The following is a 72,089-nucleotide window of genomic DNA, read 5'->3' as shown; positions in this document are numbered from 1 at the left end:
ATCTGTGATATTATATGGCAAGTTCAGCATGGAAGAGGGGTCTTGGTCTCAGTTCAGCTCCTCCTACATGGCACAACGGAGGAAGCTGGTGGTCATTGAGGTACAAAAGCAGGAGGAGAGGATCAGGTGTGTAAAGGCCATTTCTCAGGCCAAGCAGGGAGAATGGATGAGATGGGAGAGTGTGGAACAACGCAAGATCATTTGGCAAGACCTATGTACAATGGAACAGAGCAGGATCAGTTTCCTCATCAGATCAGCATATGATGTTCTCCCATCACCACAGAACCTAAACCTCTGGGTGGGTGAGGATCCCTCATGTCCTTTGTGTTTGTCACCTGCATCATTAAGGCACATTTTGACAGGATGTAAGGTGGGTCTTAGGCAAGGACGGTTTACTTGGCGCCATGACCAGGTGCTGCGATGTTTGGCCTTAGCATTGGAAGACAAGCATAATCTGACCAATAAGTTGCCATCAGTTCCATGAAAGCATTACACACAAACAACAATATTCCTCCATCCAGGAGAGCAACCACCAAGAAAAAGTGTTAAAACTAAGCCTCGCCCAGGAAAACTGGAAACTGCTAGATACTGGATCAGCACGCCTTGTTCATCTGGTAGAGTTAACAGTGCCATGGGAAGATGCTGTAGATGAGGTGTATGAGAGGAAGAAACTTCGGTATACTCAACTAGCTGCTGAAGCGAAACAGCGAGGATGGAGAGTCCGGGTTTACCCAGTGGAGGTGGGTTGTCGAGGATTTGTGGCACACTTTACAATCCGGCTTCTCAGAGATGTCAGGTTCAGTGGCCAAGAGTTGCATCGCAGTGAAGAACTTATCTGAAGCAACAAGAAGGAGCAGCAACTGGCTGTGGTTGAAATGGAAAGATTCTGGATGGGGAACTCAAGCACAATAGAAAGAAAGCAACGCTGATGTACGGGTAAGTAAGCTGGGCTGAGTTGAGAGCGGGATGGAGGGGGTTGATGCTGGTATGCCAGAATCACTGTTGAGCCCTCAATAGATGTCGTGGGCTAGTTGATGAAACACAGAGGACAGAAAGTGCCCACCTGAAGACCCCAGAGATGTACCTTACTTAGCTCAATCCAGTTGGTTGTCATGCTGATGCACTGGGGAGACCTCACTATGGTTGATCCACGGAGCCAGCGTCACAGCCATTGTGTGTGCTGATGCGCTGGGGAAGCAAAATATGCTGATTCCTGGAGCCATCAACAAAAGGCAGAAGGATATCTACATCTATTTCACACCAACTTGTTTAGTTTATTTTGACTAATCCCCCTTGCAGAAGTCCTCAATATGGTCTTTAAGTTCATATACAGCTTTCCTTACAGCCCCAAAAGATGCCTGTATTGATAGTAATGATGGGTAAGTCTGCAGCTTTAGGAGGGGCACAGAGAGACTGGAAATTCTACAACAGGAAAGTGGAGAAAATTAGTTTTCAGTGAAACAGAATGGGGTCCAAAACATTCCTGGGTTAAAGGAAGGATTCATTCAATTGAAGAGGTCTGTCTGAAACCGTCCCAGTTATGTACTTCAGATTTTCTAACAAGCAGTGATGTTGAGTCCTGTTGATCAGATTAGTCGGGTCCACAACTGGTACTGTTCAAACCTGAAGACTATATTAAAACGGGGCTAGGCAAAGATCGGCAGACAGCTGCCAACACCAGCAATAAGGCATGAAACTCACAAGCACATGAGAACTTGAAGCACATTATATGGAAGCTGCTGTAAATCAAGGGCAGTGGAATATGGTAGAAGAAATGCTATCCCTCTTCCTTCATGAAAGTAATCTGTTTACAAATGAACCCCTGCATACTATTATTTTTAATTAATATTCTTAATTAATCCAGGACAACCTGTTCGGCAGAACTAGATATCGGGTTAAGCTTTGTAAGAAAGCTTCAGGCTGCATGTGGGGCCTATGTTGTTGCTTTTGATAATTAATTTAAAACATCATCTGAGCAGATAAATATTATATAAAGAGTAAAATTAATAGAATGGAATGCTTTCTTATGCGTTCTATGCTTTTTTGTTTACATTTGTTTTTATGTTTACATTTGCTAAATACGGTGTATACAAAGAATGACTCGCTAATCACAAATCAAGGACTATCTGCTTAATCCAAGATTTACTAATCTGGGTTTAAATGTATGCAGTGTAATGTAACTGTGATTAAAACATAACCCCAGATCAACTAACCCTATTTAGCACTAAACTGAGTTTTATTAATCCACCTTGGAGCATTCAACCCTAACTGTCAATATCTAAAGTTATGCTATTTAAACTGTCACAATAATTCTTACTTAAATAGAATGTAGTGCACTTTCATTGTCTCTTCACCTGCATGTGATGTTTTCAGTGACTCAGAGTGGTCCTATTGCAATACTTATTTTAATTATTTTAAGTTGCCTTAACCTGAGTTCAGAAACTGATCTTCAGTTTTTCTTGCCAGTCATAGACATCTGCAGACAGGCTAAATCAGACAACATGCCTGCATAGTGGTAAAAGCCAACGCCATCTAGTGTACAGCTACCAGCAATACAATAGGAAACTTGATTTACAGCACCTGTCCACTAGATGGCACTGGCTCTTACTACTATCTGAGAATTGTTGCTGATCTAGCATGTGTTACATTACATATGCTTCTGACAGGCAACTAGACCAGGGGTCGGCACCCTCAACGTAACCAGGGGTCACTGTGGCGGCCCACAAAACGGCTTGTGGGCCACAACCAACAAAACTGAACTATTTTGAACTCAATTGTCAGGTTGTAATACCTGCACAATACCAACGTACTTACTGAAACACACCGGGCAATTCATAGAGTACAATTATACTGTATTTATTAAAAAAATGGAAATCTTTTAACAAAAACATTACCGCTATACCGCTGCTATTGTCTTTTCAGTCAACAATCTTAAAACATGCAGAATTCACAATGTAAAACCACGCAGAATGCACAATGTAAAACCACGCAGAATTCACAACGTAAAACCACGCAGAATTCACAACGTAAAACCACGCAGAATTCACAATGTAGAACCACGCAGAATGCACAATGTAAAACCACGCAGAATGCACAATGTAAAACCACGCAGAATGCACAATGTAAAACCACGCAGAATGCACAATGTAAAACCACGCAGAATTCACAATGTAAAACCACGCAGAATTCACAATGTAAAACCACGCAGAATTCACAATGTAAAACCACGCAGAATTCACAATGTAAAACCACGCAGAATTCACAATGTAAAACCACGCAGAATTCACAATGTAAAACCACGCAGAATTCACAATGTAAAACCACGCAGAATTCACAATGTAAAACCACGCAGAATTCACAATGTAAAACCACGCAGAATTCACAATGTAAAACCACGCAGAATTCACAATGTAAAACCACGCAGAATTCACAATGTAAAACCACGCAGAATTCACAATGTAGAACCACGCAGAATGCACAATGTAGAACCACGCAGAATGCACAATGTAAAACCACGCAGAATTCACAATGTAAAACCACGCAGAATTCACAATGTAAAACCACGCAGAATGCACAATGTAAAACCACGCAGAATTCACAATGTAAAACCACGCAGAATTCACAATGTAAAACCACGCAGAATTCACAATGTAAAACCACGCAGAATTCACAATGTAAAACCACGCAGAATTCACAATGTAAAACCACGCAGAATTCACAATGTAGAACCACGCAGAATTCACAATGTAGAACCACGCAGAATGGACAATGTAAAACCACGCAGAATTCACAATGTAAAACCACGCAGAATTCAAACAGTGCTTATCTGTGCAACAGCAAAGATAAATAACTATTTAAATGGGTTTCATTTGTATTTACTAGCTGTCCATTACTTCTGTGTTTCTCAAAGAAAGAAAAAAATCCAACGAAAAATAAGTGGGCACCAAAAGCAGCCATAACACACAAATGCAGGTTTAATCTATTCCCATTTAACATTACATGTGGTTATTAAACTGAATATTTTACTCCCAGCAAGGGGGGGGGGGGAAGAAGAAAAAAAACAAACACACAAACAAAAGACATTTCTCTTAAATTAAAACAATTTATTTAATTTCCCCAACTTCACCCCTGTCGTTCCGCTGGCTCAGCACTTTGCAGACAGTTACTGCATAAGCATTGATTACGCACTTCCACGTGACGTTGGCTGCGTGCCTTGGAACCGTTGCCTAGCAACCGCTGACAGACTGCGAGCGGTGTGAGAAAATCACTCCAGCAACAACAACACAGAAGCTGCGCAAGAGCCGAGGCGGCGGATCTAATGGGTGTGTTTTTTTTTTGTTTTTTTTTAAATGTAATATATTGTTAAAGAAACTAAGAGGGGCCGCCACCAAACATCAAATGGGCCAACATTGGCCTGCACTCCGCCACTTGCCAACCCCTGAACTAGACAACTAAAGCTGCTTTCTCTTAATGTTGCTGTTGTTTTCATGTTTAGACTGTCCATTTCTCCTCATTTCTCACAGTACTAGCAATGTGCTTGACTGCTGTGTTAGAGTGTCTAGTTCTGTACAGGAATATAAGAAGGATTGATCCAGGCATTGGAATAGTGGTGTCAATCCCCTTGATTCCCCATGCAATTTGATCCTGGGCTGGAATCAGAATATGTGCTTCTGCTGTTTATGTTGAAATGATACAGACAGGGAAGGGTTTCACAAGAAGCAAACCCTCCCTGTGTTTCTGAATTCCAGGAGTTATATAAAGCTCTAAGAGGCGGGGGTTTGGGACTGAGGCCAGATTTAGACAAGCAGGCTGAACAGAGACTGCGGAATCAGTGTGAGAGGGGCGGAGAGGAGAAAGTGGGACAGGAGTTTGAGAATGGCACCCTCTGTCACAGCGCTCCTTCAAGACTGAAGCTTTCTCCCAATGGGACAAGCCCATTCTCAGTAGAGACTCTGGGTGCGGACGGGACACTGGCCACACAAACAATCCCACCTCCTTCCAAGAACCCAGTCCTATATACAGGAAACGTGATGGGTTTGCATGAGAAATCCTGGAGTGAGTTAGAAGAGATCTTTCCTTTCTAACTGGAGAGAAATCGAGGACTCTCAATATATCTGCAGGGACATGTCATGTGTTCTTCATGAGTGATGAAAGGCTTTGAAATGATAAACTGTGAAGCTCTTTGCTTCTTCTTCACAACTGCAGGTATATCTGGAACGGACTGATGCTTCAGCTTTGGGGTTTCACTTCTCAAAAGCCGCCACCAGATACTCCAGAGCAGGGGCTCCCAAACTACTGATGGTCATGTGACCCCTTCCAGACCTATCAACTGTCTGTGTGGCCCTAGCATACAGGTTTAGATTTTAATGTTATTTTTACAATATGCTTCATAATACACATATACAATAATACATACAATATAAATGACTGTAATAATATAATAATTAGAGCTTCTGATTTTTGGGTTTAACCAATAAAGCACTGAAAACAGATATTCAATTCATGCTGAGACTTCATCACCACTTTCCCACTTAAAAACCAAAATCATACTGCCTTCCCCAGTGCAGCTGCGCAACGCCCTTTCATGGCTTGCATTGTGAACAAGAATGGAGGCTTGCTCGCGGGATTCGAAACTGCATTGCCGTGAGAAAAAACAAGAAATGATTTACTTAAAACTCTAAAATAGCGCAAAATAAGCACCAAAATGTGTAATTAATAAAACACGAAAAACAGAAGTCCTGAATATATACATGTAATCCCCTCTGTGCGGTGATTGTTGGTAAGGGCTCTGTACATCATTGTCTCTGTGTATCTTTGTTCTCATTGGTACCTCTTGGAGGTTTGCAAAAAACGTGTGCGCCAGGGCAGAGTGCCCAAGGGTCCAGCAGCTGTGTGCTTGTCTCACACACACAGCCTCGTTTTGTTTCAGAAACTAATTAGCGTCACACGTCATTTCACTCCAGAAATTAAAAGGAATTCCCAATGCGTTATAAAGCTTTTTGAGTATGACAAGTCTTATGACTTATTTTTTGCAATTGGTTTACCATAAGAATGAACTTCAGCTTGTGTGCGTACCTAAATTCAACGGTACTGTTGATCTTTAACTCAACAAAAATGTCACTATTGTCTCAACACTTCCAGGTATTTAGGAACGCTTCATTGCATTACTAAACTAAATGGTAAGTTTTCAAAGAGGGATTCTGCATAGCCATACGTCTTCAGAATCAAAAAAAAAAAAAAAAAAAAATATATATATATATATATATATATATATATATATAAAATCAGCTTAATTTTTGTTGTGGGTTTTGCCACCTTTCTGTTGAGCAGCTCATCAGCTCAGTGTCGGTGAGTTTGCTGAGACAGTGTGCGCGTCACTAGCACTCAACGGTGAGTTTAGGAACGATTTTAAGAGTTGTTGCTTCTCAGCATTGAATTTAGGAATGAAGCATTTGGGTGTCAATATTCACAGAGACATTACAGGCACTGTGACATCACAGTGAAGTCAGAACGTTCAGTTTCCCAGCAATGACATACACAACAGAACATCCTGATGCTTCATTCACAAGGAACAACAGTCTCCACAGTGATAGCACTCTCTCTATGTGTGGCTCATTCTGGAGAACAGACTTCCACTCCAATGCAATAACAGACAAGACTCCTGAAGGAATTAGAGGCTGATGGGAATCACTGAGGAATGATCATGTATCCCTCCAGAACAATTTAACACCTTGCAGACTCTCAACCTGCCAGGACCAATCGCTGTCACCCTGGCTAGCCTTGGTGGTCCTACACCCTACTGACAGTGGTATGGTAGGTGATACAGTCCCATCGTGTCTGTTTTGACACTGATGTTCTCGTCTCTCTGTTCATATGTTGTTGAAAAAATGATTTGTACCAATAAACAATTATGCTCTTTTATTTACTGACGAATAAATACTTTGACATTTTAAGAAAAACTGTATTTGTATCTATATTTTAATTCTGATATTTCACTATATTATATATTTATTGTTTTATTTATATCAAGATATGGTAAATGGGGGGGGGGGGTGGGGTAGTAATGGAACTTTACATTTTTTAAAGATTACAAACGAGAGGAGGCCATTCAGCCCGTCTAGTAACTTATTAATCCCAGAATTTCATCAATCAGCTTCTTAATAATAATAATAATCTTTGGACCACCATCACAAAATGCAAGATTTGAGACTAGGGTGTGTGAAATATGCATCACCTGCAGAGTCACTTACAAGGATGTCTCACCCAAAAGACAGAGCACAAGTGACTTGCTCGGGGTCCCACAATGAGTTAGTGGCTGAGCTGGGATTTGAACTGGTTATAAGCCCATTTCTTTAACCAATGGACCACACAGCCTCCTCAGACTACTCCTTGGACACATGTAGACTATGAATACCTCCATTTGATTACTAATACATCCATCCATTCACATTTTTCAACGTTAACTTAAGATACATATTATAAATACACGTTCATTAATGTACGCTACTTCATTCCCTCTTAATATTCAGTACAGGGGGCTTAATATTCATGAGAAAGGAGGAGGCGGGAAGTCACGTTCTATGTGACTTAATTTGGGTGCTTTCAAAAAGCAAAGCACGTTTTGACTACAGCATCATAGCAACACAATAAAGCCGGTTTTTATTTTCAGCCACTGGATGGCAGTATAAACCCATTGTTTTGGGTAGGTCCCCACGGAAATCTGCAGTCAAATTTCCAAAAATCTGCAAAAAGAAAAAGTTCTGTAAGGAACTTGTCAAATTCTCGCCAAAGCCTATTTAGAAAAACAGTGTTAACAAGTATTATTAAATAAATTACAGTTAGTTAAATTCAAACATGTTTGCCATATTTTATGGAAATCAAAGCACACAACCCACATACATAAAGTACACTTAAGTTCACTTTATTTTTTAAACTGTTACAGCACTGACTAGTGGATGACATTTTTTAAAAATCTATCTATAAACAAACATGTTTACAAATCTTACAAAATACCGGTAAATGCAGTTACTGGCCAAAACATAGTGTAATATTTATTTCACATGGTCATAAAGTGAAGGACACACACTTGACAAGAAGTCACTCGTAACATACACCTACTGCTGACGTTAAAATTTTATATTTATATATATATATATATATATATATATTAGACTCTGAAGGATCCCTGGCAATTACTAAAAATTCAGCTGAAATACGAATCAATCGTTCATTTTCTTTACAAGTAACACCCTTCAGAACACATTCTCATTTCCAATAACACCTGGTTAACAGACTGTGCCTTTTACAAAGAGCTCTGACTGTATCCCAAAGTAATACGCTACCCATAATGCAATGCACATCATATCCACAGATACTGACGCGTGTTATTGTTGCAATGTTTAGCAACAGTGATGTAAACACTAAAAGTTGGATAATTTACTAAGTATTTTGCTTAAAACTGTTAATACTTTAAAACTATTATATATGCACAGTTGTAGTCAAAAGTTTATATACCCCAATGGAAATTTATCATTTCTAGAAATTTCTCAAACAAATTATTATAGGAAAAATCTTTTGCAGCAAACTTTTTGTAAACTAAAGTATGTAGACTTTTGACTATAAATGTATTATATATATATATACACACACACACACGGGGTCATAGCCAGCCATGAAAAATTATTAGGCGCTTACCCGTGCGCATTGCAATATTAATAAGCTGGATTCGCTAAACTGAGGGCTGCCAAGGGAATGTATTATTCCTTGTTATTAGGCCGATATGTACTTCTTTCTAATCAACAGTATTACTTTGCATCACATATCGGCAATCAACATATTTCATATGAAACCCATTCGTTGCTAAAAACAAATAATTCACCTTGTTTCGCACTGCAGGTGGTGCTGTTTTACCACCTAACTTTCATCCAAAGTTGTGCCAGATTGAATATTCCCTTCACTCATTCCCTTCACCCGGGGAGTGGACAGGACAGGCAGGGAGTTCAACCCAAAGGTTTTCTTACAACATAAAACAGTTTAGTTCAGCTGGCAGACTGTTGCAGTGGATTTAGGATAAACGAAAACCCCAGGATATAGCGGCTCAGTGAATGTGGTTTGGAATCTGTGCAGGAGGGTCATTGTGTCAGAGACGCCATAAAAGGACAGAATGCCGGCATTAAAGTCCAGATACACTCCTATTCTGGGGGAGTGGGGGGCAGTTATTGCAGTTTGATTGTTATTGTGCCAGGCAGTGTAATTTGAATCAGAGCAGGACAAACTCCAGGACTTGTCACTGAGTCCAAGGATACAGGAACGATCTACTCCTTTCCTGCTGATTCCTTTATATGCGACTCCTATATCAGCACCCCTCCCACTGCACTCAATCTCCCAGTAATAGCGAGTCCCAAACAAACCCTCTCTGCAAAGCACTTGGGACCGACTGTCAAATCTCTCTGGATTATCAGGACATCGCTGGGTCTCTCCCCTCCGTGTCACCTTTCTGTTCCCTTCAGACAGACAGAGGTTTCTATGTGCTGTGTTGGGGTCCAGTGTGGGCTGACAGGAATCTGATTGAAAAAAGAGGACAGGTAGAGAAGAGACGGTTAGAAAGGTCAGATCACTGAGAAAATCAACAGTCACTGTCTGGAGTATCCTCAAATCATTCCTTCCTCTCTGCTACATCAGTCCCTGCTCCCTCCTTCCTCCATGCTCCCTCTTCAGTGCTCCCTCCTCCATGCTCCCTGATCTCTCCTCCCCCCTCATCTATGCACCCTCCTCCCTATTTCCTCCTCCTCAATGCTCCCTCTTCCCTGCTCCATCCTCCCTCCTATATGCTCCATCCTCTTCCCTCATCCCTCTATGCTCCATTTTCTTTGCTCCCTCATCCCTTCTCCTTCTCTATGCTCCCTCATCCATAATCCATCCTCCCTCCTCTATGCTCCTTCCTCTTTGCTCCATCTTCCCTGCTCCCTCCTCTATGCTCCCTCCTCCCAGCTTTGTGTTGTATTAAAAGAAGGGATGGTTATCTCTTCAGGGTTACCAAGATATTTAGGGAGAGAAGTCTGAGTGGAAAAACAGGCAACACATGCCCCACCCCTAGTCATTCTGCATGTATTCATCTGTCCCAATACTTGTTGGAGAGGAGTGTAGATTAATGGGTTGATAATTACTAATAAATAATAATTGCTGGCCTCAAGCTCCACCCCTCCCTGTTCTGTAGTGTCAGCTCTTCTCACAATGGAGTGACACATCTTTCAATCAAATGTTTCAGTGAGAACAGAGTTACATTTTAAAAACTCAGCTCTGTTTCTTGGATTTGGAGCTTGCAGACCGTAAACTGCAACTTCATTCACTGGGTAGAAAAAAAAAAGAGAAATAGAAATGAAACATGTGAATTAATATTCAACACACACAAGACTCCAAACAACAATCTGCCATGCTCCTAAACTTTAAAGACAAATTGCATCTGTTTAGTTTATCAGCGCAGCAAAGGATTCAGCTAACTCCACCCTCACCAGGAATCTTTCACACAAGAACTAAATCTAATACATCTCCAGCCACTATTTTAATGAGGTTTTAGGTCCTTCCAAAAAGGGAGAATGTCTCTGAAGATAAAAAGGTTTTACTGGAAGAAAAGACTTACCTTTTAAACATCTATCACTGCTCCTAGACCCCAGGGTATAAACTGCTGTTTCATTCACTAAATAAAGTACAGAAAAGACTTTACTGTAGAGGATTTGGAATACAAACGTGATCATGATCTCAAATTACTATAAATCTTTGATAAGAAAGTGCAGGACTATAAGTTAGGATCCTATATGGAATAAATGTGGTGTTTAATGTGTGTCTCTGTTTGAATGCTATTGTGCTGTTTTCTCATAATGTCTTTAGAAACTCACTCCCTTCCTACTATCATTACTTGGGATGTCACTGTAACTGAGGTTGGGCGTTTCAACTTGGGGAAATCATTTGAAATAAAAATTCTGCAATATTCACATAGCCAACAATCTGAAAGAGGTCTTTATTAATGTCTTGCAAGTCCTGACCCTCCTCAAGCCACGGTCTATTTGAGAAATCTCTACCAAAGGAATCTATTTCACACCAACCTGTTTTGTTTATTTTGACTAATCCCCCCTTGCAGAAGTCCTCAATATGGTCTTTAAGTTCAGACACAGCTTTCCTCACAGCCCCAAAAGAGATGTCTGTATTGACAGTAATACTGGGTAACTCTCCAGCTTCATGGGCACAGTGAGACTGGAAATTCTACAACAGGAAAGTGGAGAAAATTAGTTTTCACTGAAACAGAATGGGGTGCAAAACATTCCTGGGGAAAAGCAAGGATTCATTCAATTGGAGAGGTCTGTCTGAAAACATCCAAGTTATGTACTTTTTCTAACAAGCAGTGATGTTACCTGTAGAAAATGGATGTGATCCTCTGTCTCTGAAAGCTGTTTCAGCTCAGCATTTCTCCTCCTTAGCTCAGCAATCTCCTGCTCCAGTTTCTTCATGAGTCCTTCAGCCTGATTCACTGCAGCCTTCTCATGAGCTCCAATCAGCTGAATAACCTCAGTGTGGATCTTCTCAATGGATCGGATCAGCTCAGTAAAGATCTTCTCACTTTCCTTTATTTCTATGCATGTAGATCTCTGAGTGAAAGAACACAGTAGAGGAGACATGGTTAGAATTGATATCACAATCATCAGACAGACAGTAAGCTTTTGCAGATGTGTTCCTGTCCATCTGATGATAATAATAATAGCCCCCTCTTGTCAATACCCACTTTCAATGACACCACAGCCTGTTTCAGCTCCTCCACTTCTTTCAGTCTCTCTTGGATTCTCTGTTGTATTTCTGTCTGTGTCTCTCGCAGCTGCTTCTGTGTAGAAACAGTGACACAGTGACATTTCTGATGGGGCATTGAGTGATATCCTGTCACACCCAACACAGGTCGGTTTAAGTATGCTATTGAAACTGACAGAATCATTTTAGTTCAAATATATTTTTTATTTTCTTGTCCCCTTACCTCTTTACAATATTTGCAATAATTCCCAAATATTTTGCTCTTTGGGTCTCGTTGCGCACCATAGACATCTGTAGCACAGGCTAGATCAGACAACATGTGTGTATAGGTAGTAAGGTACAACATCATCTAGTGCACAGCATCCAGCAATACAAAAGGATACTTGATCCACAGTAGATGTCCACTAGATGGTACTGTTTCATACTAGTAACAGTGAATGATGGCTGATCTAGCATGTGTTACACCTAACTCCCACTGGAACACTAACTACACAGTCAGGATTGCCCTAACTAACACAACGGGCAGCTAAGCTATTTACTGGTACAAAAAAACACAATTTAACACAGAGTCCTACCTGTTGTGACTGCTCAGAAACAGGGCACACACCTTCCTGCTTCTTTCTCCACAGCAGCCCTCAACAAACTGGCTGCCTTTCTTAAATACCCTGCACCTGGCTTTAATTTACAATGATAGCCAGGTGCAGGGGATAATTAAAAATAAAACAATTGACACAAATATCGGTAATTAAACCCTTAAACCCAAATGTGTACCCGCACATTTTATTTTTTCTCTAGCAGGGAGGAAATTAACCCTCTCCCCGCTCACAGTATTTAATATTAATCTTGGTCTTTTTCTACTGTTTTTAACTAGGTGTACCTAATGAGAAAATTACCTCAGGTTGTCATAACTTTAAGGCATTTTGAGGACATGCAAGTAAACAGCAGCCTTGTTCATTTCCAGCATTTCTGGCCTTCGCAAGCCTGTTTGAAGCTATGGTGCAGACATCGTAGATTTAAAACATAGAGAAGAAATGGTGACTCAAAATGAAAATGAACCTTCGAGCTAACAAAAAAACAGATTCAGTGCAGAGGAGTTTGGTAGAAGACTGAGGCATTTAGTGACAGTGATGGATGTGTTTGGAGAGCTATGATACTGAAGGAGATGGGCTTTGTACAAGAACGAGATCCTTTATAAGCATAGCATTGTTTTCTCTTTATATGATGTAAATATATACTAATGAGAAATTAAAATTGTTACTGTTTAGTTTTTTTGTACATTTCTCATATTTTTTTAATGTTGCAAAGTATGTGCACCTATGGCATTATTCGTTGCACAGCTGAGTGTGCAATGCACAGTGTTACCATTTATTTTTCTGTTTGTTTCCAGGTTATAAAATCAATATTTTGAGTAGAAATCTTTTAGCTGTTCTTCTGAGGTGTGAATAAGTGTGTGTGTGTGTGTGTGTGTGTGTGTGTGTGTGTGCCCACACTTGGACAACACTCATTTAGCTTAATTGCTCCGACTCTCCTGAACTTTCTCCCATCTTTGGTGTGTGATGCTCCAACTGTAGCTCGCTTTAAATCAACTCTAAAACCCACCTGTTCTCTCTTGCTTTCCATGCTCCTTAAGCCTGATATCTGCTATTAGCTGCTGCTGCTATTTCACATATTGTTACTATCATGTACTCTGTATTGTACTCTGTACTTTCCACTGTATTGTACTATTTCATGTATTATGCTGCTATCATGTATTATGTAGTTTCCACTGTATATCATGTATTATGCATTTCTCTGTATTTGAAGTATTATGGATTCTTGTATTTACTGCATCTTATAAAGCTCTTTCTGATGGTGTTCCATTAGAAAGGAAGGGGGGAGAAATCAACAAAAAAACAGAAGGGAGACCGCATCAAAACAAGAACAACAACTCAGGTAAGACAACCATTAAATGTATTTATCTAAATGCTAGAAGTATCAGAAACAAAATTCTAGAACTTGAATTCTAGAACAGGTAACTATGATGTGATAGGTGTTACAGAAACGTGGTTATCTGAGAGTGATGGGGACGAATATAATATTTGTGGGTATACACTGTATAGGAAAGACAGGCAGGTCAGAAGAGGAGGAGGGGTAGCGCTGTACATAAGAAACAGTCTTGAAGCCCAGGTGTTAAACCTGGACAAAGAAAATAAAACCGAATCAATATGGGTCAGAATAACAGACAAAAATTCAAAAGGCATAATAATAGGAGCATGCTATAGACCGCCAGATTCAGACGGTGAGCACAATAATCTGTTATACAATGACATTAGAAATGTGTGTAGCAAAGGAGAAGCCATACTAATGGGGGATTTCAACTTCCCCCAAATAAAATGGGAAAACCCGGTGGGTAGCGCGAAGGATGAAGAAATGGTGGAAATGACAAATGACTGCTTCCTAACACAATTTGTGAAGGCACCCACTAGAGGGGAGGCATGCCTTGATTTAGTCTTTTCAAATAACGAAGATAGAATAACTAAAACAGAGGTCAGAGAACCACTGGCAAACTCAGACCACAACATGGTCTCATTTGAAGTGTTTTTTAAATCCCCAAAAGAAATGACTAAAGCTAAGGTTACAATTTTAGAAAAGCAAACTATGAAGGTATGAAACAGAGACTAACAGAAGTAGATTGGAGTAAAATAGAGAAAACACCCACAGAAGAAGGATGGTTGTTCTTCAAAAATGTAGTACTAGAGGCACAAAACAATTACATCCCTAAAGTAGACAAATCTAAATGTAAAACTAAATTGCCAAAATGGTTTAATAGATCAATTTAAAAAAATATTCAGCGAAAAAAGGCACTTTACAGAGCATTAAAAAAGGACCAAAAAGAAAGTAGGCAGAAAGAGTACACAGAACTGCAAACGCAAGTCAAAAAGGAAGTTAGAAAGGCCAAGAGAGAAATAGAAATGAACATTGCTAAGGGAGCTAAAACCAATTCCAAAATGTTTTTCCAATATTACAACAGCAAGAGAACATTCAAAGAGGAGATTAAATGTTTAAGAGATACAAATGGCAAAATCGTAGAGGAAGAAAAAAAAATAGCAAATATGTTAAATGATTACTTTTCACAAGTTTTTACAAAGGAAGATACTGACAACATGCCCCACATGTCATCCAGTTCCTATCCAGTTTTAAATAACTTTAGCATAACTGAGGCAGAAGTGTTAAAGGGACTAGGAGCTCTTAAAATAAACAAATCCCCTGGGCCGGATGAGATCCTCCCAGTAGTACTCAAAGAAATGAAAGAAGTAATTTACAAACCGCTAACCAAGATCATGCAGCAGTCTCTTGACACAGGGGTGGTACCGACAGACTGGAAAATTGCAAACGTAATACCGATCCACAAAAAGGGAAACAAAACTGAACCAGGTAACTACAGACCAGTAAGCCTGACTTCTATTATATGCAAACTTATGGAAACTATAATAAGATCCAAAATGGAAAATTACCTATATGGTAACAGGGTACTGGGAGACAGTCAACATGGTTTTAGGAAAGGGAGATCGTGCCTAACTAACTTGCTTGATTTTTTTGAGGATGCAACATCGATAATGGATAATTGCAAAGCATATGACATGGTTTATTTAGATTTCCAGAAAGCTTTTGACAAAGTCCCGCACAAAAGATTAATTGTCAAACTGAACGCAGTTGGGATTCAAGGAAACACATGTACATGGATTAGGGAGTGGTTAACATGTAGAAAACAGAAAGTACTGATTAGAGGAAAAACCTCAGAATGGAGTGTGGTAACCAGCGGTGTACCACAGGGATCAGTATTAGGTCCTCTGCTATTCCTAATCTACATTAATGATTTAGATTCTGGTATAGTAAGCAAACTTGTTAAATTTGCAGACGACACAAAAGTAGGAGGAGTGGCAAACACTGTTGCAGCAGCAAAGGTCATTCAAAATGATCTAGACAAGATTCAGAACTGGGCAGACACATGGCAAATGACATTTAATAGAGAAAAGTGTAAGGTACTGCACGCAGGAAATAAAAATGTACATTATAAATATCATATGGGAGATATTGAAATTGGAGAAGGAATCTATGAAAAAGACCTAGGAGTTTTTGTTGACTCAGAAATGTCTTCATCTAGGCAATGTGGGGAAGCTATAAAAAAGGCTAACAAGATGCTCGGATACATTGTGAAAAGTGTTGAATTTAAATCAAGGGAAGTAATGTTAAAACTGTACAATGCACTAGTAAGACCTCATCTTGAATACTGTGTTCAGTTCTGGTCACCTCGCTATAAAAAAGATATTGCTGTTCTAGAAAGAGTGCAAAGAAGAGCGACCAGAATTATTCCGGGCTTAAAAGGCATGTCATATGCAGACAGGCTAAAAGAATTGAATCTGTTCAGTCTTGAACAAAGAAGACTACGTGGCGACCTAATTCAAGCATTCAAAATTCTAAAAGGTATTGACAGTGTCGACCCAAGGGACTTTTTCAGCCTGAAAAAAGAAACAAGGACCAGGGGTCACAAATGGAGTTTAGAAAAAGGGGCATTCAGAACAGAAAATAGGAGACACTTTTTTACACAGAGAATTGTGAGGGTCTGGAATCAACTCCCCAGTAATGTTGTTGAAGCTGACACCCTGGGATCCTTCAAGAAGCTGCTTGATGAGATTTTGGGATCAATAAGCTACTAACAACCAAACGAGCAAGATGGGCCGAATGGCCTCCTCTCGTTTGTAAACTTTATTATGTTCTTATGTTCTTATTATGAAAGGCGGTACATAAACTAAAGATTGATTATTTGATTGATTGATTGATTGATTGTGTGTGTGTGTGTGTGTGTGTCTGTGTGAGAAGTATTTGTACTTTGTGCCTTGCTTGCTTACTGAAAAGACGCACTTCTCACATCTGCTGCAGCTTGTACATACATATTTCGAGTGTAGTAGAATTGACCTATTTCTCTAATGTGTGTGTGCAACAGTAAGTCTGTGCTTGTTTACTGAAAGACACACTGCTCTGCTGCAGCTTGTAAGCTGATCTTGGTGTCGCGTTACAGGTACCTGGTGAGTGGTGACATCAGCGTTTTGTTCACAACGCCTCAGGCTACAGCAGGTGACTGTGTGTCTTATCTATCAGCACGCCTTTTTACACAAGATGGTAAAATATGATATTGTATATAGCATAAGCTTTTATGCGTGTATTTGTGTTTTATTTTATAATTACAGTGCAGAAGCTCCAGCATATCTGCACCCAAAATAAGAACACCCTCCCCTCCCATCCCCACCGCAGCTCTCTCACATGAGAAGTGGAACACATAAGCAGAGCCTGACGAACAAGCAGCTCAGCCTAAATGTGCTCCTGCAAGACCCCCTGGCACTCCGCTGCACACAGGCAGCACTTACACACTTTGATTTATTTCCCTGTTTTGGCAGCAGTCTTATATTATAGCAGCAATGCTGATTGTTTTAATAAACAATAAAAGAAGATTTTTTCTAAAGTGTTTTTTTTTGTGTTTGTTTCCTACACCAAAGAGGGTGAGTGTGAGATTGTTGAGTGTTGTTTTAAATGCAAGCCCAGTTTGTTCCTTTCATTTGATGTGAGACACTTGCATGTCAACCCTACAGTTATGGAGCTGTACGCACAAATCTGAAAACAGTGAAAATTGGCCTGGACCTTAAAGAGTTATAAAATAGGTGCTTGGCTTTGCTGGGAACTTTATGTTTCCACAGTATTAATATTAGTATAACCAATTAAACTATAATATCTTAAACAATGAAATGGACATATGATTTTATAAAATAACCAAATATACAAAATATTAAGAATACTAATTATACTATTTTTACACTCAATTCCAATGTACCACAAACTAACCAACTTAGCTTGAAATTCTTTTGAATCCATAAAAAAAAAACTACAGTTCTTTAAATAGCTCTTAATATACAATTAAAATCTGATCTAATGTGAAACTGTATAAACTAGTAGACAGACATGTTAAATATCCCTGGGAATTCTTATCTTCTAGGATAGCTACAATGAAATGGTTCAAACCCTTACCTGTTTCCCAGTCCTTTCTGTCTCAGCTGAGACTGTATCATGGCTCTTGTGTTCCTTGTCTGCACACAGCCAGCAAATAAATATCTGATCGGTTCTACAGAAGACCTCACATAATCGTTGGTGTTCAGCACAAAGCTTCTGCTCCAGATTTCCAATTGCATTGACCAGCCTGTGCCTCTTTAATGGAGTAACCTCACTGTGTGGCTTGACGTGTGTTTCACAGTAAGAGGCCAGGCACGTCAAACAGGATTTCACAGCTTTGAACTTTCTCCCAGTGCAGAAATCACACGGCACATCTCCAGGTCTAGCATAACTTTGAGCAGGAAGGGGGTTAAATCCTGTCTTCTTTAATTTCTCCACAACTTCAGCCAGCACGGTGTTTCTGCACAGATCAGGCCTTGGGGTAAAGGTGTTTCTGCACTGGGGGCAGCTGTAGACACCTGTATGATCAGTCTGATCCCAGCAGTTCTTAATACACACCATACAGTAACTGTGTCCACATGGAATAGCGACTGGGTTCTTCAGTATCTCCAGACACACTGAACAACTAAACTGATCCTCTCCTACCAGAATATTAGCTGCCATTTCTGCTGCAGTGAGACAGAAACTTAGCTGTGCTGATTTCTTGGAGTTATATAAAGCTCTAAGAGGCGGGGTTTGGGACTGAGGCCAGGTTTAGACAAGCAGGCTGAGCAGAGACTGCTGAATCAGTGTGAGAGGGGCGGAGAGGAGAGAGTTGTGAGTGGGACTGGAGTTTGAGAATGGCATTGTCACAGTAACCCTTCTATAGCTACAGCATGAATTGGACTGCACTAGATCTTAGCTTCTGTGTGGGTCTGAATCCTTAGAAGTTCACAAGGGAAATGAGTTTATATGTTTGAATGTCAGAATAGAACGTTCATTCCAAGAGATTCCAAAGTTCCTGGTTTGAAGATAAACTCACATTCCCTTGTTAGGAAGCATCTGTTCCACAGCACTGACTGTTCCCACAGGTGGCGATGCGTCTTCAGCAGTGTCATTATCATTGGTGAAATGTCAGGCTGCTGGAAATGTAATGGTGTTGATTCAAATGCTTTATAAATGTTCCACAAAGTGGCCTGCTAAACACCTTTTAATACAGTTTGTTGCATTTCTTGCAGATTATGCAGTATACCTTTAGAGGTGCATGTAAAACGTTCATGGATGCTGAATGATGATTTAGTGCCTCTGATCTCTTTCAGGTGTTCATGTATTTCCAGGTAGTACATCGTGGTTTATTGCAGTGAAGTGTGACCTTTTAAAATTTCCCCAGAAGGATGAATCTCGCTGTGGAATACACATTTCCCTAGATTCTTGTCTGTTCTATATGATATCAATGAGGGAGTCTTGAAAATAGGTGCTGTAGATAGGTCTGATTGTTCAACACTGGTAAGTGGCAGGTTTTCAGGAAAAGTAACAACCTGCTTCAGCTGGGTTTTTTTTGTTTTTTTTAGGTAAGATGCTCTGGTCAGTGTTGGAAGTTATTTCCTGCTTAACATTTTTAAGAGCAGTCTCTTTCTTACTTTTTGTAAAGTAAGTAAGTATATATATATATATATATATATATATATATATATATAGTGATCTCGGTTCCTCTTGCACTAAATCATAGCACCAATAACGCAAGGAGCATATATCGGGCTTATGCCTTTGTATGTGATTACATCACCTACCAGCCCTGCTGCTGCCTTCCCCTATGCAAGCTACACTATATATATATATAGTCACAGTAACCCTTCTATAGCTACAGCATGAATTGGACTGCACTAGATCTTAGCTTCTGTGTGGGTCTGAATCCTCAGAAGTTCACAAGGGAAATGAGTTTATATGTTTGAATGTCAGAATAGAACGTTCATTCCAAGATATTCCAAAGTTGCCCCTATGATATATATATATCATAGGGGCAAAAACTATTGAACTATTGTCCTGAAATCCTTACACTACCAGGCAATAGTCTCCTTCTGACATGTGATTGGTTCACATCACTGTCAGTCTCACCCCTTTTCAAAGGAACGCCCTCCACCTCCACTCCAAACAAGAGAACATGGCAGAAAAGGAAAAAAAAACACCTGAACAGCAATTCTGAGACTTACCAGAAAATGAATTAGAAAACACGCTACAAAATAAAGAGGCTCTACACACTAACATGGTGATTAAAACGTCACTGTCACAATTGACTTACTGAAATTCAAACAAATTCAACTCCATGAAAACAAATATGATCTTCCATTATGCAGTGCTCAGCTGTACGCCCCAAAACACTTTGATAACTATACAGTATGAACTTCAAAAACATTTGCTGTTATTTATTTATTTATTTATTTTTGTTTACTTATTTACTTATGCTGTGTGAGCTATATTTAAACAAAATATATAGTCATATTTACTATCCAACCTTGCATCATTTATCATTTTGACTGATTCATATATTAAATATGTACTGCAGACTCCAGGGGGTCTGTGGCTTCGGGCATTATAGCCCCCCGTCAGTAACAACAGTCTTCCCTCTGGGCAATAATTTTCCACTATGGCCCTCCTCTCCAGTCCATATTTACATCGCCCTCCATGACATCACAGTAGAGTAGTGTCTGGATAGGATAGCAGATTCCATAAACCACGCCCACCAGCACACCACTGGAATCACGACAGATAAAATCAATAGCCTGCAGTTCCTCCTGTGTCGAGTGGGGGTGCTGTTTCATTAGTTGCCCTGTCCATTAGTTGTACGCTACGCGCTGCTCAGGTGTGTGACCATGTGGTCAGGGTAGGCACTGTGCACAGCTGCCCCAGTGTTTTTTAATACTGGGGTGCGTGAGACTCAGCCCGTGCTACCTTAGTACCACGGTGCGCACGGTGCTCCTTGACTCACTGTACCCATACAGGCTAGCATGCTGGTGCAAGCGGTGCCTGGCGCTGCACGGTACTCGGTGTTGCACGGCACTTGGTGCACGCGTTGCGTACGGTGTTCGGTGCGCACGGTATCTGCCACTAGTGTGGGAATGCAATGCTGCACGGTACACGTGGCACATAGTGCACAGTACTCTGCGCAGAGTGCTCGGGTCGCACGGTGCATGCAGTGCACACAGTGCTTGGCCACTGCCAGACCTAGCACAAAAGGGCCTTGTTGCCTCTGCCTCTAGATGGTGCTCCACTCTGCTGTAGGCTACGCGCTGCCTCGGTCGTGTGACTGCATGTAGCCCAGGCTAGACACTCCTGTCCAGCCACTACCACTTTACTCTTTTTCTGTGTAACAGCCTACATCGCTTTGCGATGGTAGCCTGCTTAAACCTTACAGCGCTCGCTGTTTTGTGTTTTCCCCTGTTTAAAAAGACAAAGACACAGTTTAAAAGAAAGAGACGCGTGATCCTCCATTGGACCCCAGCTCTGCCATGCTCCGCTGTAGAGTTGACTCTGCTGGACTGCCTTAGCCGCCTACTTGGCGCACTGTTTTTAATTGGGGGTGTCTATGTGTTTTCTTTACTGCCTTGCAGTTTAAAGAGAAAATGTAGTATGATTTCTACCGGGAACCAGCTCTGCTGCACCCCGCTGTTGTGTTGCATACTCCGGCTTGTTCAGCCCGCATGTAGGTATGTGTATTTTTTTCTTTACTGTCGTGCAGTTAGAAATAGATAAATAATAAGTTTTCAAAGTGCATGGATGACACCCTTGCTCCCTTGCGGCGGCAAGTGATAGGGGTGATGTATTGCCAGTACGACTGGTTGATCTGCCCATTCGGAGGAAGGAGCAGTGGCCCACACAACTATAAGCTTACCTGTCGGACGAAAGAGTAGCAGCTCTCCAGCACCAACTCTCCCTGTTTCGACATGGATCGAGGGTGCCTCTTGTCTTATGACGATGGATGCCTCCAACTCAGGTTGGGGTCTGGTCTGCGAAGGCAGAGGAGTCAGCGGGCCCTGGTCGGGCCATTGGCTATCCCTGCATATCAATATGCTGGAGCTGCAGGTGGAGTTCCTTGTCCTCTGGCACTTCCTACCCGTGGTGCTGCACCACTGACCTTGGTCAGGCAGGGCTAAGCGTCCCTCGTATGCTGCCATTCTTTTCTCCCTCGCGACAGCTCTGGTACACGTTTTCTCATAATGATGTTTGGTGGCCATCTTCGAATTGAAAGGGAACGTTAGTTTACCTACCGTAAACCTGGTTCCCTGAAAGAGAAGATGGCCACCAACCACGAGGTCTCATTGATCGACATCATGGTTTCGTCGTGAAAGGAGAGCGAGTCTCCCCTGCATGACGGTTAAGTACCCTCGGGAGGCAGGACCAAGGGGGTCATCAAGGGGAGAGGGCCCATCGGCAGCTTTGCTAGAAAGAGCTCAGTGACACCTACTAATAGACAGGAGTATATCCCATAACAATGTTTTGGTGGCCATCTTCTCTTTCTGGGAACCAGGTTAACGGTAGGTAAACTAATGCTATACACAGGGGCAGCACAGGGGCGTTACAGTGTGGAGCACATTGTATTTATTTATTTTAAATTGTTTGAAATGCTTCGACACTATTGTATAGTACTTTAGATTATATATGTTTACATGATGTACATTCGCATTGGGATTATTTTCTGTTTCAGTGATGTGAGCATCAGAAATACTGTAACGGCAGATAAGTAGCTGCAGAATGTGTGCATTGCAGAAAAAGATTATTATTAAAACATGACGAGACATCTCTTAGGGTTATTAATAAACTCCACTATATTCTATTTGAGTGACTGTTAGCTTGTAGCCCTTCAAAAGTTACAAGTTAAATTGCAACAAACCCCTCAAAATGGAAGTTCTTGAATGTGTCCAGTAGGTGGAACCCTGTTCAGCTGTTACATTGTGCAGCTTAGGCTTGCTTTGGTTGATAATGTACATTCCTCCTTGAATGAGGTCAGTGAAAAGGGGCGGACCTAGCTATTTCAAACAGAATGACTGATATTTTTGTGATACAATACTGAAATGATTGGGTATTTTTACCACAGTATAAAGCATTCTTTAATTCTTAGTTTAAACTGCTGCATAATAAAGTGAATGCACACAAACAGTGTGTTAAGTTTGTAAATCTTCAGATAATTAGATTATTATGTTTAACCCACTTTGCTTTCTAAATGATACTATCAATCTTCTACTACGCCACTAATGGGAAAATGTAAAATAAGTTGATGGCTGATCGAAACAAAATCTATTCTTTTTTTTTTTTGTGAAACATAATTTCTGCTCTGTGTGTGTGTGTGTGTGTGTGTGTGTGTGTAATCTCCATGCATGCAATGGTAATGACTAGAGTTCAATCCTAGTGCTCAGGTGTAACCCCTTTTCATTTTCTTTTGTTTAAAATATATTCTGATGCTGCAGTAATTTTAATTTGCTCATCAAAAGTAAATGTAAAGAGTGTGTGTAAATATAGGGTTTACTGTATGTAGATTGATCTCTAGATAGATCTGTATTATAGATACAAAGTGTACCTCACAGTGCTGTTCACTGCAGATGAGTGTGTGTGTGAATGCAGGGTTTACTGTAGATACAGATCTCTAGATAGATCTGTGTTATAGATACAAAGTGTACCTCACAGTGCTGTTCACTTGAGATGTCATCTGAAAAACAGAACACACTTCTCCTTTTCTGCAGTCAGTCATCTTTGTGTTCCTTTCTGAGAAGGGAATAAGTGTGTGTGGTTAGTGAGAGGAAGTGAAGGCAGGCGGGGCTTAAATTTATCGTGAATACTGGAATGCAGCCCTGCACCCCCTGTTAAACTGCCAAGTATCAAGCCGAGCAGCTTGATATCAAACATGTCAGTCAATCATCTTTAGAAAAGAATTAAACACGGATCTGTTAGAATGCTGTGGTACAATGAAAAACAATGTATGTAAAAATCTGAGGCTAACACTGAAGGGGGGTTTCACTCTAACTATTTCCATGTTGAATGCAAACCTACAACTCTAGTGTTGTGTGTGTCTCTGCTCTGGGGGCTCTTGCCACCACTCCTCAAAGGCTCAGTCACTGAAGAGCCACACCCCTCTGAGGGAGACTCCCTGGACAAACAGTCACTTCAATCCAGCCTGAAGCTGCCCCTGCCTCGTGTATCATTGCAGGCAGCCTCCAAAAGAGATGTCTCAGACTGGCTGGGCAGTGAGACATGGTTCCAGTGCAGAGTGGAGGAGCTCACAGGTAGCTCACATTACCACTGCTCGTGCTATCCCAGCTCTCTGGATTAAAAACCAACTGTGATGCCAACCCAACAGCTTCATCAGCACTGAAATATAACTTGGTGAGGGTGTACTGAGAGAAGTAAAATCTGGGAATAATGAAGAGATATGTGTCTGTCACATTCACATTGTGCACATTCACTGGATGCAGCTCACACTGATCAGACTGGTCTTCATTTTAAAGTTGTGGCTGGAGATGTAAAGTACCTATAGAAAGTCAACACCCCCTTTCAAAATGTTCACCTTTTGTTGCTTTATAGCCTGGAATTAAAATGCATTAAAATAGTTTTTTTTTCATTTATCTATACATCCTACCCCATAAGTTCCAAGTGAAAAAAGTATTTTAGAAATTTGTAGAAAATTAATTAAAAATAAAAACTGAAATAACTTGGTTGGATAAGTGTCCACCCCCCCCCCCCCCCCCCCTTATTTAGCTCAGGTGTAACCAATTGCCTTCAAAATCACAGACCAAGTTAAGTGGCCTCCACCTGTGTTAAACTGTAGTGATTTACATGATTTCAGGATAAATTCAGCAGTTCCTGTAGGTTCCCTCTGCTGGGTAGTGCATTTCAAAGCAAAGACTCAACCATGAGCACCAAGGTGCTTTCAAAAGAACTCTGGGACAAAGTTGTTGAAAGGGGCAGATCGGGATGGGTATGTGTCACAAAGATGGCCGAGTGGGTGAGTCAGAACCAAGAAGGAATGAAATACACAGACAGGACAGATGATGTGAAATGATGATGGCGCTTGCTGGCGCCGGTTTATTGCAAAATAAAAGGTTTAAACAAACAGAAACAGGACACGGCACTCTACGCCAAAATGAATAGATACACAAAACTGACTATACAGACAAACACGGTGCATGGACAGACACACTAACAAACACAGTGAGCGGATAAATAAACAAGTATTGCGCTGGTCCCACCAGCACACAGTAGCAATTGATATTTAATTCTAATTCTCCTCCTCTCTCCTGTTCTCCACCCACCGAACACCCAACCCCGAATGGGTGAAAACATGTTGCTTTTATGCAGCTGTACCAAGACTCGATTGCTAATCAATCATTCAATTGGAATGTGAATTAATAAAGTGCAATTCCCCATGCTCACATATTATTACTTTTTACTTGCACGTGAAGTGCTGTGCAATCCTTGTGCCTAAATACAAGTATACATTTTAAACACTAATGTTACACAGACCCGTTTATATCCCGTGTACCAATGACTATACACCAACAATTAACACACCACATGCAACATATAACAGATAATATACACAGGGGCGGGCACTTTGTCACAGTATGAAAAAATATCAAAGTTGGAGCACGGTCAAGATGACGACACAAAAGTAGGAGGAGTGGGAAACACTGTTGCAGCAGCAAAGGTCATTCAAAATGATCTAGACAAGATTCAGAACTGGGCAGACACATGGCAAATGACATTTAATAGAGAAAAGTGTAAGGTACTGCATGCAGGAAATAAAAATGTACATTATAAATATCATATGGGAGATATTGAAATTGGAGAAGGAATCTATGAAAAAGACCTAGGAGTTTTTGTTGACTCAGAAATGTCTTCATCTAGACAATGTGGGGAAGCAATAAAAAAGGCTAACAAGATGCTCGGATACATTGTGAAAAGTGTTGAATTTAAATCAAGGGAAGTAATGTTAAAACTGTACAATGCACTAGTAAGACCTCATCTTGAATACTGTGTTCAGTTCTGGTCACCTCGCTATAAAAAAGATATTGCTGCTCTAGAAAGAGTGCAAAGAAGAGCGACCAGAATTATTCCGGGCTTAAAAGGCATGTCATATGCAGACAGGCTAAAAGAATTGAATCTGTTCAGTCTTGAACAAAGAAGACTACGTGGCGACCTAATTCAAGCATTCAAAATTCTAAAAGGTATTGACAGTGTCGACCTAAGGGACTTTTTCAGCCTGAAAAAAGAAACAAGGACCAGGGGTCACAAATGGAGTTTAGAAAAAGGGGCATTCAGAACAGAAAATAGGAGACACTTTTTTACACAGAGAATTGTGAGGGTCTGGAATCAACTCCCCAGTAATGTTGTTGAAGCTGACACCCTGGGATCCTTCAAGAAGCTGCTTGATGAGATTTTGGGATCAATAAGCTACTAACAACCAAACGAGCAAGATGGGCCGAATGGCCTCCTCTCGTTTGTAAACTTTCTTATGTTCTTATGTTCTTATTATTAAGAAGTGGAATGTGTATGGCACCACCAAGACCCTGGCTAGATCAGGCCGCCCCTCCAAACTGGATGACCGAGCAACAAGGAGACTGATCAAATTGGCTACCAAGAGACCAATGGCAACTTTACAAAAGCTACAAGCTTTTATGGCCAAGACTGGTCAAAGTGTACATGTGACAACAATATCCCAAGCACTCCACAAATCTGGCCTGTATGGTAGGGGTTAAGAAGGAAGCCATTACTCAAGAAAGCCCACCTTGAATCCTGTTTGAAGTATGCAAACAAACACTCAGGAGATTCTGTAGCCATGTGGCAAAAAGTTTTGTGGTCTGACGAAACTAAAATGGAAGCTAAATAACCTAAATGCAAAGCGTTATGTTTGGCGCAAACCCAAAGAACACCATCCCTACTGTGAAGCATGGTGGCGGCAGCATCATGTTATGGGGGTGTTTCTAATCGGCAGGGACTGGGGCACTTGTCAGGATAGAAGGGAAAATGAATGGAGCAAAGCATAGAGAAGTCCTTGTGGAAAACCTGCTGCCCTCTGCAAGAAAACTGAAACTGGGACAGAAGGTCATCTTTCAGCATGAGAACGATCCAAAGCACACAGCCAAAGACAAGGAACAAAAAGGGAAATGTCCTTGAGTGGCCCAGTCAGAGCCCCGACCTCAATCCAATCGAAAATTTGTGGCATGACTGGAAGAGTGCTGTCCATCAACGCTCCCCAAGGAACTTGACAGAGCTTGAACAGTTTTGTAAAGAAGATGGTCAAATATTGCCACATCTAGGTGTGCAGTGTTGGTAGAGACCTATCCCAACAGACTCACAGCTGTAATTGCTGCCAAAGGTGCTTCCACCAGGTATTAACTCAGGGGGCTGGAGACTTATCCAATTATGATCTTTCAGTTTTGTATTTTTATATAAATATATATATTATATAGTATATATTAATAGAAATATATATATATATTATATATATATATATATATATATATATATATATATATATATATATATCTATATGTATATATATATATATATATATATATATATATATATTATATATATATATATATATATATATATATATATATATATATATATATATATATTCAATAAAACTTTTTTTCCCCTTAACAGTGTGGAGTATGGTGTGTAGATAAGTGGAAAAAAATCCTCATTTAAATGCATGAAACTCTGAGGCACTGACACAACAAAATGTGAAGCAAGGGGGTGTAGACTCTGTATAGCCAATAATTTTATATATAAAATCAGTGCCTATAGGAAGTATTCACCCCTCTTGGACGTTTTCACAGTGTGTTTTGTTACAACCTGAAACCTGGTGCATTTAAATGGGATTTTTTTTCCCCCTTTGATTTACACAACCTACTCTTTCAAACACTTTGAAGAGGCAAGAGAAATTTTACAGTGAAACAACAATTAATGAAAAAAAAAAAACTGAAATATCTTGGTCAGATAAGTGTTTCCCCCCCGCCCAACCAACTCCCTCAGACAACAGCAACTTGCCTTCACTACCAATCTCCGCCCGGGCGTCTCGTTCGCTCCGGGTCCTGTCTGTCGAACTTCCCATTCCAGCAACATCGCAGCATGCCAGTCACAGCGGCCTCCTACAGAACTCCTGGGATTCTTTCTGTGCACAAGTATTCCCCCGTACACCCCATCGGCGTCCACTGTTTCTCTGTTTTCAAAGGTCCGTCATCTTTTAAAATCCACGAGTGCAGTTTTATTGGTTAGCTGCACCAAGCTTCAGCTGTATACAATTCAAAAGGATTACCTACAAAGAGAAATGATCTGATCTCACTCTGCTGTAACCCCGTGCCCGTGTTAATACAGGTAATGTCTCAACAATGCAAAACACATATGTAAATCAGACAATATATAAGTCAATAAAAATATACAAAACAACAAAAACTTTCAATGCTTTCAAAACAAATAAAAAACACAATCTTAAATGCACAATAATAAATCACACGAATCATAAGTGAAACAAAAATAAATAACACAGAAAAATAATGCGTGCGTTACATAGTCACACGTGACACGTCAACAGTTTCTCCCATCTCAGCCATGGGACGCTGTAGGTCTTTAGAGTTGCCATAGGCCTCTTGATGGCTTCTCTGACCAATGCTCTCCTTACCCGGCTGTTCAGTTTGGGAGGATGGCCTGCGCTAAGCAGATTCTGCGTGGTGCCGTATACCTTCCACTTCTTAATGATCGACTTGACTGTGCTCCAAGGAATATTCAATGCCTTTGAAATCTTTTTATATCCCTCCCCTGATCTATGCCTTTCCACAACTTTATCTCAGAGTTGTTTTGAAAGCTCCATGGTCTTCATGGTAGTATCTTTGCTTTGAATGCACTACCCAACTGTGGGACCATACAGAGACAGGTGTATTTAATCTGAAATCAAGTGAACCACTTTTATGTCACACAGATGGACTCCATATAACTTACTGTGTGAATTTTGAAGGCAATTGGTTGCACCTGAGCTTATTTAGGAGTGTCACAGCAAAGGGGGTGAATACTTATCTAATGAAGACTTTTCAGGTTTTTATTTTTAATTGACTTGTCCCCCCCCCCCCCCCCCCCATTGGGGGGGTAAACACAAAACACAACAAACTGTGAAAACGACCAAGGGGGGGTGTGAATACTTACTATAGGCATATATATATATATATATATATATATATATATATATATATATATATATATATATGTGTATGTGTATATATATATATATAATATATATATATATATATATATATATATATATATATATATATATATACATATACGTATATATATATATATATATATATATATACACACATAAGTTATATGTTGCGTGTTGTATGTTAATGTTGGTGTATAGTCATTGGTACATGGGATATAAATGGGTCTGCGTAACACGAGTGGTTTAAAATGTATATTTGTATTTAGGCATGAGGATTGCACAGCACTTCACGTGCAGGTAAAATGTAATAATATGCAAGCACAGGAAATTGCACTAGATTAATTCACATGCAGTTGTACCAAGACTCCAACTGAACGATTGATTAGCAATCGAGTCTCAGTACAGCTGCATAAAATCAGCATATTTTCACTCACTCGGGGTTGTGTGTACAGTGCGGAGGTACAGGTGAGGGTGAGGATTACATTATTAGCAATTACTAAGTGTGCTGGGAGGACCAGCACGATACTTGTTTGTCCATGCGTCCTATTTGTATTGTTTACTGTTAATCTGTTTGTTTATTTATCTTGGTCTAAAGTGCCGTGTCATGTTGTGTTTTCTGTTCAAACCTTTTATTTCTGTTTAAACAAACACACAGCAATGCATTCATCATATCATTTCATCAGCCATCTCTGTATTACTTCCTTGTTCTGACACCATCACTCTACTGTCCTTGTGTCAGCTCCCCAGTTTCTTGCTCCAGGCCAGGCAGTGGAGAGTTTTGCAGATGGGTAATCATTTATAAAAATGTTTCTGTCAGCAAAAGGTAACTACACTCAAAATAACCCTGAGACAGGCTGGCGTGGTGACGTCAGGCCAGATGAGGTAACAAAAAACAAACAAGGTACTGTAGTGGAAAACAACCTGTGACCGATTATAAATAAATAAATAATTAAACAAAAAAAACCACTTGCTCACAGAGCACAAAAATAAAAAGTAAACAAAAACAAATCACGAACATAACACACAGGTCCTGCTGGGCAGTAGCCTTCATGGATCCAATAAGTTTGCTTAGTTTTAATTTCTCTCTCCTCTTGCTCTCCCGTTCCTCCTCGGAACACCCAGTTTACGAGTTTATTAATTACTCCTGGCAGAGGACGAGCTACTGACCTCTGCAGAACATGTTTTAAATAAAAACAATTCGCCGTCATATATAAATACAATAAATCAGAAATAAACAAAATTAGATACGGGGCAGAGGGGGAGACCCTGTTCTAAAAATGAATAAAAAACACTGTACAGGGCTCCTCGCTCTGTTACACACCCTAAGGGGAACCATGTTGCTTCACCTCACAATCACATTTAGAAACAATAATACGCAATTATCAGACTTTGGAAAATCTAATAAAGTAGGTTATGTCTTTTCACATGACACAAGAGGGTGTGTCAAAGTGTGAGGTGTGACACATGCCAGAAGCAAAATAAAACAATGAATCCTTTCTTCTTAACTGGGTCTAGTATAACAGGATTACAGTAAACATGCAGATCCTACTTATTCTGTATTGGAAATATAAAGGGGAATTATACTCAAAACCTGTTTGTACTTTCTGCTGTTATAGTTCACCAATGCATGGATCAAGCCAAGGTATAGTGCTTGTTAGACTAAATCAGTCTGCCTCAGATTGTCACAGGTGCTCTTCAGACCTGTGTGAGAGAGGTCCGGTTGGAATGGTTAGTGCTGGTGGGAGAGTTTCAGAGAGCGTGAGGAGGAAAGGACTGGGATAGCAGAGAAAGTGATCATGGATAGAGTGGTCACACCATCAGTTAGGAAGCAGCGGAGGCAGGAAACGCGCAGACAGTGCACACAGGCAGAAAAGGCAGAGAGTACAGGTAGGAAAGTGTTTAGTGACTAGTTTAAATAGGAAGTGTGTGAACACAGCACTAATTCACGCAGGTCTCAGTATCACCTGTGACAATCTGAGGCAATGCAATCCTTTTATACTAGATGTCAAATCCAGTTGAGAAGAAAAGATTCATTGTTTTGCTTTGCTTCTGGCATGTGTCACACCTCACACTTCAGTTTAACACACCCTCTTGTGTCATGAGGAAAGACACGACCTACTTTATTAGATTATGTTAATAAAAAAGAACTCGTGACCTTCATGTGTAGTCAATGCTTTGCATAAGGGTTTGCTTCACTCAGTAATTCACTCAACAATTTACACACTATGGGCCTGATTTTCCAAAGTTGGTAAAAAATTTGATAACTGCATATTAGTGTTTCTAAATGTGATTGTGAGGTGAAACATCATGGTTCCTATTAGGTTGATTTTGAGTTCATTGCGAGTTTGGAGTGTAGTTACCTTTTACTGACAGAAACATTTTTATAAATTATTACCATCTGGAAAAATCTCCACTCCCGCTCCACTGCCTGGCCTGGAGCAACAAACCGGGGAGTTTACCCCCTTTTTTTATTTACCAGCACACCACTGGTCACAAGCCCAGGGGGGATACAATCAACCACAAATATGAAGAAACAAGCAGAATCTTACAATCGCGCCTTACAATCATAGGGTTTCCATGCGGGTCAATTTACACGTGAAATGGCGATGCGTGTGCACGATTGGGAGAATTACTCGTGTAAATCAAGTTTGTGGCTGAAAAAAACGGCCAAAGAGAGGGATAAGGTAAATTTCATTTACTCGTGTAAATGACGGCACACACAGGAAATCCACGCCCAGTTTCACATGTAAACCCGCATTTCACATGTAAATGTTAATGAGCGTGTTTATTCTTAACTATAAACACTGCAAGGGAGCAGGTCAGCTGTTACTGTGGATTACAAGACAGCAGAAAGTAGCGGCTGATGGGTGATTTTATGGTTAGCAGTGGTGTAGTTCACCTTAATGATAATGCGAGTGGGGTTTTTTTTATTATTGTTTTTTGCTGTGTGTCTGTCCTGTCATGCTATATATTTCAAGTGGGTTTTCAGTTTTGTATAAAATCATGTACAAATATAGCATGAACTGCTATGTACACTTGTTGAAGTATTAAAGCAGCTGTCTGAGAATACCCTTGCTGTCAAAACGACCCTAAAGTTAAAAACAAAGTGCAAGTGAGCTGCTTAAATGTAACTGAATTAATTCCCGTCCTTTTATTTTTTGGATCCCAGGTATGTCCAAAGATGACGCGTGTCTGCTCTTCACATCAGTAAATACAGTTGGTGAACTGGATGTCATGAGCCAGCTCGATCGCCCAAAACAGCGTAACAACATCCAACAAGTTACAGATGCTCTCTCAGAACTGACCAAATAAAATTGCAAATGAACGTATTGATTGTGTTTTATTTGTTTGCATCATTTATATTTAACACAACAGTAAATCCGACACAACCTAAAAGAAAGGAGAGAATCTCTGACGGCACGAGCCTCCTCAGATCACTGCTGGTGACGGACTCTAGATCACTGCTGGAGCTAGGATTAACTGGGCCCTGGTGCAAGAGTGTGAAGTAGCCCCCCCCCCCCCCCCCCACCCCCCCCCAAACCCCCCCCCCCCCAAAAAAACAAAAACAAAAACAAAAAAAACTAAAATCCCTAAGTAGTTGGATTTTATTTAGATAAAAAACAAAATTTTGTTCCAAAAAAGAATACAAATCATATGTGATTTTTAGGGAATTCAACGTCAGCTTATTTAGCTGCACAGGTTTACGTTTCATGATTTCAGCTCTTTGTTCTTTGTTACAAAAGTCAGACCAAGTAGCTGGATCATAAAAATCACATAAAAGTGCCTGACTGGGTATCGGGTTTCAATGCATGATTCAGTAGCTTGTATTTGCTGTTGTTGTGCATTTCCAATCCGATGTCTCTGATGCACGTCTTTCCTCTGGCTCGGTGGTTTTTGATCGAGCCGCACCAAATCAAAGTGCCTCCTCTGCTCCTACGCGTCAAGAACGCTCACCGGCGAAATACAGCAGTAGACCAAAAGCCAAGGGACTTAAAGATGCGTTGGTAAGGACTGAATAAATGTAATTTGCAAGTCAAATTCTAATTCCTTTACGTTATAAGTGTCGTCTTATATTTCAAACGTACATTACGGTGACTACACGAAACACTGGAGTCTATCATAAAGGTCGAGATATAATTTATGAGAATCGACCTCCTGATGCAACAGATGTTAGTAACTATTTGTCGTCGTTCTATGACAAGAGTACGACATATGTTGGGTCTGGGTCATGGCCGCCCCAGTAAATGGAACAGTCTGTTGTTTTTAACTGGACACTGGACCTGATTATAAAAGTACCACCTCTGGCGATGCACCGAACCGCCTACGGACTACATTTATTTGCAATGTTGAGTTTCAACTGAGACAGGGTACTCTTGTCAAAAAACAGAAATGTAAACACAAACGGGAGAACAGTTTTTTGTTTTTGTTTTGTTTTTTCGATAATGAACTTTGCAAAAAAAAAAAAGAATTGGTATGGGCGAAGATATTATAGAATATCTCTGGTATGGGCCCCAGCAGAGGCTGGGCCCGGGTGCAGTCGCACCCCTTGCGCTCCCCCCTAGCACCGCGGTGGCTGCTGTCCAATTGAAACAGCTGAGGTAACCTTCCCCCCCACCTTATTTTGTTGTTGACAGAGTTTGTTCAGGATACAGCAAGCAGTGGCAATTTTAGAAACAAACTCATGCTGCACTTCAGTCCGTTTCATCAGTATCCGCCACCTTCCTTTCAAGTGTCCACTACCCGTATTTGCCCAAGCTTGGTGCTGAATGCTTCCTCAGCAGCTGCCAGCTGTCTCAACGGTTAGGGTTTCATAAGCCAGGGAAGCAGTATAAGCAGCATCCCCAGCTAGATATAAGGGCACACCCTGATATTGTTGACTTTGGCTGATGTATAAATAAATACCTGAAAATATTGGAGCTTTTACAATATAAAATATTGTCAGTACACTCTGTGGCAATCAGTGACCCGCTGAAGAATCCCAGTTCTTCACACAATCACTTTCTTGAAGGCTGGCTCTATATTTATTGGAGGCTGGTGCCCGACGGGGGGGAGGTGAGTGTGTTTAGCATCAGGTGATTCTACACCAGTATTGATTAGGAAAGGCAACAATAGGAGGAGGCAGAAAACTTTCTGGAGCAAAGTACTTCCTGGAGAGGACTATATAAGAGAGGGAGAGAGAGAAATAAATACCAGTATCGTCATTCTCAAAGAGAAACACTCCCTCGACTTGGTGACAGAATTAAAGAAAAGAAGGAACAGAAAGAAAAAAGAAAGAACAAGGACAATTTGCTGCAAAGCAAAAGAAAGGAGGAGAGAAAGAAAAAGACAGGAGAGAAAGACAGAAGGAAATATAGACAGGAGATAGACAGAATGGCAGTGGGTTATGTGAGCGTGGCTCTGGCTGTTTTGCTGCAGTTCTCTGCTTGGCTCCCGGTCTCTCTGCAGTGCTGTGAGTACACAATGAACTGCTTGGCATTAATAGCTGAATAACGAAGCCTTTGTGTTAACTAAAACAATGTGTGTGTGTGTGTGTATCTGTCTGTCTCTGTCTGTGTCTATATGTGTGTGTGCGTGTGTCTATGTGTGTGTGTGTGTGCGTGTCTGTCTGTCTGTGTGAGTGTGTGTGTGTCTGTCTGTGTGTGTGTGTGTCTGTGAGTGTGTCCAAAGTTTGTGGGGAATAATAGCCATTTTCTACACTTTTGAGGCATAAGCAATTAGGAAATAACATTTACTATCCAGGAACAAAAATTGTGTTAGTGTTATCATAGTGTTATCATTTATATTTAATAGAAATCTCTCAATTCAATTTCAGTGAGTATTTCCTTCAGCCCCTCTTTCATTAATGTGTTGTGTCTCTCCCTCTCTCCTCCCTGCCCATCCTTTCTCTCTCTCTCTCTCTCTCTCTCTCTCTCTCTCTCTCTCTCTCTCTCTCTCTCTCTCTCTCTCTCTCAGCTGTCTCAGAGAATCAGACTGGTCAGGTGATTCGGCTCCTCAATATTATGGTCCAATCAGAGAACAGCAGTGCTGCCAATGGCTTCGCCCCCAATCCCAGCATCCTCCTAGCTCTGCGTCTGGCCAGCTATCATGACAATGCCACAGAGAGAGGCATGCTGGGTAGACTGCAGGCTGATGCAGTGAACAGAGTCCAAAAAGGTAAAGTGACTCAACCAACCAACTAAACTACCAACCAGCTATACTACAAAGTAGCTACTAACTAGCTACCACACAACTACTAGCTAACTACCAACGATACTACTAACTAAACAACTAGCTACTACAAACTAGCTACTAACTAAGAAACCACCAACTAACTACCAATTAATTAACATTAAACTACCAATTAACTACCAACTAACTAAACCAGCTAGTAACTAACAATGAACCAACTATACTACTAACTAAACTGCTAATTAACTTCCAACTATACTAATAACTAACAATGAACAAAACTAAACTAATCTAAAATATATCAAACTAAACAACAAACTAACAACTAGCTAAAATACCAACTAACTACCAGCTAACTAACTACAAACTAACATTTTACTAAACTAACTAAACTACTAACTAACTAACTAAACTACCTACCAACTAACTAACTACAAACTAACATTTAACAAACTAAACTACAAACAAACAACTAACTAACTTTTTCTTTTTCTCCTCTCTCCTCTCCCCTCTCCCCTTTTCCTCTCTCACTCCTCTCTCTCTTTCTCTCTCTCTCCCCTTTCCTCTCCAGGCCTCACCTTTTCCTCAGGCACCGTGGCTCTCTACTGTATGGCTATGCAGGCCTGCTGTGCGGACCCGTCTCTAACTCCAGCCCCAGGACTCAAAGGAGGGAAGAAAGTCCTGGACATGATAAAACTGCTGGAAAGAAAACTGAAGGGAGAAATAGAGAATATTGGTGAGGGTGAGGGGCGAGAGGGCAGGGAGAGGGGAGAGAGGTACCAGATATGTTTTAAAATGTTTAAACCACAGTGAACACACAGTAAAAGAAACATTATAAAGCACAGAGAGGTATGGTAAAGCACAAAGGAAGCATTGTAAAGCACAGAGAGGTCTGGTAAAGCACAAAGGAAGCATTGTAAAGCACAGAAAGGTATGGTAAAGCATAGGGAAACATTGTAAAGCACAGAGAGGTCTGGTAAAGCGTATAGAAGCATTGTAAAGCACAGAGAGGTCTGGTAGATCATATGGAAGCATTGTAAAGTACAGAGAGGTATGGTAAAGCATAGGGAAGCATTGCAAACACAGAGAGGTATGGTAAAGCGTGTAGAAGCATTGTAAAGCACAGAGAGGTCTGGTAAAGCATAGGGAAGCATTGTAAAGCACAGAGAGGTCTGGTAAAGCACAGGCAAGCATTGTAAAGCACAGAGAGGTCTGGTAAAGCCCGCACTTAATCCTGTCTGTAGTATTTTCTATTTCACCTGCACTCATATCTGACCCTGATGTAACTATCAACAGTTATCTGCTCTTGAACTGCCCCAAAATCAAATCATATCGTGTTTTGTATTTGGTCTTATTAGGACTGAAGTCATTGTATTTTGTATCTTGCTCTTAATTGTACTGTAATTATTGATAAGTATTTTATTTTGTATACAACTGTAAGTCGCCCTGGGTAAGGACGTCAGCTAAGAAATAAATAATAATAATAATAATAATAATAATAATAAAGCATAGAGAAGCATTGTAAAGTTCATAGATGTATGGTAAAGCATAGGGAACCATTGTAAAGCACAGTGAGGTAGGTAAAGCATATGGAAACATTATAAAGAACAGAGAGGTCTGGTAGAGCATACAGAATCATTGTAAAACACATTATGGTATGGTAAAGCTCAGGCAAGAATTGTAGATCACAGATATGTATGGTAAAGCATAGGCAAGCATTGTAAACCCTCGGTAAACCTTTATAGAAGTCTCCCTCCCTTCCTCTTTCTAGATTCCAAACACGTCCCCCTCACAAACTATTATCAGGTGGGTCTTGACATACTGGCACTGTGCATGATGGGAAAACCAGTGACATCACACAGTGTGCAGCGTCTGATTGCAGCATCAGATAATGGAGGATTTTCACAAGGAAAGAGCTATTCAGTGGGTAAGAGAACTATGGAGATTGGGTTAGGGTGAGAAATTGAAACTCGGGGACTGTATGAATCATGTTTAGTGCCACTGCTGAATAATATATAAAACTATGGAGATTATTAAACCTCTATCCTCTCTCCTCCCTCCTCCCTCTTCTCTTTCCTCTTCTCTCTCCTCTCATAAGAACATAAGAACTTAAGAAAGTTTACAAACGAGAGGAGGCCATTCGGTCCATCTTGCTCGTTTGGTTGTTAGTAGCTTATTGATCCCAGAATCTCATCAAGCAGCTTCTTGAAGGATCCCAGGGTGTCGGCTTCAACAACATTATTGGAGAGTTGCTTTCAGACCCTCACAATTCTTTATGTAAAAAAGTGCCTCCTATTTTCTGTTCTGAATGCCCCTTTGTCTAATCTCCATTTGTGACCCCTGGTCCTTGTTTCTTTTTTCAGGCTGAAAAAGTCCCTTGGGTCGACACTGTCAATACCTTTTAGAATTTTGAATGCTTGAATTAGTCTCCACGTAGTCTTCTTTGTTCAAGACTGAACAGATTCAATTCTTTTAGCCTGTCTGCATATGACATGCCTTTTAAGCCCGGAATAATTCTGGTCGCTCTTCTTTTCACTCTTTCTAGAGCAGCAATATCTTTTTTATAGCGAGGTGACCAGAACTGCACACAATATTCAAGATGAGGTCTTACTAGTGCATTGTACAGTTTTAACATTACTTCCCTTGATTTAAATTCAACACTTTTCACAATGTACCCGAGCATCTTGTTAGCCTTTTTATAGCTTCCCCACATTGTCTAGATGAAGACATTTCTGAGTCAACAAAAACTCCTAGGTCTTTTTCATAGATTCTTTCTCCAATTTCAGTATCTCCCATATGATATTTATAATGTACTTTTTATTTCCTGCGTGCAGTACCTTACACTTTCCTCTATTAAATGTAATTTGCCATGTGTCTGCCCAGTTCTGAATCTTGCCTATATCATTTTGAATGACCTTTGCTGCTGCAACAGTGTTTGCCACTCCTCCTACTTTTGTGTCGTCTGCAAATTTAACAAGTTTGCTTACTATACCAGAATCTAAATCATTAATGTAGATTAGGAATAGCAGAGGACCTAATACTGATCCCTGTGGTACACCGCTGGTTACCACACTCCATTCTGAGGTTTTTCCTCTAATCAGTACTTTCTGTTTTCTACCTGTTAACCACTCCCTAATCCATGTACATGTGTTTCCTTGAATCCCAACTGCGTTCAGTTTGAGAATTTTTTTTTTGTGCAGGATTTTGTCAAAAGCTTTCTGGAAATCTAAATAAACCATGTGTGTCAGGTTAGCGAGTGGATAGAGGCCCAGAGACAGACTGCAGTTCAAAAAAATATACTTTTATAATAAATAGATACAAAAATAAAAAGGAACAAGGGCCAAAAGAAAGGGATTGAAACACAAAAACAAAGACAAAAAACAAAATGTACAAAATAAAGGTTTCCAGGCTGGGCAATGCCTTCACTGGATTTACAAAATTGAAAAAAATCACAACCTGCTTCCTCAGCTCCCTCCTCCCAAATGACCCAAAGCAGAGGCCTCCTTTTGTCAGGTGGCTGGGCGCTGATTGATCGTTAATTAACCTAATCAACTAATCAACCCCAGCCACCTGAACATAATAAACCCAGGCAGGTAGGGGAAATTAACCCCATCCCTGCCAATTTAAAAACACCATGTCATATGCTTTGCAATTATCCATTATCGATGTTGCGTCCTCAAAAAAATCAAGCAAGTTAGTTAGACACGATCTCCCTTTCCTAAAACCATGATGACTGTCTCCTAGGACCCTGTTACCATATAGGTAATTTTCCATTTTGGATCTTATTATAGTTTCCATAAGTTTGCATATAATAGAAGTCAGGCTTACTGGTCTGTAGTTACCTGGTTCAGTTTTGTTTCCCTTTTTGTGGATCGGTATTACGTTTGCAATTTTCCAGTCTGTCGGTACCACCCCTGTGTCAAGAGACTGCTGGATGATTTTGGTTAGCGGTTTGTAAATGACTTCTTTCATTTCTTTGAGTACTACTGGGAGGATCTCATCCGGCCCAGGGGATTTGTTTATTTTAAGAGCTCCTAGTCCCTTTAACACTTCTGCCTCGGTTATGCTAAAGTTATTTAAAACTGGATAGGAATGACATGTGGGGCATGTTGTCAGTATCTTCCTTTGTAAAAACTTGTGAAAAGTAATCATTTAATATATTTGCTATTTTTTTTCTTCATCTACGATTTTGCCATTTGTATCCTTAAACATTTAATCTCCTCTTTGAATGTTCTCTTGCTGTTGTAATATTGGAAAAAACATTTTGGAATTGGTTTTAGCCCCCTTAGCAATGCTCATTTCTATTTCTCTCTTGGCCTTTCTAACTTTCTTTTTGACTTGCGTTTGCAGTTCCGTGTACTCTTTCTGTGTACTTTCTTTTTGGTCCCTTTTTAATGCTCTGTAAAGTGCCTTTTATCGCTGAATATTTTTTTTAATTGATCTTTTAAACCATTTTGTCATTTTAGTTTTATATTTAGATTTGTCTACTTTAGGGATGTAATTGTTTTGCGCCTCTAGTGCTACATTTTTGAAGAACAACCATCCTTCTTCTGTGGGTGTTTTCTCTACACAGACACAGCCTCGATTGCAGTTCTAGCCCTGACCTGCATGAGGCGCTCTGTCAAGCCCCATGTTTCTGTGATTCTGAGTCTCAAGATCCAGAATGCTCTAAATCGTCTGATCAAGAACATTCTCCAGGAGACAAAGAGTGACGGATTGATCGGGAACATCTACAGCACAGGACTGGCCATGCAGGTGAGAGAGAGAGGAGAGGATAGGCCCTACCCGCCTCCTGCTCATCCCTCCCTCTCAAGTCCCTCTCTCCAGTCCCTCTCTCCTCGTTCTCGTCGCTCCTCTTCTGCTCTCTACCTCTCTCCTCTCTCCTCTCGCCCCCTCCTATCTCCTCTCTCCTCTCGTCCTGCTCGTCCCTCTCTCTCCAGCTCTTCGCACACATACTCTCCGCGCAACTCTCTCTCCCACTACGTCTCCCCCCTCCCTAGGGGGAATCCCGCGCGCTACTCCTCCACAGGAGAGGGAGAGAGGAGAGGAGAGAGGAGAGGAGGGAGAGCAGGGAGAGAGGAGAGAGGGGAGAGGAGAGGGGTGAGGAGAGAGGAAAGAGGGGAGATGAGAGGGGAGAGGAGGGGAGTGAGGGGAGATGAGAGGTGAGAGGAGGGGGAGGGTGGAGACTCCTCACTGCTTGCTGCACTCCGGGGATAGGGAGATGAGATTCCTAGGATCTCCTACACTCCCCTCTCTACTCTCCCATGAGACTGGTGATGAGACTAACCCCTGAGGACTCTCCCCAGTCCTCGATGAGACTCCCCACTCTACTTCTACCCTCTAACGGGTTGACACTCCTCTCCCCACGTAACCACACTACTCTACCCATTCATGGGTGGAGGTCCCACTAGGTGAGGTGATGGGTACTCTGATGAGAGTTGTGATCCAAACACATCCTCCTACTACTCTCCAAAAGTGGCATACCCAAATGAAGGTGTCAGGAGGGGGTGCGGGGTCCCCAGACTCTCCATATCTATGAGACCACTCCCAACAGGACTGGGGTCTGGATCACCTCCTCCCCATGCCAGATCCCCACAGGTGTCCACAGGAGGGGGGTGAGGGGGTGATCACTAAGTCTCCAGATGAGGTCCTCCCCGAGTCATGGGGTTACTGACTCCACACTCCTAGATGGTACAACCCCTACCCACCCGATTCCCCTGACTGAGAGGTCTGATTAGGATCTATCCCGTGAGACGAGAGAGGTTGACTCCTGAGGAGTTGAGGAGGGGGGTGAGGGAAGAGTAGCCAGTACAAGACTTTAGGGGTGCTGGTCCTGTCTCTGCTGACAGGGTTGTTTGAAATTCATAGCTATAATAAAGATACAACCGTCCTGTATAGTTATTCTATCGGTGGTCTCTTCTTATCAGGAGAGCGGGTGTAACGTACCGTTTGCCTTTAGTCGTCGCGTATCATTTGTGCATCGTTCGCTCACGCTAGAGTCGCACCTGCGGTGATGATTTGGGGGTGGAATTGGCGTTACACATTACGCGGAGTAAAGTGAGGGGTGATAAGGGGGGGGGTGACGCACGGTGTGGTTATTTGGTGAGGGAGATGAACTGGTGTGAAGGATGGATTCGGCAAGTACACTAATACAGAGATGGGCGCGGAGGTACTCCGGGTGTAATGCCGATAGAGGTAGAATTAGTTTAAGTCGATACGTTAGTTGGCATGATGCTGACTTTCGATTTGCGCGGAGTGTATTGTGACTTTTACTCAGCTTCATTGACCTAGGGGTATGAGAGTCCGATGTGGTATCTTAGGACTGGTGATGGGTGACAATATTGCTTCAGTGCTGGGAGTTGGATTGACAAAGTTGGGAGGTCTGTCCAAGCTATCCACTTACTCATGCCACGAGTACAACCGTCTCCAGTCGGTGGAATCGTTTAATATTCGCACCTGGGTACGGTTATGTCATCTTACTCTTCATCAACTTGCAGAGTGGATCCGGTTCAGGGTTGAGAGGTGTGAGGAGGGGGTGAGGGGAGATGAGAGGGGTAATGAGAGGTGTGAGGAGGGGGGTGATGGGAGATGAGGGGGATGATGAGAGGTGTGAGGAGGGGGGTGAGGGAAGAGTAGCCAGTACAAGACTTTAGGGGTGCTGGTCCTGTCTCTGCTGACAGGGTTGTTTGAAATTCATAGCTATAATAAAGACTGACCTCTCATTAATAGCAAGCAGAAGAATAAATAGCCCAATCCCAGCCATTATCACTGCATATACTTATGCACATCACTTCCTGTTGTATTTATGTACATCACTTCCTGCTGTATTTGCGTTGAGTTTTACTCTAATGTGTTTATGCACCCAGACATTGCAACCCTCTTTATAAATTAATAAGTAATTTTATTCACCCTGAAATGTTAAGCATTGTTGGTACAGTGGCTAAAGAAAGGGGCTTGTTACCACTGTGTGTGACCCTGTGCAAGTCACTTAACCTCATTGTGCTCCATCCCTCGGATGAGACATAAAACAAACAAGGTCCTATTATAAGTGACTCTGCAGCAGCAGTTGTTGATGATGATGCATAGTTCATCACCCTAGGCCACTTCTCTCTCTCTCTCCAGGCCCTGTCAGTCGCCTCCACCTACAACTGTTCTTCAACGTTCCAGACTGTTCTAGAGCATGTGGTTTCCGGATCCTTCGAGAATCCCATGGCTGCCTCTCAGGTCACTCCCTCGCTGGAGAACAGAAACTACCTGGAGCTGAACAAGCTAGACTGCAAGGAGTTTAAGAGTGAGAGCAAGAGCGAGAGTGAAATAGTAAGACAGAGAGAGAGAGACAGAGAGACATCAGACACACACAACACAGTCAGACACACAGAGCACAGCGAAAGCAGCAAGGAAAGAAAGAATGAAAGAAAGAGAAAGGTGACAGTGTGTGTGTGTGTATCTCAGTCCAACTGAGTATGTGTGGGATGAGCTTGAGCATACATACATACACACATATATAGGGTGATAAGAAGATGAAGACTACCTGTAATATGGTTTCTTTGTAGAATGATGAACTCCACACACAGAGTGAACTCACAGTATCCATGTCGCTTGGTTCAGGAGAAAAGACAATCGCTTTCCCAGAGATCCTTTATATAATCCTTTTTTAGTGCCAAGTAATGTCCCTCCTCTATAAAGCCTCCCCTTCCTGGAGTATCGATGTCCAACTTTCCAAACCAATTACCCAAAGTGAAACCAAGACAAGAGGGAAGGAGGGTGGGATATAGGTGTGTGGAGTTCCTCATTCTACGGAGAAACCATATTACAGATAATCTTCGTCTTATTACCTAGTATGATGAACTACACACACAGAGTGAACCCTACCATAATATGGAGTGAGCAAAAGTTGGCTGAGAAGACGACACATTTAAGTTGCAGAGTTTTGTAAAGGTCTCGGAGGAGGCCCACGCGGCTGCATTGCAAATGCCTTGAAATGGGACAGATTTTAAATGTGCCCATGTATTAGCTACCTCTCACTGAGTGTGCTTTTACTGGTCCTGGAACCGGTTTCTTGCCCAGGTGATAACAAAACTTGATGCAAGGTGTAATCCACCCGGAGTTTGTCTGCTTGGTTTACCTTGATTTTGTGAATTGAACGTTACATCGAGCTGTTCTGATGGTCTTTTGTTGATGGTTCTATGGATGTAGAAAGTAAGGGCTCTTCTGACATCGATTAAGTGCTGTCTGGCCTCTTATTTAGATTAAATTGGTATTGGGAAAAGAAATATTATGATCTGATCCAGATGGAACTGTGTCACCACTTTCGGCCAAGGTGTCCTCGACTCACCACGCACCAGTGACCCCTGTAGTCTGGCAGGGCACCTGTGGGCTTGCCTGTAAGCTGCCCGGAGCTGCGTTGTCCTCAGATGCTGTAGCTCTGAGGTGGCTGCATGGTGAGCCTTCAGGCTGTAAAGAAGCAGGCAGCTGATGGCACACACTTCGGAGGACAGCATGTGTTCGTCTTAGCCCCCCTCGAGTCAGCGCAGGTATGGTAGCAGTGAGCTGAGCGTAAAAATAATTGGACATTCTAAATTGGGAGAAAATAGCAAAATTATTGGTGACTACTAAATTAAAAAAAAGAATATTGGTAGATTTATGTTTGTTGTGTGCAAAGATTTCCTTCCATTTACCTGAATAAGCTTGAAAAGGTTTTTTTGAAGCCAGTAAGATGTTAGTTACTTTTTCAGATAGCCCCTAATCTAATAATTGCCGCTGTTCAATTTCCAAGCAGCTAGTTGTAACCATGCTGGGTTGTTGTGCAGCATCCTTGTTTACTAACAAGCCCAGGTCCTGAAACAGTTGAAGGGCTGTGTCTCTGTGTTCTAATGCCCTTTCTCCCGTTTGGGACTCGTATCAACCAGTTGTCGATGTAGGGGTGAACATGGATGCCTTTGTTTCGTAGATGTGATGCGACTTCTACCATCTCCTTGATGAACACTCTGGGGGCTGTGGAGATCCCAAAGGGAAGCATTTTTAATTGGTAAATGCTGTCCTTGATGGCAAATCGAAGGTATTTCCTGTAGTTGTTGTGATTGGGAAGATGAAAATAGGCAACCTTGAGGTCTATCGAGAGCATCCAGTCTCCGGGTTGAACTGTCTTGATGACAGTGTACGTTTTGACAGTGACAGTTTATGTTGAGATATTTCTTCAGGCCTCTGATGTCTAAAATAGGTCTTAACTCCCTGTTCTTTTTAAGTATTAAAAAATACCTGGGGTAGTGGCACTGCCTCTGCAAAGATGAGGGGACCAGTTTTATGGCATGGGAAAGGAGCATGGATCTTGTCTCCTCCTATAGAAAGACCCCTTGTGGACCTGTCCAGTCCAGTCATGTCCAGATGATCCCTGTTGTTGGTGGTTGGGATCCATGTTGGTATTTTGTAGCCATGTTGTATGAGCCCCAGGACCCTGGGGTTTGATGTTATTTTCTGCCATTTTTTTTTTAAATATAAAACTCATCCCCTACCCTGACCGGGAAAATGTCAGGAGGATACAGAGGGTCAGCCTCTACCTCTGGCAAAGACACGGAAGGATCCATATGGCCTGGAGCCTTGTCCCCTTTGGAACCTGCTCTGTCCTCCAAAGGTTGACAGGCTGAGGCCTGAAAAACCTTTGCCTATTAAAATACCCGCTATTAGGGGTTATACCTCTGCCTGTTGTTGAGAAGGATCTAATGGCTTGCCTTGCCTCCTTCATCTCTGTTAGGTAATCCTTGAGGTCAGTGCCAAACAGTAAGTCTCCTTGAAATAACTCCATGATCTGGGATTGTGTGTCAGGATTAAGGTAGTTTGACTTCATCTGAAGAACTTGTCTTGCAGAGACAGCACTTGATACAGCCCTATCATTGTTGTTGATGCTGTCATATGCTGCCTGCAGCTGGATTTTTGTAGTATTTTTACCTTCCTCTGCTAGCTGCATGGCAAGTTCAATGTTCTCTGGAGTAGGGGGCTGGAAGGCAGCAGACACCTGGCTCCATAATTTGTGTTGATATTTGGCTGCATGGATTTAATAATAGCTGGAGGCAGTGTAGTCCTTCTTCAAGAAGGTATCGATTTTCCTGTCTGCACCCATTGGTGTAGAGGATTTGGAAGACTTTTGGTATCTATTTTGGGCTGGTTAAAACGCTGCTCTTTGTGTCCAGTAGGTACTCTATAGAATGTATCTACTCTGTGTAGATATGATGCAGTGCATGCATGTTTTTTTTTCCATAAAGCCTCACTCAGGTGAAACAATGTCCAAATCAATATTTCCTCATCAATATTTTTCAACAAAACTTTCATTGTGTTTAAAACAAGTTTGCATGGTTTCTGAAGTTCCTCAGAGTGTTCTGAAAAAATTTTTTCACCATTTCCATGATGCTACTGTAAAAAAAATAGTTTTGTAGAGACTTTTTAGAGGAAGAGTCAAATTCAGCCAAAATAAACCTGGTCCTGGGAGAGCATCCAATGGAAAAATGTCGGGTCCTGAAAGGGTTAACAGCCGTATGCATTTTCACCTTCTTGTGCCCTACCGTTTGTGAGATATGGTGCGTTGATGTTGTAAACTTTAATCACACTGTGTGTGTGTGTGTGTGTATATATATATATATATATATATATATATATATATATATATATATATATATATATATATATATATATATATGAGAGAAAGAGAGAGAGAGAGACCAGTGCAAGAAATAAAATCAATTTTTTTACTGGCCTTTGCTCCGCATAGAGATCCCTGCTGTGTTGCCGCTGCCTCCAGCACCACCCACAGCCCAGCAGGGTGTACTGACCATACACTACACAGTGGAGGACGGCATTCACAACATCTTCAAGGACCACATTGATGTGAAGGTCCCTGCGGGGTCCTCACTGCTGCGGGTCATGGAGGAGGCGGCCAAGATATCGCCTGCAAAATTCAGGTATGAGAATTCACTGTAACTGTGTATTTCTTTCCAAACTACACAGGAGCTTGCTAGGAAGTGCGGGTGTGACACATTTCCAGAGAACAAGGTTCAGAAACTGAGAGCTTCCTTTATCCCAGTGCAGAACCAGATACCACTATGTGTTTCATTCAAAACTGCACATCTGGTGCGAATGGAAGATTTAGTCTTACTGTATTTAAGCTTCCTTAAGACTCCCGTTGCACAGTAGTGTAATCCATTAAAAAAGCACACCTGAGCTTTCCAATCAAGCTGGTAGTAAAACCTGGAATAGGTGAAACTGCTATGTAACAGGAGTCTTATTCCCATCCCTGATGGTCTTTGTATTATATTGTATTAATCTCTGTATTGACTCATAGAAAATCACAGGGGAAATAAGACTCCCATTGCACAGCAGCGTGATCCAGTCCTGGTTTCACTGTGAGTTTAATAATTAAGACACACCTGAGCTTGTTACCAATACACACTGTGGCTAATCAAGCTGGTAGTAAAACCTGGAATGAGTGGCACTGCTATGCAATAGGATTCTTATTACCATCCCTGTTTTATTAGGAAAAAAACCCACCACTGCCATCTAGTGCACAGCTAGCGTATTGCCAGCAAATTAAAACTCCAAAGTGTTAGATCACTAGATAGTGCTCTATAAAGACTGGCTAATCTAGCCTGTGTTACACGTGTCTACGGAGCAGCTCCTGACAGTCAAAGCAACACAGAACCGCAACCTCAAAAAAACCCCAAAACACAGTGTTTGAGTGATTGAATGTTAATAAGTGCTCGGAATGCAAACCTCATACAAAATGCTAATTACATTTCCATACTGGTTTATAGTTTCACTGTGGTGCAGAGCAGCTGGGGTCCATTTGTCAGCAGTATCCAAGGTTTAGCTGGGAATACGAACGACCAAACATACTGGCAGTTTCTTTCTGGGAGTACCGCTTTGGATCAAGGTAAAGACCTCAGTTTAGTTAGATGACTGCCTGTCTGTCTTGTCAATAAACTAACAGCACTATCCAGTCTACCCTCCTCTCTCTGTCTCTCATGGTACAAGACTACTATCTGTCTCATCGCTAAACTAATAGAAGGGTCCAGTCGACCCAAGATTGGAAATATATTTCTGATCGCTCTGTCCAGTACAAGAAGGGGACATTTTTGTCTTCCTTCCCCTGTAAAATTTCACAGACAACAATAATATAATATGTCATAGACAAATACAATGATTTATGGTAATTCAATGTATATATTATATCTATATATATATCTTACTATAATATATATATATATATATATATATATATATATATATATATATATATATATATATATATATATATACACTACAATTTAGCATTTACTGTTTTTCAAGTAAGCCTTTCAATATTTATGAACATCTGTTGTATTCATATCTCCTGAGGAAGTGTACAGATTTGAATGTTGTTTAATAGCGAAATATATTGAAAAAAAAACTAATTTTACATTTTTAGATGGTGAAATACCATGAAATACTTATTTTTTACAGTGAAAAAAACGTATATATGTAATTAATAAAATGAAATGAATGTTCTTTTCCTTTGCTGTTTCAGGAGTTGCTGACTATAAACCGCATGATGGAGAAATCATTGTGGCAAAGTTCTCTAAATATTAATTCCCAGATTTTGATCTCATATTTTCATGTATTGGTGGAGGTTGTGTTTAATTATCACTTATTTTAACCCCATTATAATTCTATGATTCAGTTTCCTAATGCAATATCAGCAATAATCAGTAATATAGTTCTTTATGAAAGCAACCCACATTAAAAGCACAGCAAAGTGTAATAAAGCACAGAGGTGTGGCAAAGCATAGGCAAGCATTGTAAAGTACAGAGAGCTATGGCAAGGGACAGGCAAGCATTGTAAAGCACAGATAAGTATTGTAAAGCATATTTAAAAATGGCAAAAAAAATAAATAAAATAAAAAGTAATAAACAAGTTTAACAACTTCAAAACTCAAATGTCTTGTTTTTCTTATTGTCCCTGTGCTCAGAGTACTGTCTGGCTGAATGATATCAAAAGTGTATATGAACACCAATAATACTTTTGGGGTATGCCTGCTTGTAGGTATTCGCTGAGCATTTGATATCAAGGCAGCCGATAGGCTCCTCCATGGAGTGAGGTCCTCTGCCCCGCCTCATCGACGTCATAAATAGCCACTGCGTAGAGAAGTCAGTCTTTTTTGCATTAAATCCAAGAATGCAAGTGATGAGACCTCGCAAGCTTGGCGGTCATCTTCTCTATCAGGGAACCAGTGTTACATCCGTAAACTATCGTTCCCCCTCTCAATTCAAAGATGACCGCTAAACAATACTTTTGGAAAGTATACCAAAGCCGCCGCGAGGGCGAATGATTGGACAGCACATGGGGGACGTCTCTCTATCACCAAGGACCATTTTGCCTAATGAAGGCATAGAGGGATCTACCATGTTAAGTCGGTAGAATCTGGCCCAGATAGCCGCAGTACAGATATCAGTCAACGAGACACCTTTAAACTGCAATAGCACACACAGACACTCATCAGCAAGCTGGAGTGTAAGAGTCTTTTTTAAATGTATTTTTTTTAGTAGTATTAGTAACCAACAGCCTGTAGGGACGTGTCGAGGTCACCTAGAGCCCTCGAGTCATCAGCACACAGCAAGCTGCAAGGTTAGTGAAAGCAGGATACAATCGCCATGCGATGTAGGCTGTTGAAGATATATATATATATATATATATATATATATATATATATATATATATATATATATATAATCCCATGCAGTGTACAAAATAAATGCTACTGTGTCAAATGAGATAAATGCATCATGCAAAAGCAAACCATAGCACCAGAACATCAGCTGCTTTGATCGCTGAAGTTTAATCTTTGAAGCATTGCTAAATAAAACAGCCCTTAGCAAATAATGCTGTCAAACACAAAATAATTCAAATCAAAACAAGTCAAATCAAAATATCAAAATCTCCAGAATAAAACATATTCTAGATAATGTACAGTAAGCATTCGGTGATTTTCTACACAAGTGTATCAAATATCATGTAGCAATCCAAAGATGACCAAAACCCAAATTATTGATCAAAATCCTGTATACATTGCAAAATGAATGCAGTGGGTTCAACCATGCAGCAACAAAGACACCAAAAGCAAATACTGTGTCCAAAACATCAGAAAATTTATTTGAGCATTTTCTTTTTAATCTTTGAAACACAATAACATAAATGAGTCTTACAGTAACAATCACAAATACTGCTGTTGGGGGGAAAAAACCTACAGTAATAGCAAGCTCAAAGCTTTCTGTAGGGATGAACTCGTTATCAATCAAGCTGTCTTGCATTCTCACACAGAGGAAGCGATTTGCAATTATGACCCCCGATTGTTACCAGGTGATCAAATAGTTACAAACTCTACCAGATAAGTGTTAGCGTTTGACATGAGTCCTAATGGTTGACAGGGCACCTTTATGACTGGAAAAGGTGATTTACAGTTATGCATGTTGCATGCTAGCATGGAAAAATGTGTCTAAATGGTTGCATTTTACTGAGTTTATCGTTATGTGTTAAGAGTTGTGCACATTGGGTTGCTGTATTGAAAAATGACTCCCAGCAATCGTAAAAAGAGCTAGTACTGTAGTTTAAAAAAAAAAAAAGATGAATGTTTTATTCAAATGACCTGGAGATATTGTAATTGTATGAATAAAAAAATAAAACGTTTTAATTTATTGCAAACGTAGGTTGTGTTTGTGTGTGTTTTTTTTTTGGCCCCTCACTATAATGCCACCCTCGCTTATTGCCCGTTTTTGCCCATGGCCCTTACCAGGCGGTATAAAGAAGCTGACTGTATTTCCAAAAAATAAAAAATAAATCGAAAGGGTGCAACTGGGATTTGCTGTTTAAATACTAAAAAAGTCTCAGGAAAGAAACACTAAAAGAAGGTTTAATTAAATTCAGATGGTTAGTGTGTGTTGTGAAATATGTTTTGTTCACAGAGTGTTTTGGGTGCAGTTAGCTGATAATATTTCTGTGTTCACGGAATGTTTTGTGTGCAGTTAGCTGATAATATTTCTGTGTTCACGGAATGTTTTGTGTGCAGTTAGCTGATAATATTTCTGTGTTCACGGAATGTTTTGTGTGCAGTTAGCTGATAATATTTCTTTGTTCACGGAGTGTTTTGCAGTTAGCTCTGATGCAGTCTCTTATTTATGTGTTGGACACTAAGTACTTGTTTACCAGCAAAAATGTCCACATTGGCCCCACATGGGCTGAAATATTAGCCCTAACTGGAAACTGATGTGGGCCCTGTGTGGCCCTGTGTTTGCATATCAGGGCATATTCTGGCCCCAAGTCATTGATCCAGTGCTGGTGTCATGCATATTTACATTGTATATCTAGGGTTTATGTCACAACTGTCTCCACGCCAATTACCATTAAAGAAAATACCCATTATAGCTCATAATGTAATTACTAACCATAATAAACACAATTCCTCAATAAGAACTAGCGATTCTGGCTTAATTATCCCTAGATTCATGATGAAAAGAGATTAACAATTAATATTATGTATGTTTAAGTATTTCAAATCAATCATAAATGTGTATTTGTTATAAGACAAAAAGAAACCTAACAATCCAAATGATTTTTACCAAAGGAATAAGAATAAAGGTTCGGCTTCATAGTTAAAATATATGTATAAAGAAGAAACCAAATAAAACATTCAAGGAAAAGTGATGCATAATAAATCCTTGATGTGCTCTCTGGTCATAGAGTTCTGCATTAGTGAAGCAGTCTTAATAGTTCATCGTGCATTGTTTGTTTGATTCACACATTACATATACATGCGCCAGCTTCCACGTGGCTAAGTACGCATGTACAATGTTCCAGCATCTACTGTAGATGAATAGACGCACATTAGGTATTGTGACGATATCAATACCATGGCTTCAGTTCAGTTATTTGTAAACACACAATATAAGTTTGATATTTATTCTGTTGGTGCGATGTTTAAAAAAAAAAGTCTTCTTAACACGGCCGTCATCTCTTTAGAAGTCTGCTGTGCAGCAGCGCAGTGCAGTATCTATGTGAAGTCTGTACTGTAGGCAAAAGCTTTTGTCGTTCCAGAGGGAGCCTATCTTCTCCGGGACAGCTTTGAAGATTACATCATTGCATCTTCGTTGAAGAACTTCAGAGTTTGATGAGTTGAGCACGATGAGATTGAAGAAAGAACGAATGCAGAGAGAGCCTAGAAAGTAGAAGAGAGAATGAAAATCCTTGTTTTGAGTTTAAATAACACGATATGTTGGCATTCCCTTGTATTGTAAACAAGTCTTTGTCGATCCTTCCATTGGTTCACAGTATTTGATAGACAGCTGCGTGTCACACAAAAAGGGTGTGTTAGAAATGGAATGTATCCGCCTATTTTGTTATGAAAGGATTTTACATTTATCATTTAAATCTCCTATTCAGTATAACTTTAGTTACATTCATTGGAAAAGCATACAGCTTTTAGTTTCATTCTCCGTAGAAAATTACTATTACAAGCATATAAAACACATCATAATACAATCAAAGGATAATATTTAAAAATAGTTATTAGTTTATAATATTAATTTAAACACAATAAACACTTCAGATTTATTTGGAAACTTACTAAAAATAACTATTAAACTTGTGTCCACAAGTTGTGTAATTAAAAATTATTCTTAAAACATTTTAACTAACTTTTAACACAATAATGGTAAAACTGCACTGTAGCTTGACAAGTTTTATGACACCTAAGGAAACCAGACAATCAGATAGCATTTTGGAAGGAGAGCTTCAAAGAGTTAACACAGTTTGTGTCTTGTACCTTATCTACAACGTTTGTAGTAGATCTGGTTAAGAATGCTCTGGAATCGGTGTTATCAACCCAATCCCCACAGCATGACAATACAGACAACAGAATTCAATATCTGAGAAGTGCTTATATTAAAATGAATTTAAGCATGAATTTCCTTGACACTGGTTGCTCACATTGGCCCAGTGCTGGTTGCTCACATTGGACCCATGTGGATTTGCAAATCGGGGCCATTTTTATCCCAAGTCATTTGCCCAGTGTGAGCAGCCAGCACTGTGCCAATGTGGGCAGCCAGCACTGGGCCAAAGACTTCTGGTCCCGATATGCAAATCCACGTGGGACCCACACCAGCGGCCAGTTATGGGCTAATATTTCAGCCTGTGCTGTGCCATTGCTCGGCCAACGTGGATATTTTTGCAGGACAGTGAAATCCTGGTCTGAAGCTCAGAGCTACTGTAGTGAGAATCACACAGACCTGGCCACTGTGCACAGCAAGGAAGAAGCAGCTATTAAATATTACAGGAGCTTCTCTCAATATCTGGATCGGGCTGTATTGTGATGACACACAGAACTGGCAGTGATGATGTCCTCTGTAACTACTGGAGGGCAGACTTCTGTGCTTCAATCAATTTAGAGGGACAGTCTGCTTTTGAGACGAGTGCTTTCATGTGCTACCAAGGTAAAAATGCAACTTTAATTTATTATTATTATTATTATTAGGTCTAATTTAGAGTCTGAGCTATTTTTGCCTTTTTCACTGTTAGATTTGTGCCTGTAACTCTTTAACTATAAAGGTTACAAGTACATGTCACACATGAAAAACGTGATTTAGTCTGAAACGCACCCTGTTCAATACAGATAACAAAAAAACAGAAAAAAACACATTCAAATTATTTGTCCCAGTGACCATGATTATTGGTGCAATATGCAGCTATTCACTGTGGCTGTGACAGAGTGTTGAAATTTGGCGGCTCAGCGTTTATTTTAAATTGATTAAAATGACTGCGGCCCTTAAACGAGGGCGGCCTTTATTAATAATACCTTGCTTTACAAAAGCGGCAATATTTTATTACACGATTTAAGGCATTTTAGAAGCGGTGCCATAAATGTTTTTGGGGCTTCAATGCAGTACATTTACTGATAGTTAATGATAGCCTATTAGGTGGGAGTTGTGAGGTAGGGGCGTGCTATACCAGCCAATCAGAAGTGTGTATTGGTTGCTATGGGGCGGTACAAGAAGAGGGGATAGTGTAGATAGAATGATAGTTGAGTGTCATGCAGTATTTTTCCTTAAGAAAAACTGCCTCTGAATATCGGTTTGATTTCTGCTAAAAATAAAATATATCCTACTGTTTTATTTCTCACTGTAGTTTACCTGCTTGTTTATAACTTCTCTGTAAGAGAAACCGAAAATAAATCTTCTCATAGATAGTAAGCACATGCTTTTTTTTATATATATATATATATATATATATATATATATATATATATATAATATATAATTGTACAGGACTGAGTAAAAGTCCAATTGAATAAAAACCAAACAATTGTGAACCTCCTACAAGAAGATAACTTCAGCGAGGGCCGTTCACAGCGGACGCGGCGTGGCATTCCCGCATGGCACAAGCAATTGTTTTCAAAGCAGGCGGTCGCAGGAAGCGGCACCGCAGAGAAATAAAGTATTTTCAACTTTCGCCATGCTACCAGCAGCCAATCAGAGGCAATTAGAAGGCTCCTTTGTTAGAAAATAAAATAAGTACAGTCGGGTTCTGATTTTCCAGAGCTGTATAGTATAACATAAAGTTGAAATCTTCCTTCAACAAACCGCAGCTCCTGCTTCAGCCGATGATATTCGCCGTAACTTTATCTTTTCTTGGCGATGTCACGGACCCACAGAGCTCTTTATTTATTTTTCTCCGGTAGAGCAGGGCTATCGCAGTTATCTTTTTTTGTTTGCTGTTCATTGTTTCAGGTATTGTGTTGTTAGATGCACATTAGCTCGGATTGTTGCCCGCGTTGTCGGGTAGCCCACCCACCCTCATACTTATATATATATATATATATATATATATATATATATATATATATATATGATATATATAATCAGTGCCGTGTGGCGGGGTAACCCTCCCCTTTATATTTATTAGTGTTTTATGTTGTATGTAGTGTGTTAGTGTTGGTGTTTATGTATAAAATATGGGTTACGAGCACAAGTGTTTAAAATGTATATTTGTATTTAGGCACGAGGATTGCACAACACTTCACGTGCAGGTAAAATAATATGTGAGCACGGGGAATTGCACTTTATTAATTCATGTGCAGTTGTACCGAGACTCCAATTGAATGATTGATTAGCAATCGAGTCTCGGTACAGCTGCATAAAAGCTGCATGTTTTCACTCACTCGGGTTTGGTGAACGGAGAACGGGAGAGAGAGAGGAGAGTAGTTTTAAAAGCATAGCAATTGCTACAGCGTGCTGGCTAAAAACCAGCACGGTACTTGTTGGGTTCGTCCACGTCTGTTTGTTTATTTGACCAACGCGCCCTTTATTTTCAAGTTGTGTGTTTTGTTTAAATCTTTTGTTTGTATTATTACTTGATAAATAAACTCAGCGCCACAGCTCAGTTTTCACCTCCAGCAAGTGTGTTTTGGTTTCTGTTCCTGGTTCTGACGTCACCCCTGCAAAGCCATCCTTTCACATGCCATGAAAAAGTATTTGCCCCCTGTCTGATTTACTGCATTTTTGCACATTTTTCATATTGAATTTGGTCAGATCTTTTTGTGGGTTGTAGTAGTATATAGAGGGAGTCTGAGAGAAAAAATGACACCAAAGTATGGTGATTCTTTAAATTGTTTGGTGTGCAAGAACATCAAACACACAGTCTTCAAGTGTGAAAAAATTATTGCCCCAAAAATTCAACCCAATTAAAGGGATAGTTAGGGTCAGCACTTTGAATACTTTGGTTAACAATCAGGCCTGATTTGGGCCAGCCCTGCCCAATATAAATCTGACTAACTTTGGCCCTTACCATCAGAGTGAAGTAGTCAGCACACAGGTTCTAGAGGCACATCATGCCACAATCAACAGAAATTCCTGAAGACCTCTGGAAAAAAAGTTGTTGATGCCTATCAGTCTGGAAATGGTTACAAAGCCATTTCTAAGGCTCTGGGGTGCCACCAAACCACAGTCAGAGCCTATATTGTCCAAATGGAGAAAGTTTGGGACAGTACTTTGCTCCATTCATTTTCACTTCTATCCTGACAAATACCCTAGTCCCTGCCGAAGAGAAACATCCCAATAACATGATGCAGCCACCACCATGCTTCACAGTAGGGGTGGTGTTCTTTGGGTGATGCGTTGTGTTGGGTTTGCGCCAAGCATAACGATTTGCATTGAGGCCAAAAAGTTCTATTTTAGTTTGATCAGACCACAAACGTTTTTGCTACATGGCTGCAGAATCTCCTGAGTGTTGTTTTGCATACTTCCAAACAGAATTCAAGGTGGGCTTTCTTGAGTCATGGCTTCCTCTTTCCATTACCATACAGGCCAGATTTGTGGAGTGCTTGGGATATTGTTGTCTCATGCACACTTTGATACACACTTTGCTATAAAAGCCTGTAGCTGTAAGTAGTTCATCTTTATTTTGTCTATTGGGAATGTTCCATAAAGTAAAATGTGCTTCCTAAGGTGTCTGTGTTTGTATTACATGGTGGACTGAGGCTGCAGTCTATTTGGGGGCGTGACGTGTACATAGCTAGAATTGCGCGTTTCTTTATTTTTTGAAAAAAATACCGTTACGTTTCTTTATTGAGAGCAGCATTTATTGGAGGGTGGCGTGTATTAAAAAGCTGGTATGTGAGTGAGGTGTTAAATTGAGGGTGTCGTTAATTCAAGTTAATACAGTGTTTTCTAACTTACCACATATAAAGCACTAGTTCAAGAACTGAAAAAGAAAATAAAATAAAACTCGAGTTGCATGCAACTTTACGGTTTCCAAGCCGTTATTGTGAAATACAAGCGTTTTGGTTGTTAGAAATCAAACAGCTTCATTACGTTACTGACATTACTTCTTATAGTCCTCCACTATTATACAAAGTTTCATAAGTCTTCTACATTGTACCACTGACTATACTGCAATATTGGCCCATTGGCCCACAGTAGCCACGTTTTTTACTGTAGCAACTTCCCTTGAACAAGAGTAAAAGATAATCATACTTAGATCATGTAAGCTCACTTTTGCTTCAATCGGATAAGCAGTTTCTGAGAAGATGTTTGTTTGTTTGTTATTGATGTTAAGCACCATGGCTGCCATACCACGCAATCGATCAGCTTCTGATGGCCTATCCTCCAACATGTACAGCAATTTCCAGACCTCTGCAGTAAGTAGTTTTCAATACACAGGCATTTTAACAAAATCTGCAAAATCCAATGTGGTTGACGAACTATGTGATTTGCACAAATTTGCTGACTGTTGCACATAGGCATCTACCAGCGTAGCGATTTTCCTGAATTTTTGAGCAACTTTTGGAAGAAAAAAAATAAGAACTAGAATTGCAAGCAACTTTATTTCTTCCAAGCAGTCACTGTGAAATTCAAATGCTTTGGTTGATAAAGATCAAATGTTATCATCACAAATCATTTTAGACCCAGCTGACTGTCAATTTTGGCAAAAATATTGGAAGCATTGCTTAGCAGCAAATTAAAAAAGTTATTTGGATGCAAACAATATCTAACTAGCTTTTACAGTAAAATACATTTAAGCAGTGGGCTTCATGCAATTGCTGGCATTAGGGCTGCACAACTCAAAAGTTTGAAGAATGTATATGCAGCTGTGTTTGTTACAGGCAATGCAAACATTTGGACAAAACATCATTATGTCCATTATGTGACCAAAGAGCACCCTTGCACGGTAAGGCAATATCATTTTTGCACGGTTACTGTTGCACAGTAAGGCAATATAAACTTTATCAGGAATTATGAGTTCTCATGGTCATATAAACAGTCTCTTCTGGTGAGATTTTCAAAAATAGTCTTTGTTCACTAAGACTGCATTCTATAATTTCACCACAAGAGGGCAAACTTGCATCCCAAATAAAAACTAATTTATCTCAAAACACATCCTACGTTAAATAATAAAACAAATAAATTCCAGAATCCGTGCATACAGGAACAGTACATACTACCATATTAGTCTAGGATTTAAAGTAAAAGTATTTACAAGTCAGTCACCAGACATATAAAACAAAGAGTAAGGAGAGAGAAATGTGAGAGATTTGAAAGACGGGCTTAATAAACTTTATGAACACAATGAAAACAGACCAGGCAGTATGATTAGCAACAACACGTCGGCTACCAGATGTCGAATTAAATTACTTTCGCTAATACATTTTTAGAGGTAGTATTAAATGCAGTAAGTTTGGGTATACTGACATCTACACAACTAGTTTAAAATAAACAGTTGGCAAACCAGGGCGATATTTAATGTACATACACTGCGTGTAAATTGTTAAGAATATTTTTTCTTCCTTGTTTTTTACTGCGCCGCAGGGATACTGAATTGAAGCTTGAACAGGATCTACCACGGATGCAATTCAGAGTAAACCACGTGGAACCACAGCTCGCAAATTTGAACCCTGTGTTTAGCACTGATCTATACATTCTGCTGCGCCCCCAGCATTTCAATAATGCTTTACATTACATCGATCAGCATGTGATTAAAAATACATAACCTTTACAGTAAAATATGGGTGGGTTACAATAAATAATAGTAATTAAATCACATATATGTTTGCGTGTGTGTATAAACATTGCATATTGAGCAGGAGCCATTAGTAACATTGAAAAACCGCAATTAAATTCGAGTACATTCTGACTCGTTTTTTTTTACAGACACACAACGAATAGTGCCGCCATTTTAAACGTCTATTTGTTAATATTTAAACAGCAATTTCAAGCTCAAATTATTTTGTACAGGTGCAACAGGGCTTTAAAAATGTTTACAGTATGTGTCTTTGTATACTGTACTTTGTGTGTGTAAAATAATATCAGCCTTTCCACTGTAATTACATGACTTACTGAAACTGTTCTTAGCAGACACCAACGAAAAATAGCTGCTTCAAGAAATGTTTTTTCCCCTAGACTGTGCTGTTTTCCATGGAAACAGCTGTCCCCAGTGATGGGAATGTGTCATTTCCAGGTGAAAAATGGGCAAAACTGGCATGTCACCCATATTGATTGGCTCATGGCAGCCATGTTTTTTCATGTAGGAACTTTTCCTGATTTACTTTTTTTAGAGGACACTACAAAGGTAACGTATACCAAAGATTCATGTCAGTCGGCCAAAGGGTTCATGAGGAGTTGTCATTTAAGCATTTTATGCAAAATCCAACGCGACCAATGCATTTCCTAAAGTAGAATCAATTGTGGAAATCTATGTGCAAAATGTTTCACAGCTGTACTATTTACCGTTCATGAGAAGAACTTTTGAATATTGTCCAAAATTTTCAGTAAATCCAAAATGGCTGCCACACCATGTCGCCAAAGGCTGCCATGTTGAGCACGGCACAACGTCCCACAGTCCTCTGCATCCGTACTGAATTTCATGAGTTTCAGCGCAGCCGTTTAAAAGTTATAGGCAGTTTTCTAGCCAGTTGCGTATGCAGAGGAGGTTGGTGTAGAATTAAAGAAACAGCATTACCCTCTACTATCATACCATTTTCATGTCTCTAGTGTATTGCAGTATGGATTTATACTTTAATATAGGCACTTGTGAAATTATTGTTTTGCTCCATGCATCCATATTTAACGTAAAGCAGGGATTTTATAAAATTTACAAGGGACCTTATTATGAGTAAACGTGACAATTTTGGTGCCGATCAACATTGCGGTTTCAGACAAGAAGATCTTTGAATATTTTGCACAAATCCAATGCGGCGAGCAAACCAACCGTCCAATTGATTTTGTTTCAACGTTTTCTTTTTATAGGCCATGACAGAGCGATATACGACTGTAACAGTCTAGAGGTAGAATTCAGCAAAAAGAGTTCAAAACTTTTACAGGTTATGAAAAGTACTCTAGATCAGAACACCGATTTGACACTTGAAAAAGTTGAGCCCTGCCTGTCAGTCGTAGCATCAAAGTTTTCAAAAAGTTTTTTTTTTTCAAAATGCTGTCAGGAGGCCAACTTGTTATATTACAGCGTGTTAATGTTGGTGTGTAGTCATTGGTACACGGGATATAAATGGGTCTGTGTAACATGAGTGTTTAAAATGTATATTTGTATTTAGGCACGAGGATTGCACAGCACTTCACGTGCAGGTAAAATAATAATATGTGAGCACGGGGAATTTCACTTTATTAATTCACGTGCAGTTGTACCGAGACTCCAATTGATTAGCAATCGAGTCTCGGTACAGCTGCATAAAAGCAGCTTTTTTTCACTCACTCGGGGTTGTGTGTTTGTTGAGTGGAGAAAAGGATTGGAGAGAAGACTTATTAATAATATTATTATTATATTAGTTATAGCATCTCAACATCTTTTGCCTGTAGAAACGTCCACTGGTGACAATGTCAATTACATGTAAAGTACATCCAATTAGGTTCATCTCTTTAATTTTGGCTACCACGGTACATGTCACTGTGTTTCGGTGTCAGTGTTTTGTTACAAACCTTTTTATTTTCTGTCTGTTTAATTTTTAAACAGTGCATCAGCGAAGTTCACCATTTCCTTGTTCTCATTTTTGGTTCCTGTTTCTGGTCTGAGTGGGTGACGCAAGCCTGCTGTCCCCGCTTCTTACGACAGGGGTAGAGGTGGTCGTCCCCATCTCCACTACGCAGTGGAAGAGTGCCTCTGTCCCCATCTCACGACTAGCAGTGGAAGAGTGCCTGCTGGTTTCACTTACACAGCGAGAGGGAGAGCCGCCCCCTCCCCTCGCGCAAGTCAGGGAGTTCACTCCCCTCTCCCCTGCAAGTGAGGGAGAACTACACCGTTCCTCTGTGATGTGGTCAGGAGACATACACCCCGCTCTCTGATGTGGGGCGAGAGAGGCTACTCGGCGCTCCTCCGATGAGCGACGAGGGTCCACTGACGCAGGTGACCGCCTCTGCACGGAGACACCTCCAACGGCAGGTTGCCGTCCTCGTCATCGTCGACCTCGTATCTATTAGTCGAATATAGTTCATCCATTCTTCTAGTCGAATAATGGTAGTCACCTAACTTGCAGTCAAAATAGTAATTAGCCAGTACCTTCAGCTGGGAACCCCCTTTCAGAACAGGTCTGGACGTAGTTGTTAGATAATTTCACCTGGGCAATTCAAGTGCAGCCCCCTCTAAGTTAACTCCAGCCTAACATTGGATGCCTTGCTTGCATATCTACACACACACACACACATTACGATATTAGATGTTTATTTTAACCCTTACAACATTAATGTATTTTCAATAGATCCAATTCTCAGAAAGAAAGCAAGTGTGATAAATATTGAGAATAGTTATATTGGGGAGGTATATAGAACACCAAATAATGGATGGTTTGTACCATTTAAAGATGAACAGAGTATGGAAATAACTGGGGGAAAGGAAAAGGGAGGAGGGAGGGGGCTGTATTCGAAATTGCATGTTGGGATACCTTGCACTTAACAGAGCTACAGTGATGGCAACATCCAGAATATATCACCTCTAATAGTCCGCTGTCCCTAGGGCAGCCCAGATTATGTTTTTTAAATGTAGTGACCTCAGCCAATCTTTTATAGCCTCCACTTTCTGTATTTGTGTCTTTACCTGTTATATATCTCAAACATGTAGCTTCTTCAAACCCTATAAGCAGCAAATCCTGCCCTTTTCATTATGTCAAATACTGCCTCCATTTTGTTTTGCCTCAAAATGTCTTGTATCCTAAAGTTTGTAGTTTTAATGCACTTACGGAAGTCCCACCTGTGTGTGTAGTTCAAAGCAGCGATGGAAGCCTGGCTCCATGTTTAATCATGTTTAAAACATGGGTACAGATGTCTACCTAAACAGGACTAGGTAAATCATTCCACCCCCTCACCACTCTTTGTGTGTCTCCCTTCTCTCTATCCTAGGTCTATTCCCCTTCATTTCCACATGTGTCTTCTGGTCCACGTTTCTGCGCAGCATGTAAAGTATTAGTGCTCTACACCACAGACTCTGCTATGACTTCACGAAGTTCACCGTGCTGTTGATCTGCCTTTATAACAGATGTAATGTTAAAGGGTAGGTCGAATATACACAATTAAGAACAGCTAGACTTTGCTCCTCACTTACAAGGCTGTTCATAGGCCTGACTATTTGTGTGAGCTATATTCCCTACAAACCTTCTCGTACTTAGAGATCTCTCAATCATGGATTCTAAGTAATTCCAATAACTCCATGTTCAATGATAAAAAAATATTCTCAGGTGCCCTTTCCAGAATGAGTTGGTGTTTCCAATGCCAGCAGACATGCAGGAATCTGTTTGAGTTGTAGGGAGAGTCCGGGAATAATCCATGTGTTTGCAGGGAGAAAATCAGTCAACTAAGGAGCATTGTAAAGCACATATAAGTATGGTAAAGCACAGATAAGTATGGTAAAGCACAGGGAAGTATTGTAAAGCACAGAGAGGACTGGTAAAGCATAGGGAAGCATTGTAAAGCATAGAGAGGTCTGGTAAAGCATAGGGAAGCATTGTAAAGCACAGATAGGTCTGGTAAAGCACAGGGAAGTATTGTAAAGCACAGAGAGGACTGGTAAAGCATAGGGAAGCATTGTAAAGCACAGAGAGGTCTGGTAAAGCACAGGGAAGCATTGTAAAGCACAGGGAAGTATGGTAAAGTATATTAAAAACAGAATAAACAAACCCTTATTACAGTTTCCCACAGTAAAAGCATAGCACAGTGTAAGCAAGCATCATGAAAGCATAGGGAAGCACTCTAAAGAATAGTGAGGTACTGTATAGTAAAGCATATGAATAAACATGGCAAACTAGGGTGCACTATGGGAAATGCATAGTATAAGCATGGGGAAAGCATGGTGAAACTGCCAAAATACTGTAAAAAATGCCATGGTAAACTTATAAGGGAGAATAGACAAGAACAAACCTTGTAGCATAAAGTGTACTAAAAGGGCAACCTATCCCATAGTGGACAATCCTGTTAAACCATTTATCAAGTTTGCATTTGTGTCCTATCCTGAAAACAGAGGCAAAAATCAATGCATGTGAGTGAGAAACACTGTTTTAATACCGCGGTGTGTAAGTGAAACTGACTTATTTCAGAGGAAGTTGCTGTATTGAAATGACTTAATGTTATTTAAGTAACCTAAAATCCAAATACCATACCAATGTACTTGCAAGAGAGGCATCTGGTCAATTGGTTCGGAGCTGTGAGGCCCGGACAGTAGAGGGGCAGCCTTTGTAATGGGTTCCTTCAGCTCTGCGGAATGCAAATTATATTCTGCAGCTACATCGTCATCATAATTATCATGAACGGACTACTAAAACGAAAAATATAACTTGGTTGTTTGGTTCTAATTGACTTGATATATCAGTGCCCTCGTTATCTAGTGGATTTATATTGGACCCTGATACTCACGAATAAACCAGCGAGCTGCTTTATTTAAACACCTTCTGAATTTATATTGGACCCTGACACACATGGTAAACCAGCGAGCTGCTTTATTTAAATATACTAACTCAGAATGAAAAAGAGGAAGTTTTGACTGCTGCTGATATTTACCTCGGGATCCAATGCTAATTAAAAATGTCTAATAATATTGCAATGGCTAATGAGATTACTGCTGGTTAGAAAATGAGTTTGCTAAAATGTACCTTATGGTGTGATTTTTGTTCTGTTTTGCCATGTAATTATCTAAGCGTACTCAGGTCTTGAATATCAGCATCACACTTATGGTTTATAGTGTCCTCAGAATCCCTCCACATAATTATTGCCTTATTATGTGCTATATTACTAATATGATACAATGCATTTACAGTAAGTGCAGGTGTTGGATTCCAGTAATTCAAGTCCTCTCTGCAGTCTCAGTAGAGGGCATGTGGGAAGTTTATTTTGAAAGGAGTGCTAACAGGTTTTAAAAATGCATTTTCTTACACTTTCTCAGAAGTAGCAACCTCTTGTGATTCTCTTTGAATTTGGTTTCTCTTGCTCCTATACTGAGCTTTTACCATGTTTCTCTAAATCTGCTTCACATGGTTTTGTGCTTCTTTGAGCTTGTATGGAGAATCCTGGGGCTGGCCTCCTCTACTCTAATATATCATTTCCATGCACCACCTAACCCAGGTTCAAAACCCTGCTGCCCATAATCCTGTGTGTTCCATGTTCATTTAGACAACATGCATTGTCTGTTAGCTTTTAAGCAAACAAATAGTGTTCATCTTTTTGGTTTTATAAACAAATTAATGCAACTTTAGCTGCAAGGCTTGCTGAGAAAGAATTGCTAATATCCGTCAAACTTGCATTGCATGGGAACTTTTCAGTCGACTTGGGTAGACTATCAATGGGGGGGATCAGGAGGAATGCAGCAGAACCTGGGTCAGCTCAGACTGGTGCTCAATCCCTGCTCAGGAATACGAGGTATTAGTTGATAGAAATGAAAAACATAGCAGATGGGCTGGCAGGGTTTATAAGGTCTCATTGCTACATGTATTTAATGGAATAATCAGGGATTGAACTTCAGAGGAAAACAACTATCATTGTATTGAGAGATCATACACACAACAGATAAACAATTAACCGTGCTTGAATCCCCACTCTAGACAGTATTGGGCTAGACTAGGGTACTATAGCTTGCAGTGCTCTGGTACTTTCATTTACACAGCCTCAAGCAGCACAAGCCACAGAGCGCTCGCAAGCTTCCTTAAGGCTTTTTGGACACATGATATGTTTTTAATTGAATATGTTTTCAGTTTTTCCCCCATTGTGTTTTTTTGGAGGGGTGGTGGCATCCTCATTAAGCCTATCATGCATTTGTTCCACTTTCCTTTAGCTGGGCTGCAGCAGCCTTTGCAATGCTGTGGATCCTGACAACGTTCATCACACTCGGAGTCCAGATTGGGATCCGTACAAACCTGGAACATTCTGGAATATATATATATAGTAAACATGGACTGGAAAGGAGGACTATAGTAGAGAATTATTTACCCAAGGGAAGACTATAGTTACTGACAGGGGGCTAAAATGCCCGAAGCCGCAGGTAATAATAGTCTTGAAGAGGGGTATTTCATTTTCCACTAAGGCTGATTCTGCAGTACATATTTAATTTATTAATCAGTCAAGAAAATAAGTGAGGCAAGGTTGGCTATTAAATACGACTTCAAATTTTCTTTAGATGTAGCTGATACAGTATAAGTAAACGAATAACAGAAAAGTAAATACTGTATCGTTAGTATCGTTTTGCTCTTCTTCACCGACACCCTCATTGTCCAGATTATATCCTGCCCGTCATATTGGTTTTCATTGCGTTGAATTTCAGAAAGTCCAAAAACTAAGTTTTAATCACAATTTTGGTATTTACAGCATCTTTCTTATGCAGTACGTTTTGTAATTCATTTTCTGTTAACTCACAAAATCGGCGTTCAGCCATTTTCTCTTCTTGTGAAGAGTGCAGGGGAGAAAGGCATACCTTTGAAAAGGGGCAGAACTGACAGTGATATGAACCAATAACATGACAGACGGAGACTATTGCCCAGTGGTGAAAGGATGTTAGGGCAATAGTTCAAGCTATTTTCCTTCCATGATGAGGTTTAATAATCACAGGCCAGACTTTCTAACCACTGATTCTCATATATATATATATATATATATATATATATATATATTATATATATATATATATATATATATATATATATAGATATATATATATTTATTATATTATAAAGGATCATTGTGAAACACATTTTAATTTCAGTGTTTCTTGTTATCCAGAAAAAAATTAATTGAAGACGCAATCAAGTTCACTTAAATTCTTCTCGTCTGAGCAGTTTTATAAAACTAAACAAGTTTCGGTCAAACACTCCCAGAATGCGAATTATTTTAAGCGAACATTGCTGGTTTGACAGTGTTTTGTTAGGTTTTTAGATTTAAAGCAGGAGGAAGGGGGTTGGTAGCGGGAAAAAAAAAAAACTTTAAAAAGACAAACCACTGTGTATTACAGCCAAAAGAAGTACAAGTATATATGGAAATAACCGTAACAAAATGCTAGTGAAAAACTGGTCCAGACACTAGAAGATTTCAATATTTAAGCTATTTATTAAAAGAAACAGGCATTTAAAGGTGTAACTATTTTTCACAATATTCTATGAGATGTACAACCTCAAAACCATTGATAATTTCTAGACGGACTTGAAATACCAAGGTTGATAAACAAAACAATTTCCAACTGTAAATGCTGACTGTTACACAACTAATGCACTTTAGAAAAACTCGTGAGTTGTTCTATTAAAAATTAGCTAGTACATGCAAATAGGAAAATGTATTGTTGCTCATCTTTCCAAATGTTCTTCAGATGGTCACCCAGCCTCCATTGCTTTCATTGAAGATATTCAAAATATGGAGCTTGATGATATTGTATATACGGCACAATATCACTGCCGCTTCGCCTTCAAAGTACGCACGCTCACACGTCTGTCCTGAGAGAACTACCCCCTCCTGTTTTATTCACACATAAATGCACTGTTTTGGTTTATTTTGCACCGGAATTATATCGGAAGGGTTCTGGAACAACAGTGTAAACACAGCTGAAGGCCTCAAATAAATTAGACAATCATAATTTGATTTTCAATTCCAGTGGTTTGATTTTGTATGCACAAAAAATCAAAACAGAAGCAATAGGTTGCCCTAATACATTTTATCATTTAACTGTTTGTATAATTATCAGGAGTGGGAAAAATATTAAAACGTGTTGCTTGAGTAAAAGTACTGTTACTTAGAAAAAATATATAATGAAGTAAAAGTCAAAGTATCCTTCTAGAAAATTACAAAAGTATTATATCTTAAAAGTAAGAAGTAAAAGAAATGTTAGTTTACCTACCGTAAACCAGGTTCCCTGAAAGAGAAGTTGGCCATCAAAACATTGTTATGGGCTACACGCCTGCCTACTGGTAGGTGTCACTGATCTCTCTCTCAAAGCTGCCGATAGGCCCCCCCCCCCTCCCCTCGGTGACCCCCTTGGTCCCGCCCAGAAGTGCATCGTGATAAACCAGTTGCCTGGCCGGACAGACTGGAGTACGTGATGATGAGTCAGAATTCGGAACCCCCTCTGTTTCAGAATGGTTGAGGAACCGCAGGTCCAGGATGGGATGAAAGCCACCGTCCCTCATCAGCCTCAGAAAGTATCTTGATTAGAACCTCTCTCCGAGAGAGGTGGGATTTACGAGACGGAAGGCGCGCTTGTCCAGCAAGGCTGCCAATTCGGTCTGGAGCACTGAGGCCTGAAGCGAATCTGTCATGTACGTAGTCACAACGCCGCGAAAAGGAAAGGGGTCCCAAGTGAAACTGAAGCGCCAAACCCTATTGTACGGTTGTGAGCACTCATGCATCAGAGGTGCAAGCGTGCCAGTAGTGCAGCAGTTGTGCTGTGAATTGGGTCTGAGGACGCCAGCATTCGGGGGCCATGCTGGGGCGGCTGAGGCAGGGCTGACATTTGCATGCCATGTTGTGGGAGGGTCCTGCACCTCGCCTGAGATGAGGCCTGTAGACGGTGCCTAAGGTCATCCAGTGGGGCTGTGGGAACTGGAGCGGAGAGAGGGAGCAACTGGTCTACCTGTCTTGAGGCCTCACGTTCCCGAAGAGACCGCTGCAGGATCTCCTCCACTGCTGGGCCAAAGGAATGGCCTTGTGAGGTGGGGTCGCACCTCTCCAATAAAAGGAGGGGAAACCTGGGAAGGGTTGATATCAGGGAGACACGTCATGTGGCCGAAAGACGGAGAGATGTGGCTCTACCTGCGCTGTCCAGGGTCCATGAGCGCAGGTACCGACCCTGACAGCAGTGGCAGGATAGTAATCAAAGTAACCTCGGAACTAGGGGCCTTGATCTGTGCAGCACCGGGTCTTATGCCCAGTGAGTACCACATGCACCGCGTGCACCGAGTCCCGTTCATAAACGAGTCGCGTGCATTGAGCACGGGCTAATAGATACGTGCGCACCGCCTGCACAGAGCACTGTGCAGCAAGAGTATTCTGTGCACCGTGTGCACCGAGGAGCAGCATTGAGTATAACGTTCACCGAGAACTGCGCGAATCACGTGCACCAAGTACCGTGCAGCTCCTGCTCGCCAGCCTGTATCGGTAAAGCGAGTCAAGGAGCACTGTGCGCACCGTGGTACTAAGGTAGCACGGGCTGAGTCTCCAGTATTAAAAAACACTGAGGCTGTTGTGCACGGTGCCTACCCTGACCGCGTGGTCGCACAACTGAGCAGCGCATAACGTTCAACAGGAGTACAGGGCTGAAGCTGCGGCGAATGATTGACATTTACAACACAGTAATACAACAACAGTTTTTGAAATACAAAAACAGTTCAATATTAGAGTACAGATGGGGCAGAGAGCACACTGTCTGTTTGACCTACACACGTGGTGAAGGCCAACTCAGCCCGGGTACATCTCACTTCAAAAACGAGGGAGCCTGGGCGAAGAGAATACGGCTGGTCCGGCTATAAGCAGCTGTGCTGAAGCTAGTCCTCTGCGCAAGCTTGGGAACACATATTCAAAACAAGGCTCCGACCGGCGGCCCGCAGGTGGCTGGTGGGATAACTCAAAAACAGGGACAAGGCACGCCCAGCCACGTGGAGTAACAGAGCTCTCCCAAGTAAGAAAGAGTGAAAAACACACACGATCCTTAAAAATAATATTTATAGTACTGAGACACACAGACAAGGAGAAGCTGCCTGACAAGCGCAGCGAGCAGGTGCTGATAGTTAGAAACAGAATAAAAAAGCTATGAATTAAAACTACTGAATCCGGGAAAAGCAGCGAAGGCCAGCTTTCAGAACGAAGTGCAGAGGAACAAGCAATACCGTACGCAGTGCTTTTTAGAAGAAAAAGGCTCAAAGCAACACAGAGAGGTCTTACTGTGCCAATCTTGAGAAGCGAAAAGAGAGTGAGGCTCCCCTTCGTAATGATTATGTAATCCCAGTAGGAGGTTCCAATTGGGTCACAAGGGACAGAGGGCTTATTGGCAGCTTTGACAGAACGATCTCAGTGATATCTACCAATAGGCAGGCGTATATCCCATAATGACGTTTTGGTGGCCATCGTCGAATTGAAAGGGAACAACCCATCTTACAGACCTACAGCATGATTCGCTTTTGATATTATTGACCTTTTCCTGCTTGATTTGTGTGTGTGTGTGTGTGTGTGAACATGTGCAACAGACATTCTTAAACACTTTGAAACCAATAAATCTTTTCTTTTAAAGGGGTGCCAACAAGTTTTCTTTCTTTATTTATTTTAATACACACAAACACTTACACACATTACCTCTTATTAGCTTAATTAACGCTGTCCCTGGTTCCTCTTTTTAGTGCCTGAACTGTAACACATTGATTGAGGAAACAGGTGTAGCTTTTCCACTAGAGTATTTCAAATTGCAGTAAACATACACACAGACTCAACAGGGGAAAGTAATAATGCTGCTGCTGGTAAGAACATTGATTTGAAAACCTTGATTAGCACTCATTTCAATTGTGGTCAAAGTGTTACAAAGTTAGCTTCGCTGTGTCTTGTGCTGCGGCTCCCACAGTTTTATTCGCACGTCATGGGCGGGGCTGTATGTTTTCACGCTAACAGAGATTTCACGGCATTTCAGTCTAAAAATATGTATTTCAAGACATTTCACGATTAACATAATATTTATTAAAACAGAAAATGGCGTTGTCACATTCAAATGTTTTAAAATATTGAAATTCTTACCTGAAAAATTATAAATTGTAGAATATTCTCTTTTTTAACAAGAGCAGACACATGAAACGTCCCTTCTTGTACAAAGCGAACTTTATCAGAAATATTTTCCTTTTTTGATGCATCTGCTGTCTTTTTCGTTGAAGACATTTTAAAGAAATCGTGCAGCTCTATGCAGTCTGTGCTCAATCATTTACTGAGAGCAAACTAAACCAGCTGTCAGCTTCCGAACAGCTAGTGCGTCAATAAGGCAAATGTTAGATGCATTTATTTTTAAGTGATACACAATATGTATATTTACGCTATTCTTTCAGAAATGGGGATTTTCACAGAAAACTACACATTACTCAACGATGGGTACATTTCATGGAAATTGTGAAATTCGTGATACCCGTGAAAATCCAGCATTACTCATGGGTCACGCAAGAACCGTACAATACATTTACTCAGGCGCACTCTCAGGATCGCAGGGTGTCCAGATCACACTCCCTCCTGCATCCACGTTCTCTCCCCACAATGTGCCACTCATTTCAGCCAGAGCACCAGCATTGCTGCAGGAGGGAGCATGAAGGGGAGACACTGCGGTGCTTACAAGAACAAAATCTCTTTCTCCTGGCAAATAGAAAAAGTTGAATACAAGTAATGATCTGGTTTATTTACCTATGATGTGTGAATGAAAAGTATAAAACCTGTCAGAAATATGATAAGAGCAATGTTTACTGCGATATGGATAGTACAGAACACAGACTGTTTCCTTTAAACAGTGCAGCGCCTCTGCAATAAACACAGCTACATTCTCTGCTAAAATTTGAAATTAAAATGAGATGCTACATTTGAGTTTCCCCAGCCACAATATAACAAACCGAGCAACACAAGTATAAATATGTGTGTATAAGTACCAAACACAGGTATACTGACACTCTTATACAGTGAAATGCAGCTGTGTGTAAACTACATTAATGAGGAAGAAAATTCGAGCAAAGATTCACTTCTGCTTATAAACTTAAAGCTTATGGCGCTAACTAAGTAATTATAGTAAATCTTAACTAACCACAGTATTACTGATCTGGTCTTCCTCTCCCATTTTCCTATTTGCACACATTATGGTAAAGGTGAATTTAATTTGTTAATGTTAATTTATTTGAAGCTTATACAGAATATTTACAGAATGCTCCTTGCAAATACTTGAATGTTGTGCATTTGTCAACCGCTCTGCTTTTTGCTTCTTCTTATGCACTCTCCCATCCATTTCTATCCCTTCTCTTTTAACCACAATCTCCGCTCCCTTTCCTGACCACCTTTACTTCCTCTGCTCTCTCTTCTTCCCCCTATCGACTCATTCTCCCAGCTTTCAGCAGACTCTGCCACTATGGCTCTTTGTTCTTAGAACATAAGAACATAAGAAAGTTTACAAACGAGAGGAGGCCATTCGGCCCATCTTGCTCGTTTGGTTGTTAGTAGCTTATTGATCCCAAAATCTCATCAAGCAGCTTCTTGAAGGATCCCAGGGTGTCAGCTTCAACAACATTACTGGGGAGTTGATTCCAGACCCTCACAATTCTCTGTGTAAAAAAGTGTCTCCTATTTTCTGTTCTGAATGCCCCTTTTTCTAAACTCCATTTGTGACCCCTGGTCCTTGTTTCTTTTTTCAGGCTGAAAAAGTCCCTTGGGTCGACACTGTCAATACCTTTTAGAATTTTGAATGCTTGAATTAGGTCGCCACGTAGTCTTCTTTGTTCAAGACTGAACAGATTCAATTCTTTTAGCCTGTCTGCATATGACATGCCTTTTAAGCCCAGAATAATTCTGGTCGCTCTTCTTTGCACTCTTTCTAGAGCAGCAATATCTTTTTTATAGCGAGGTGACCAGAACTGCACACAATATTCAAGATGAGGTCTTACTAGTGCATTGTACAGTTTTAACATTACTTCCCTTGATTTAAATTCAACACTTTTCACAATGTATCCGAGCATCTTGTTAGCCTTTTTTATAGCTTCCCCACATTGCCTAGATGAAGACATTTCTGAGTCAACAAAAACTCCTAGGTCTTTTTCATAGATTCCTTCTCCAATTTCAATATCTCCCATATGATATTTATAATGTACATTTTTATTTCCTGCGTGCAGTACCTTACACTTTTCTCTATTAAATGTCATTTGCCATGTATCTGCCCAGTTCTGAATCTTGTCTAGATCATTTTGAATGACCTTTGCTGCTGCAACAGTGTTTGCCACTCCTCCTACTTTTGTGTCGTCTGCAAATTTAACAAGTTTGCTTACTATACCAGAATCTAAATCATTAATGTAGATTAGGAATAGCAGAGGACCTAATACTGATCCCTGTGGTACACCGCTGGTTACCACACTCCATTCTGAGGTTTTTCCTCTAATCAGTACTTTCTGTTTTCTACATGTTAACCACTCCCTAATCCATGTACATGTGTTTCCTTGAATCCCAACTGCGTTCAGTTTGAGAATTAATCTTTTGTGCGGGACTTTGTCAAAAGCTTTCTGGAAATCTAAATAAACCATGTCATATGCTTTGCAATTATCCATTATCGATGTTGCATCCTCAAAAAAAATCAAGCAAGTTAGTTAGGCATGATCTCCCTTTCCTAAAACCATGTTGACTGTCTCCCAGTACCCTGTTACCATATAGGTAATTTTCCATTTTGGATCTTATTATAGTTTCCATAATTTTGCATATAATAGAAGTCAGGCTTACTGGTCTGTAGTTACCTGGTTCAGTTTTGTTTCCCTTTTTGTGGATCGGTATTACGTTTGCAATTTTCCAGTCTGTCGGTACCACCCCTGTGTCAAGAGACTGCTGCATGATCTTGGTTAGCGGTTTGTAAATTACTTCTTTCATTTATTTGAGTACTACTGGGAGGATCTCATCCGGCCCAGGGGATTTGTTTATTTTAAGAGCTCCTAGTCCCTTTAACACTTCTGCCTCAGTTATGCTAAAGTTATTTAAAACTGGATAGGAACTGGATGACATGTGGGGCATGTTGTCAGTATCTTCCTTTGTAAAAACTTGTGAAAAGTAATCATTTAACATATTTGCTATTTTTTTTTCTTCCTCTACGATTTTGCCATTTGTATCTCTTAAACATTTAATCTCCTCTTTGAATGTTCTCTTGCTGTTGTAATATTGGAAAAACATTTTGGAATTGGTTTTAGCCCCCTTAGCAATGTTCATTTCTATT

General features: G+C 40.5%; 2 protein-coding genes across 4 annotated transcripts; one reads left to right on the top strand and one right to left on the bottom strand.

Annotated features, from left to right (window-relative positions):
- Positions 1-7,309: 7,309 nt before the first annotated feature.
- On the bottom strand, positions 7,310-18,453 carry LOC121304302 (tripartite motif-containing protein 16-like protein). Of its 3 annotated transcripts, XR_005947936.1 has the most exons (8): positions 17,857-18,450; positions 11,777-11,872; positions 11,409-11,642; positions 11,103-11,259; positions 10,640-10,696; positions 10,283-10,348; positions 8,879-9,563; positions 7,310-7,742 (listed from the first exon to the last, which is right to left on the bottom strand). XR_005947936.1 is itself a non-coding variant. In XM_041235363.1 (7 exons), the coding sequence occupies exons 1-7, from the start codon at positions 18,439-18,441 to the stop codon at positions 9,034-9,036; spliced, it is 1,725 nt and encodes a 574-aa protein (XP_041091297.1). In that variant the 5' UTR covers positions 18,442-18,453; the 3' UTR covers positions 8,185-9,033. The 3 variants fall into 3 exon arrangements, 1 of the variants encoding a protein (XP_041091297.1); XM_041235363.1 differs by lacking the exon at positions 7,310-7,742 and having other exon boundaries at positions 8,185-9,563; positions 17,857-18,453; XR_005947937.1 differs by lacking the exon at positions 7,310-7,742 and having other exon boundaries at positions 9,480-9,563; positions 10,167-10,348.
- A 15,648-nt stretch (positions 18,454-34,101) lies between these two features.
- Positions 34,102-47,983, top strand: LOC121304314 (transcobalamin-1-like). The gene is made up of 9 exons (XM_041235380.1): positions 34,102-34,421; positions 34,925-35,125; positions 35,712-35,876; positions 36,912-37,067; positions 39,714-39,895; positions 42,263-42,431; positions 45,903-46,092; positions 46,942-47,060; positions 47,694-47,983. Exons 1-9 carry the CDS (start codon positions 34,343-34,345, stop codon positions 47,753-47,755), a joined length of 1,323 nt encoding a protein of 440 aa, XP_041091314.1. The 5' UTR covers positions 34,102-34,342; the 3' UTR covers positions 47,756-47,983.
- The last annotated feature ends 24,106 nt before the right edge of the window (positions 47,984-72,089 follow it).

The sequence above is a fragment of the Polyodon spathula genome, chromosome 37 (genome assembly GCF_017654505.1).
Source record: "Polyodon spathula isolate WHYD16114869_AA chromosome 37, ASM1765450v1, whole genome shotgun sequence".
NCBI lineage: Eukaryota > Metazoa > Chordata > Actinopteri > Acipenseriformes > Polyodontidae > Polyodon > Polyodon spathula.
This window is presented reverse-complemented; position numbering and strand designations above follow the sequence as displayed.

Excerpts from the sequence above, each read along its gene's own strand:
- LOC121304302 (XM_041235363.1), bottom strand. The coding sequence starts at position 18,441 with ATGGCAGCTAATATTCTGGTAGGAGAGGATCAGTTTAGTTGTTCAGTG. Across the intron at positions 11,873-17,856 it reads CAGAAAGGACTGGGAAACAG|AAGCAGCTGCGAGAGACACA; the intron begins GTAAGGGTTTGA and ends GTTTCTACACAG. Across the intron at positions 11,643-11,776 it reads AGGCTGTGGTGTCATTGAAA|AGATCTACATGCATAGAAAT; the intron begins GTGGGTATTGAC and ends TCTTTCACTCAG.
- LOC121304314 (XM_041235380.1), top strand. The coding sequence starts at position 34,343 with ATGGCAGTGGGTTATGTGAGCGTGGCTCTGGCTGTTTTGCTGCAGTTC. Across the intron at positions 37,068-39,713 it reads AGGAAAGAGCTATTCAGTGG|ACACAGCCTCGATTGCAGTT; the intron begins GTAAGAGAACTA and ends TTCTCTACACAG. Across the intron at positions 46,093-46,941 it reads ATATCGCCTGCAAAATTCAG|TTTCACTGTGGTGCAGAGCA; the intron begins GTATGAGAATTC and ends ACTGGTTTATAG.